At 40.8% G+C, this 72089-nt stretch overlaps 2 protein-coding genes across 4 annotated transcripts in view; both read right to left on the bottom strand.

Moving 5' to 3' along the window:
* Window positions 1-29043: 29043 nt before the first annotated feature.
* tmem65 (transmembrane protein 65) lies at window positions 29044-67518 on the bottom strand. Of its 3 annotated transcripts, none has more exons than XM_084079607.1 (8): window positions 67420-67518; window positions 66542-67185; window positions 46557-46601; window positions 42092-42159; window positions 39947-40001; window positions 34153-34195; window positions 33376-33481; window positions 29044-33212 (listed from the first exon to the last, which is right to left on the bottom strand). In XM_084079607.1, exons 2-8 carry the CDS (start codon window positions 66828-66830, stop codon window positions 33096-33098), a joined length of 723 nt encoding a protein of 240 aa, XP_083935733.1. In that variant the 5' UTR covers window positions 66831-67185; window positions 67420-67518; the 3' UTR covers window positions 29044-33095. The 3 variants fall into 3 exon arrangements, with proteins under 3 accessions (XP_083935733.1, XP_083935735.1, XP_083935734.1); XM_084079609.1 differs by having other exon boundaries at window positions 67455-67472; XM_084079608.1 differs by having other exon boundaries at window positions 66542-67465.
* A 701-nt stretch (window positions 67519-68219) lies between these two features.
* The window catches only part of rnf139 (ring finger protein 139), a 10419-nt gene continuing 6549 nt past the window's right edge, over window positions 68220-72089 (bottom strand). The window contains exon 6 of the mRNA XM_084081177.1: window positions 68220-71699. Coding sequence (XP_083937303.1) covers window positions 70893-71699 — 807 coding nt within the window. The 3' untranslated portion in view covers window positions 68220-70892. The remainder of the gene's footprint in view (window positions 71700-72089) is intronic.

Genomic DNA, 72089 nt, shown 5'->3' with positions numbered 1-72089 from the left:
ACACAGATGCACTACAGTGGTCTATCGATACAGTACAGCAGTCTATAGATACAGTAGCTAGTCTATAGATGCAGTACAGTGGTCTTTAGATGCAGTACAATGGTCTATATATGCAGTACAGTGGTTTATAGATTCAGTACAGTGGGATATAGATGCAGCACAGTGGTCTAGATGCAATACAGTGGTCTCATATAGCTATAGATGCAGTACAGTGGTATATATACACAATACAGTGGTCTCTAGATACAGTAAAGTGGTCTCAGATAGCAATAGATACAGTGTGGTGGTCTGCACTAGAGTGATCTACAGATGCAGTAGAGGGGTCTACAGATGCACTACAGTGGTCTACAGATGCAGTAGAGTGGTCTACAGATGCAGTAGAGGGGTCTACAGATGCACTACAGTGGTCTACAGATGCAGTAGAGTGGTCTACAGATGCAGTAGAGGGGTCTACAGATGCAGTAGAGTGGTCTACAGATGCACTAGAGTGGTCTACAGATGCACTAGAGTGGTCTACAGATGCACTACAGTGGTCTACAGATGCACTAGAGTGGTCTACAGATGCAGTAGAGTGGTCTACAGATGCACTACAGTGGTCTACAGATGCAGTAGAGTGGTCTACAGACCACTTCCAATATATTCAGTACAGTACAGTGGTTTCTAGATACAGTACAGTGGTCTCATACAGCTATAGATGCAGTCTCCTCTCCTAGAAGTGGTCTCCTTTTTACAATAGGCAGAAATTACATATTTGTACTGAATGCAAAACACTGCATGGTTCTTGCCCAGAACTGCATGACCATCTTGGATGGCATCTTGAAAATTATGCCTTTCTGCTAAGTATATTTTCCTGGATATTTGGGATGTTCTCAAGCATGCCTAAAGGTACCAGAATCTATTGAAAACCCTTTTGTATCAATGTTTAGGGAGGTTTAGTGGTACTCTTTCTTATATGCCTATTGACCGGTCTATTTCTCATAAAAAGTGCTTGTTTAAGATAAGGCTGAAAATGACCACCCCAGAATGAAATACTATGGGTAAATTATACATTTCCTGAATCCTTAGGGTCATGTCAGTATTCCAGTTGTTGTGTTTTGTGTCTCTGATGTTTCTTGATGCCACAGAACTAAAAGAAAATATATGGTTTAGGCGGAAATTGTGAGAAAAAAAAGGTTATTAAAGGTTTGAAGAGCTCCAGTGACCACTGTACTTATCATACATAGTCACCAAAGGGCTCGAATGAAAGCTCAAAGTGTCCCCTTAAAAATGATACCAAACATAAAATATAAAACATTGTAATATGCCCTGAACGTGAGCCAATACCAAGATATGCACATGTGTCTAAAATGCCATTTTTCAATGGGGGGTGGTAACTTTAGCAGCTGATAACCCCAATTTAGCTGGGCCTCAGGAAGGTCTATCATACAAAAATAATATCTAGGGATGTATAGGAATAAAAAAATCCCAACTAGAATTTGCCATCCCAGGTGGTAGCGATATGTGAGATTTTGGGGTTTGGCCCAAGGACTACCTGTCTGAAGCCAGGTAACTGTATGGCAAATGTCATACAGAGAGCCCTGCCAGCTGGGGATGGCGAGCAGAGGGTGACATTTGGCAAGTAGCGTGGATGACACTCTACCAATTGGCCAGATGTGTGAACAACTGACAAAATGCCGGTGCAAGACTGAATGTCGTGGTAGATGCAAGTGCTACCGCTTTGGCCTTCAGTGCACACAGCTGAGTGCCTGCACAATTGCTGCAACAATTTGTGATCCAGACATGGGGGGGGGGTAAAAACTCATATGTTGATAACAAAATAATCAAAATCCAATCACAATCCAGGTCAAAATACACATAAAATGTCTTTCCCCAGCAGCCATTTTGGAAAGTGGCAGCCATATTGTTTTGTTTTTTGCGTGGCTAACGGGGGGAGGGGGCGGGGAGGAGTCAAAACTATATTCTGATGCCAAAATAATCAAAATTGGATAATCCAATCACAATCCAGGTCAAAATACACATAAAATGCCTTTTGCCTGAAGCCATTTTGGAAAATGGCAGCCATATTGCCATATAGGTTTTTTTTTCGCATAGCTAACGGGGGGGAGGGGGCAGGGGGAGTCAAAACTATATGTTGATACCAAAATAATCAAAATCCAATCACAATCCAGGTCAAAATACACATAAAATGTCTTTCGCCAGCAGCCATTTTGGAAAATGGCAGCCATATTGGGTTTTTTTGCGTGGCTAACGGGCTTTTCTGCAAAAGTAGGTCCTTGGCATTGTTCATGCCAAATTTGGCGCTTGTATCACAAAGTGAACTATTGTAACATAAAAATGGACTTAGTGGCCCGCACTATAAGTTGTTTGGAGATGCATCAGTCAGCCCACACAAATACAGATGGAAGAAAAGGTAAGCTTTTAAATCGTCTCTGTCGTGTGGAAACCTCATGCCCAAAAATGATACATTGCCAGAGCACGGATTTGAACTTGTAACGTTCTGCTTATCAGGCACTTTAACCATTGAGCTAAGGCCATGGCTTCCCTCTTTACCAACACAGTGGCTCTCAATAATGTTCATGTCAAGGACCCACAAATTGATATGTATTTGGCTATATGTATAAAGATGTAGTGCCAGGGGCCCCGATAAGAAAGATTTATATTTAAAACTTTTAAAAAGTATTCAACATTTTTTGAGAAAAAAATCTTTGTCAGCGGCAAGAATCAAACCTATAACCTACTGGTTTGGAGTCAGGCTCGTAGCCCAGTGAGCCACTGTGCCTTGCCTTGAATTAAAGGCCAAATGGATAATGACAGAAAAGCCAGAGGCTTGTTTAGACAAAATATTATGCTGTCAAGATATATATATTTTTTTGTGTTTTTCCTCAAAGAGGAATGAAGACCTTGGCACAGACAGGCAATTGTTAGCTCAGTGTGTAAGACTTTATATAAGGTTATATTAACCTTATGAATTTAATTACAAATACATTGAACATAAAAAGACAACAGAATTGTAATACCATCTAAAAGTTCAAATAAATAAAGATTTGTGTGTGGTATAACTGCATACTGACAGAATGATGTGTGCAATCAAATGTTACACTTCAGATAGAAAAGCTTGGGTAATCATTTTGTGCAGGCCACATGCTTGAATGTTGCACTTAGGGACATATAGTTAAATCATTTGACCTGGACACTGACAGTCTTACTCCCTTTTGAACAGAGATGAATAAGCTCTTTCATAGAACAGGAGCTCAAGATCTCTCTCTCAGATTTGGAGAGAAACGGTGTGGAACACGTCACCTGCCTGGCAGGCCAATTCACAGGCCACCTGTTACCAGGCACTGGCATGTTTATTGTAGTTCTGACAATTACCTCTTTCCACCGACAGAGGGACACAACGGACATAGCGTTAACATCCTGCAACAGGTTTGATTAATTGAAAGATATCATGTGTTGTACTATGTCAATAAATAACATCCTGACAGGTTATTTGGAATGTGTTCCAACCTGTTTGGTTAGGTCTGTTTCTTTATTCTCTCTCTCTTCCTCTAGAAAGCATTAAAGGAGAATAATACATTACCATAGGCGATTTTTAGGGGGGCATGGGGGTCACTTGCTCCCCCTTTATTCTTTTGCCAATATATGGCAAGTAGGCCTACATGCAGAATATATGCTGCATATTTACCATATTCAGGTTCATATATATGAAATGTGTCTCTTCTACAGGTATGTCCACATATATGCCACATATATAAAGACCTATATGTTGCATAATATAAAAACATATGTTCATATATTTTCTTTGCTTAAAGTTAAATATTTCAAAACCTACAAATCATTTCAAAGTAAAACATCTCAAGGATGCATGTCCACAGTAAGGTGGACTTTTTGAAGTGTGAATGGACTTTCTAGGTGAAAGTGTTTTTTGAGGTCCCAAAAGCTTCCATCGGCCTCCATTATGAATCTCTGAACTTTTAAAGGAGTACAATTCTAAAACTATGCAACATTTCAAAGATTCCTTTTCAGGCAAACATGTCCACAGTAAGATGAACATTTTAAAGTTTGAATGGTGGTTCTAGGTGTAAGTAAAATACAAAAAAGCAAGTCAAAAGCACAAAAGTCACAGAGGCACGCAAGCCTCCACGCCACGACGGGGCAGAGTCCATGTGGAGGGATGGTTTTTATTTAAATATTTTTCACACAGTTCACACTAGATATCATTTATCTTTATAACAAGTATTTATGTGTCCCCTGGACTTTTCAGGGCAAATAGATGGCCAGATAATTCAGATGTTCAGGAGGCGGGGAAACACAACTTACTCCCACTCACCAATCTACCTGGCGCTATTTATACCCTATCAGAACTACCCAGAAGCCCCTTATTCGCTTTCGTACATCCGTACTCAAGCTCATAACGTTTTCAGCATCCCTCCACCACCCCTTTTCACCTCCACAGGTTGTGCTTCCACCACTCCCTTTTCTCCTTCTATGTCCCTCCCGTCTCTCTCCCTCCTTCTCTCTCTCTCCCACTTCTCAGGTTCCTGCTGGGGATATCGGTCCATGAGTGCCGTGCTGACTACGCCATCGGCCGTCCGCGTGTACTGTGCTGACTACGCTAACGACCTCCTCCCCAAAGACTCCAGGGTCGGCGACCCTCCCCGGAACCCTCTTCCCCTCCCACCATTACATTCTATTCATTCAATAAAACTTTTAAACTTTCCATAAAGGTGTGTTTCTTCGCCTAGTGAATAATTCAAATTTGATCCCACAGGGCAAATTCAGTTTTACACAGCTACAAATTCAGTTGCTACACACAGAGGAGCAGCTAGGAGCTCAGTGTCTTTCTCATGGACACAATCACATTGCCTAGCTCAGGATTTGAACCCAGGACTTTCTGTTTCTTAGGCAGGGTCTCTACCCATTCAGCATTCACCTTCGACCAACACAGTGGTTTACACACTCGTTCATATCAAGGACCCCAAAATTTGATATGTATTTTGCAGAACCCTCATCTGAACAGATTTTATGCCAGGGGGCCCCAAATTCAAATCTTCCTGCTCCTTTACTCTGAAGCATGTTTTGAAGACTAACATCCAGGAACTACACTTAAAAACACTAAAAGAAACATGTGTAAATGTGTAGAGGTGCTGTAGGACAGCGGATAGTTGGTAGACGCCGCTGTGGTCTCTTTTAACAGGGCCACAGGTTCAAGTCCAGCCTAGGCACTGAAGTCAATACTCATCGATGTACTGTTAATAGTACAGTTAGGTCGGATAGTTCACCCCCAAAATTTTTTTTTCCTATTAATTACCCACCCCATGGAGACTTGAATTCATGGAGATTTTTTTGTTTTGTCGCATTCCTAAACCAATAATTTGAAGACTGACGGCAGCTCCGGTAGGAGACACAAAGAGTCTCCTTTGAGTCTCCTACCAGAGACATTAGCATATTTCCGCTGGTCATCAAATTATTGGCTTAAGAATGCGACAAAACGTGTGTGTTTCTGGGGTGCTGCTGTCTGCTGCCCACCGTTCTTCTCTAACTAAGCTTGTTTCTTCACACTTGTGATTTATTGAATATTGCTACCCATGGTTAAATATTGGAATGCTGCCAGCAGCAGGTGGCGGCCACTAACACAGGGGTCCTTGTGGTCCTTGAAAAACGTACGTTGAAGACCCCAGTTACCTTCCACTAATCACATGAAAACACACACACACACACACGCACACGCACACGCACACACACACACACACACACACACACACACCATCATCATCAGATCTTCAATCAACAATTAGTGTTGATTGAAATCAAACTGGGATCCATTCACTCCAGACTGGATGTGAGCAGTGCTTATTAGATATAAATAGAAGGCAGGTGAGAGATGCCAGGGTGGATCACTTCAGAATGGAACCTGTCCCCTCTGCTGCAGGTAAATACAAACTGTTTGAATGATATGACAATTTTTGCCAGAATATTTAACATTATTGTTTAAGAATTGGGTTTGTAGCCTAAACTAAACCATAGCCTACAACTAAACTACAACTACTAAAACCAACCCAATCAGTTGTTTTCAAAACGTTTCCATATCAAGGACTCTCATCTGACAGGGAACCCATAAGGCTACAAGATATGTGTTGTATTCCAAACAATTCCAGAAGAGTGAGTGAGTGAGTGAGTGTGTGTGTGTGTGTGTGTGTGTGTGGCCAAATATAATTGAATTTGTGGGTCCTTGACATGTAAATGTTTGAGAACCACTAGCTGTCTTTAGTTGTGAATTTCTGATGTCTGAAAGACCATAAGCATGGTAGTGAAGGCTTCCAAAATGTGACTCTGTAGCCCTACACCTGTGGTTCTCAAACTTTAGGCCTACACCTGTGGTTCTCAAACCTTTTCATCTGAAGGACTCCCAAAATGATATGTATTTGGCCCCCTCTCATATATTTGGTTCCAGGGACCCCCAGAAGCAAAGCTTTGAGTTAAGCTATGAGCTTGTAGATCTGCTATTTTTGAATAGCCAAAGTATAAAAGGTTAAAGTGGTTAAAATGATTGTGATGCTGTATTAAGCCATTTTGCTGGGGACCCCCTTGGGGGTCCCCGGACCCTACTTTGAGAAACAATGGCCTGCACAACTGAACTGTTTTGTCTTTCTTTCCAGAATCTGAAGTTGACCAGAAGACATCTTGAGGACTTGCAGGTGGCTGGAGTGACAGAGGAAGATGCAGATGGAAACGGATGATCCGCTGTGACGATCTAGGTTTCTATATCTATGGCTGTTGCTGCAGCGTGTGCAGTGAAGATGGCAGAAAGGTAGGAACTATGACGCTGTTGCTGCAGCGTGTGCAGTGAAGATGGCAGAAAGGTAGGAACTATTATGCTGCTGTTGCTGCAGCGTGTGCAGTGAAGATGGCTGGAAGGTAGGAACTTTTTTGAATTCTTTGCTGCTGCTGGTTAGGGTTAGGGAGGTCACTTGTGTTGCGCCATTCGCGTCATGAAATGCACCAACGCAAAAAAACAAAAGGAAAACAATGGCCTACACAACTGAACTGTTTTGTCTTTCTTTCCAGAATCTGAAGTTGACCAGAAGACATCTTGAGGACTTGCAGGTAGCTGGAGTGACAGAGGAAGATGCAGATGGAAACGGATGATCCGCTGTGACGATCTAGGTTTCTATATCTATGGCTGTTGCTGCAGCGTGTGCAGTGAAGATGGCAGAAAGGTAGGAACTATGACGCTGTTGCTGCAGCGTGTGCAGTGAAGATGGCAGAAAGGTAGGAACTATTATGCTGCTGTTGCTGCAGCGTGTGCAGTGAAGATGGCTGGAAGGTAGGAACTTTTTTGAATTCTTTGCTGCTGCTGGTTAGGGTTAGGGAGGTCACTTGTGTTGCGTCATGAAATGCACCAACGCAAAAAAACAGAAGGAAAACAATGGCCTACACAACTGAACTGTTTTGTCTTTCTTTCCAGAATCTGAAGTTGACCAGAAGACATCTTGAGGACTTGCAGGTGGCTGGAGTGACAGCAGATGGAAACGGATGATCCGCTGTGACGATCTAGGTTTCTATATCTATGGCTGTTGCTGCAGCGTGTGCAGTGAAGATGGCAGAAAGGTAGGAACTATGACGCTGTTGCTGCAGCGTGTGCAGTGAAGATGGCAGAAAGGTAGGAACTATTATGCTGCTGTTGCTGCAGCGTGTGCAGTGAAGATGGCTGGAAGGTAGGAACTTTTTTGAATTCTTTGCTGCTGCTGGTTAGGGTTAGGGAGGTCACTTGTGTTGCGCCATTCGCGTCATGAAATGCACCAACGCAAAAAAACAAAAGGAAAACAATGGCCTACACAACTGAACTGTTTTTTCTTTCTTTCCAGAATCCGAAGTTGACCAGAAGAAGACATCTTGAGGACATGCAGGTGTCTGGAGTGACCGAGGAAGATGCAGATGGAAACGGATGATCCGCTGTGACGATCTAGGTTTCTATATCTATGGCTGTTGCTGCAGCGTGTGCAGTGAAGATGGCAGAAAGGTAGGAACTATGACGCTGTTGCTGCAGCGTGTGCAGTGAAGATGGCAGAAAGGTAGGAACTATTATGCTGCTGTTGCTGCAGCGTGTGCAGTGAAGATGGCTGGAAGGTAGGAACTTTTTTGAATTCTTTGCTGCTGCTGGTTAGGGTTAGGGAGGTCACTTGTGTCGCGTCATGAAATGCACCAACGCAAAAAACAAAAGGAAAACAATGGCCTACACAACTGAACTGTTTTTTTCTTTCTTTCCAGAATCCGAAGTTGACCAGAAGAAGACATCTTGAGGACATGCAGGTGTCTGGAGTGACCGAGGAAGATGCAGATGGAAACGGATGATCCGCTGTGATGATCTAGGTTTCTATATCTATGGCTGTTGCTGCAGCGTGTGCAGTGAAGATGGTAGGAACTATGATGCTGTTGCTGCAGCGTGTGCAGTGAAGATGGCAGAAAGGTAGGAACTATGATGCTGTTGCTGCAGCGTGTGCAGTGAAGATGGCTGGAAGGTAGGAACTTTTAAATTCTTTGTTGCTGCTGGTTAGGGTTAGGGAGGTCACTTGCGGTGCGCCATTCGCGTCATAAAATGCGCCGTTCGCGTAAAAAAACAAACGCAAAAAAACAAATGCAAAAAAACCAAAAAATGGCGCTGGTCTGGTTCTCCTGGTTTTACTAGGACAGGGTTCGATTCCCTGTGGCGCCCTGCTCATGGTTTGCGTTGCATTTACATTTCCCTAGTTTATTAGCACTTGATTGGTTACCTTGTTATGGGGGGGGGGGGCAGTGTTAAAATGTCATAGGAGGGGGGGAGGTACAGGTTAAAATTAATACATTACTGCATGCATTTCAATTTTTTCTAATCTTCAGTTCACCAATCCTCTCCCATCACCTGCAAGAAATGCACTGCACCTTCCATCACCATGTCCTGAGACACTTGTTCAGACATAAAGTCTATTCTGTGTTCAGAATGTTCAGTTCTTTTACATGCTATGATGGGGTCCTTTCCACGTGCAGTAATTTTATGTTAAGTACACTAGGTTAGAGGGGACTGCCACCCCCTGTACTTTTGTCCCTGTTGGCTTTTGTGACTCGGGACGCATTCATGTTATGAATGAAACTCTGAATTCACCAGTGGTGTAAAATAACTAAGTAAATGTGAGGTACTTCCAATTGTCTATACTTTTACTTGTACTCTACTACATCTCAGAGGCAAACTACAATTATTTGAAAACTTTAGTTACTTTGCAGGTATAAAGTATTTATTACTTTATAAAACATAAATTAACCACTTTAGCCCTATTTTATACCTAGGCTATTTGAAAATAGCAGATCTACAAGCTCACAGACCCGCGACGCGTTGTGAGCTTGTAGATCTGCTATTTTCAAACATTTTAGTACTTTTACTTTTGGTACTTTAAGCACATTTTCATACCAATACTTTTGCACTTTTACTCAAGTAAACTTCTAAATTGCAGTATTGATACTTTTACTTAAGTAAAACATTTGAGTACTTTTTCCACCACTGGAATTCACTTTATTTAAATGGATTTATGCCTGATTCAAACTTACTTTATACAGAATAGATTTTAAGATTTTATTGTTAACTTTTAAAGCTCTTAATGGCCTGGCACCACAATATTTAACTGACCTTACAACCCCATGTGCCTGTCCGCCGCCTAAGGTCCTCCGATGCAGCCCTACTAGATCTTCCCATGTCTAGGTTGGTGACCAAGGGTGATCGGGCCTTTGCCGTCAGGGCCCCTACACTCTGGAACAGCCTCCCATTGGACCTCAGGGTTGCTAGTTCCATCACCATTTTTAAATAGAAATTAAAGACTCATTTTTATAGAAAGGCTTTCTTAACCTCCTAAACAGCAGAAATTTGGTGCATCTATACTCACTGACACTTATGTGTTATTTTTTATTGTTGTAATTATCTATGATCTTCGATGCACTGTTTGATTTTATGTTGTTAAGCACTTTGTAACATTGTTTAAAAAGGTGCTATATAAATAAAGTTTATTATTTATACATAGTAACTAAGTTAACTAAGGCTACTAGGTGTAAACATTTACTTTCTACAACATTAATATGTTAGTCTTTTAATGTACTGTATAGTTCAAAGCCATCTGCAACAGTGCAGCTGCATCTGAAGTCCCTTTCCGCACACCTTCTCGGAGGAAATTACACTTAGACATGTTACTGGGGTGGGACTTGAACCTGTGACTTTCTGCTAACCAGGTAGCCACTTTACCCATTCAGCTATGGCTGTCTCTTTAGTCACAGGTTCAAGTCTTCATGACAACGACCCCCAAATGTATATTTATTTATATATATATATATATATATATATATATATATATATATATATATATATGTATATGTATATGTATATATATATATATGTGTATATGTATGTATATATATATATAGTATATGTGTATATGTATGTATATATGTATGTATATATATATGTATATATGTATGTATATATATATATATATATATATATATATATATATATATATATATATATATATGGCCGTGGACACCCATGTCAAAAGATGTAGTGCCAGGACCCCCCATAAGAAAGATTTATATATATATTACTTGGAGGGGAAAAAAAGAGTGTTCCAAATTTGGCAAGATGTTGGGTACACCTTGATACATTGTCAGAACCTGGACTTAAACTTGCAACCTCCCGTATCATAGGCAGGCACCATTACTGAGTGAGCCACTGAGCTTGAGCATGAAGATCGAACACATCTGTTTCATTTTTACAGTTCTTTAGGCTATTCAAAAATAGCAGATCTACAAGCTCATAGCGAGCTCAGAGTAGATCTGCTATTTTTGTAAAATTGTGACGATCTGTGCAAATCTGTATATATATATATATATATATATATATATATATATATATATATATATATATATATATTTTTTTTTTTTTTTTTTTTTTTTTTAAAGCGTTAGGATTTAGAAAATATTTTTTTAATCGGCTAGAACAGCCAAATAGAATAGATTCATCACAAAAAAGACAGAGGATTTTTTCCATAAACATTGAAACATCTAAGCTAAACTAAATCATTTTAACTGCATATTTTGATATGTATTTTGTTGCAGTAATTAAGGAAGTGAAGGGACAGTGGAAGTTACAGTGGTTGTTCTTTAATCTGAAGCATGTTTTAAACACCACACTTAAAAGCACTAAAGAAACATGTGGAAATGTGTGGAGGTGCCATAGGCAAGCGAGTTCTGACGTGGATACCTAGGCGACCTTGTAAAAGGCCAAAGCAGGTTCAAGTCCCGTCTAGGCACTGAAGCACATACTCATCGATGTACTCTGTTACCCCCGGTTTACGGGGATGCAGTACAGTGGGGCCGGGGAGCGGTTTAGCTCCCTGGTGTTTCCACACAGTAAAACTAGGTGGTTATGGCAAAAGAAATCACACCTATCTGAACTTTTATGTAACCAAGGTAACAATGACAATTAGGTGAGGTCACTTCCTGAACTGCACTCCTCCCACCTCACTGTTCTCCTCCCACCTCACTGTTCTCCTCCCACCTCACTGTTTGATGTGTGTGCTGCTGCCCTGTTGACTGCTGAGCGCTGACTGCTGAGCGCTGACTGCTGACTGCTGACTGCTGACTGCTGAGCTTTTCTATAACTAAGCTTGTTTATTCACATTCACATTCACATTACTAGAGCCTGTTACACGGAGGCCTTGAAGAATGGGTACAGCGGTTTGTTGAAAACTAAACGGACGGTTATTGTTAAGTCAAGACTCAGAAAGGGAGCCTTGACCTAATGCTGAGAGCCTAGTGCCAATCCTCTTCCTACTGGCCATCCTCTTCCTACTGGCCCATGTATAGTCAAAACTACACCCCTGCTCTACACTACATTTCCCAAAATGCACCAGCAAAATGGCCGCTCATTACCTGATGGGAAGCACCTGAAAAGGAGTGGAGGTGCTCAATCATTATACAAACACACTTCAGAGAGAAGGAACTCAAAGTTCTACCAAAGAAGTTCAGCCCAAAGATGCCAATGGTTGGTGAACTGGTTTTATTTACTTTGTTTTGCAATACTGCTTATGTGTTTGAAAATGTGTTCATGTTTAACTGGTTAAGTTAAAGGTATTGTAGGGAACATTAAGCGTACATTTAAAAAAAAATAATAATATATATATATATATATATATATATATATATATATATATATATATATATTGCATTTTTTCCCCTCTATCAGCCACTATATAATGATGCTGGGGTGTTTTCCTTCATTGAAACACAGTCCTCCTTCTGAAATCCGCATTTTCCCTAATGTTTATGTGTTCTATGTTTATGTCCGGGACGTAAATTAAGCACGCATGTGCGCGTCCGTGCGCGTCCGTGTCCGTATGAACGTTTACTTTCGGTTTTAAAACGCTCTCAAACTTCGTTTTTGAGGCACAGAATTTACTTTTAAGATAGCGTGTGGATAGAATTTAGTTGTTTAACTTCATATATGTGGTCAATTTATCATGAAAGAGCCTATTTAAAAATAAAAATTCAGAGAACCAGCAGGGCGGGAATTTCCGCATATTGTATCCCAATAAAGCAACCTGTTTTGGGGCACCATCCCTTAAAAAGTACCTCGCTATGGAACTCCCTCCTGCGTCACCCCCTGGTGGTCGGGGAAAAGTACTGCTGGTGTTTATTTACCTCTGAACTCCCTCGTATACCTTTTAAATTAAGGAACACATTGCAGCATTGTTGAAGGAACACATTGCAGCATTGTCCTCTTTTTGTGTTTGGAAAGAAAAGTATGAAATACGAAAGGATAATACAAAGTTAAAAAGGTTCAAATTCTGTTTATGATTTAAAACTACTAAAAGTGAAAAATAGCCGATCTACAAGCTTGTGGGTCTACTATTTTTCCTAAAATGTGTCTTTATTCCATTTAAAGGACTTAAGATGGTTTATTCATTTAAAATGTTTAATTAATTTAAAATGTTTAATTCAAATGATTTACTTTAATAACTTGTTTAAGACATTGATTGGTTAAAGACACTTTTTGTTTGGTCTAAGGGCTTTAATTGTTTTAAGACATTTAACTGCTTTAAAGCATTTATTGTTTTAAAACATTTATTTGAAAACATTTATTTGAAAACCCTAAGTTGTTTAATAAACCCTAATTTGTTGTAAACGGCAATCTTGTTAAACCTTGTTTTCTCTCTGTCTTTTAAGGTTTACAACCTGACTGATTGACCAATCAATGAAAAGAAGCCAACCAAAATGAAATATAAGAGTTGGAAAGAATAAAGGAGTTGATTGAGTTTAAGACTGAGTTGTGTCCTTGTCTTGGGTTTGGAGCTGAACTGTGAAAGAACTTGACAGTTATTATTATGCTGCAGTGGTCACAGCACTAGCAGCAGCATTAGCTGCAACAGCAGCAGCAGCAGCAGCAGCAGCAGCATCATCATCATCATCCAGGTAAAGTGCCCTTTATTTTCCACAGAAACGCCACTAAATCATGTAACATTCGTTTTTAGATCGACCTGGGATTGTATAATTGTGTACTGGGCTGTCTGTAACCTGCAGCTTGGGCTTAAAGCTAACAACAGTCCATTAGACAATTGTAATGATTCATAAACATGGTTATTCATATCTTTTCATTCATTTTAATGCAAGTGTGCAATATGGTGTCAACATGGCAAACAAGCGCTGGTAGTCGGTACGCCTGGTTTCTACTGGGAACAGGGTTCGATTCCCTGCAACGCTGTGCTTACTGTTTCACCTTTGTCCTGTTGTGTATGTTTACATTAAATGTTAGCACTCAATTCATTGATTCATAATACCTGAATGCACTTTTTATGCAAAGCTGTTCATGTGAAAGATGGTTGCATACTGAGCAAACCAGAATATTCACCACATGCTGACTGCATGTTTTAATTTCATTGTGGTTCAAGCATAGGCATAGGATGTTGCTGTGCATTTGATCACTTGGATCTGGGTGTGCATGCTTTCTTTATTGTATATTTTTATTTATTTATCATGTACAATTATTTAATTTCATTTAGACCTATTTGTGTTTATTAGCCTACATATAGTATGTGTGCAGTGTGCTTTTTGCAAACTGAAAAATGAAATGATGAGAAATGTGCATCAACAGAAAAGCCAAAGGCTTGTTTCAATTGATTGCATGCAATACTCCCCCTTCTTAGAAACGCTCTAAATGTTCTAAAACATTTTGTTGTCAAAGACCCCCCGAATTGACGTATTTGGCAGTGGACCTCAATGTGAAAAGATGTAGTGTCAGGGCCCCCCATGAAAAAGATTTATATTTAATACTTAAAAAGAATATGTGTATTTATTCCAAATGTCTTTATTTTCACACAATGTCAGGGTTAAGAATCAAACTCACAACCTTCTGTTTCTCAAGCAGGCTCTTAATCCAGTGGGCCACAGTGCCATGCCTAAATTTGAAGGCCAAATAAATAATGACAGAAAAGCCAAAGGCTTGTTTCCATTGGGGTTCATTAACATTGAAACATCTAGACAGGTAACAGGACAGCAAACCATAGACAAAGTAATATGCTGTAAAGTTCTTTTTTCTTTTCTTTTTTTAAAGTACTGTTGTGTGTTGTTCGACAAAGAGGAATGAAGACCTTTCATAGCAAGGGAGCTGGTAGCACAGTGGGTAAAGTCTAAAGGTTGGACTCTCAGCACAGAGGTTCCATGTTCAAATCCCAGTTGTCACATACTTCAGTGTTGTTGTACTTTGAAATTTTCAAGGCCAAAATAGGAAAAAGCAAGCCAATAACACAAAGAGACTTGTACGGTATGGTGGAGAGATGGAGTAGTGGTCTAAAGGTTGGACTCTCAGCACACAGGTTCCATGTTCAAATCCCAGTTGTCACATACTTCAGTGTTGTTGTACTTTGAAATTTTCAAGGCCAAAATAGGAAAAAGCAAGCCAAAAGACGAAGAGACTTGCTCGGTATGGCGGAGAGATGGAGTAGTAGTAGTTGTCTAAAGGTTGGACTCTCAGCACACAGGTTCCATGTTCAAATCCCAGTTGTCACATACTTCAGTGTTGTTGTACTTTGAAATTTTCAAGGCCAAAATAGGAAAAAGCAAGCCAAAACACGAAGAGACCTGTTTTGTATGGCGGAGAGATGGAGTAGTGATCTAAAGGTTGGACTCTCAGCACAGAGGTTCCATGTTCAAATCCCAGTTGTCCCATACTTCAGTGTTGTTGTACTTTGAAATTTTCAAGGCCGAAATACAAAAAAGAAAGTCAAAACCACAAAGAGAAACCTTCTGAGGGCCCAAAGGTGCGTTGGCGCAGTGGTCTAGGTGCTTGATCAGTTGCTTCTGCTACATACAGTTCGCAGGTTCAAGTCCCATGCCATCAACGTAGTGGATGACCCTCGGGGGGACTGTTTCTCTTCCCTGTTTCCTGATAGTTAAAAGTGGGGGGTTATGTCTGAAAGAACTCTGTCCAGCTATAGTTTTACAGGAAGAAATTTCATGTTATCTAGTAATAGATAACAGTATTGTGTCACTACCGAAACGAAAAAAAAATTGTTCCCCCAAAAACCTGTTAGGAGTACGTTTCAGGCAATTTAAAGTTGATTGGTAGTACTTTGTAGTGACTTTTTTTTTTGTCCCTAACATTCATCGAGCTCTGGACTTAGTCATTTTTTTTTCGTTTCGGTATTGTGTCACTACCGAAACGAAAAAAAAATTGTTCCCCCAAAAACCTGTTAGGAGTACGTTTCAGGCAATTTAAAGTTGATTGGTAGTACTTTGTAGTGACTTTTTTTTTTGTCCCTAACATTCATCGAGCTCTGGACTTAATAATTTTCTTTTTCGTTTCGGTATTGTGTCACTACCGAAACGAAAAAAGAATTGTTCCCCCAAAAACCTGTTAGGAGTACGTTTCAGGCAATTTAAAGTTGATTGGTAGTACTTTGTAGTGACTTTTTTTTGGGTCCCTAACATTCATCGAGCTCTGGACTTAGATTTTTTTTTTCGTTTCGGTATTGTGTCACTACCGAAACTAAAAAAAAATTGTTCCCCCAAAAACCTGTTAGGAGTACGTTTCAGGCAATTTAAAGTTGATTGGTAGTACTTTGTAGTGACTTTGTTTTTGGTCCCTAACATTCATCGAGCTCTGGACTTAGTCATTTTTTTTTCGTTTCGGTATTGTGTCACTACCGAAACGAAAAAAAAAATGTTCCCCCAAAAACCTGTTAGGAGTACGTTTCAGGCAATTTAAAGTTGATTGGTAGTACTTTGTAGTGACTTTTTTTTTTGTCCCTAACATTCATCGAGCTCTGGACTTAGATTTTTTTTTTCGTTTCGGTATTGTGTCACTACCGAAACAAAAAAAAAAATGTTCCCCCAAAAACCTGTTAGGAGTACGTTTCAGGCAATTTAAAGTTGATTGGTAGTACTTTGTAGTGACTTTGTTTTTGGTCCCTAACATTCATCGAGCTCTGGACTTAGTCATTTTTTTTTCGTTTCGGTATTGTGTCACTACCGAAACGAAAAAAAAAATGTTCCCCCAAAAACCTGTTAGGAGTACGTTTCAGGCAATTTAAAGTTGATTGGTAGTGACTTTTTTGTGACTTTTTTTTTGGTCCCTAACATTCATCGAGCTCTGGACTTAGAAATGTTTTTTCCCTTTCGGTAGTGACACTACCGAAACGGAAAAAAAATTGTTCCCCCAAAAACCTGTTAGGAGTACGTTTCAGGCAATTTAAAGTTGATTGGTAGTGACTTTTTTGTGACTTTTTTTTGGTCCCTAACATTCATCGAGCTCTGGACTTAAAAATGTTTTTTCCGTTTCGGTAGTGACACTACCGAAACGAAAAAAAATTGTTCCCCCAAAAACCTGTTAGGAGTACGTTTCAGGCAATTTAAAGTTGATTGGTAGTGACTTTTTTGGGGGAACATTTTTTTTCCCGTTTCGGTAGTGACACCATTGTGTCACTACCGAAACGGAAAAAAAATTACTAAGTCCAGAGCTAAATTCTAAATTCTAAAAGGCGGCTGAAGGGTGACGTTTCCAATCATAACTTCCATGCCAGCGTGGCTCAAGAGATAAACACAGGGTCTGAAAGCAGAAGGTTTGGGGTTCAAGGCTCCTGAAGAACATTTTCACTGTCCATCTAAATTCTAAAAGGCGGGTTAAGGAAGACGTTCCCAATTGTACTTTCCATGCCAGCGTGGCTCAAGAGTTAAACACAGGGTCTGAAAGTAGAAAGTTTGGGGTTCAAGGCTCCTGAAGAACATTTTCACTGTCCATCTAAATTCTAAAAGGCGGGTTAAGGATGACGTTCCCAATTGTACTTTCCATGCCAGCATGGCTCAAGAGTTAAACACAGGGTCTGAAAGTAGAAGGTTTGGGGTTCAAGGCTCCTGAAGATTATTTTCACTGTCCATCTAAATTCTAAAAGGCGGGTTAAGGATGACGTTCCCAATTACATCTTCCATGCCAGCGTGGCTTAAAAGATAAATCAAAGGTTCACAAACTAAAGGTTCAAGGTTCAAAGCTCACTCAAAACAACTACTAAATAAAAACTAAAAGGGTAATACAACAAAAAACAATAGAGCTGTGGTCAATACAAACTGGTGATGTAAAAAAATATCTCAAACAAATTCATGTGAAAGAAAACAGTGGCCATAAAATCATATAAAATACTAAAATAAAAGTATTTAATTAATATGTAAATTTATTAAGCTCCTCCCCCTGGAGGTGGGCTCCCTCCATGCTCCTCCCTCTCCTACCGGAGCTAAAAGAGGGTGTGAGGAGGGAGGCGGGCTTCATCCATGGTTCTCGCCTTAAAAAGACCGAAAATTGAGATCTTCCCTGACCAAGATTCAAACCCACAACCATCCGCTTGTGAAGCCTATGCTTTACTCTTGCACCACCAGGCCTTTCACACTAACTAGGATTTTGAGGTTATATTTAAAGTTAAAGCAAGAGGTGACAGGTCAAAAGATGAAAATCCACAGCAAACACCCACCTCTACCCCTGACCTTTTGTTTCGAGTCCCAAACAAGTCCTAACAAAAGGTTAGGACTTGTGTGGGACTCGAACCAAAATGCTAAGGACTTGTGTGGGACTCGAAACAAAAAGCTGAGAACTCGGACTTGACTTGGGACTTGGCTGTGTTGACTTGGACTTGACTCGGGACTTGAGAGCAAAGACTTGAGACTCGACTTGGACTTGCAACATAGGGACTTTGTCCCACCTCTGGTCACTACCGAAACGGAAAAAAAATTACTAAGTCCAGAGCTCGATGAATGTTAGGGGCCAAAAAAAAAGTCACTACCAATCAACTTTAAATTGCCTGAAACGTACTCCTAACAGGTTTTTGGGGGGAATTTTTTTTTTGTTTCGGTAGTGTCACTACCGAAACGGAAAAAAAATTACTAAGTCCAGAGCTAAATTCTAAATTCTAAATTCTAAAAGGCGGGTGAAGGGTGACGTTCCCAATCATAACTTACATGCCAGCGTGGCTCAAGAGATAAACACAGGGTCTGAAAGCAGAAGGTTTGGGGTTCAAGGCTCCTGAAGAACATTTTCACTGTCCATCTAAATTCTAAAAGGCGGGTTAAGGAAGACGTTCCCAATTGTACTTTCCATGCCAGCGTGGCTCAAGAGTTAAACACAGGGTCTGAAAGTAGAAAGTTTGGGGTTCAAGGCTCCTGAAGAACATTTTCACTGTCCATCTAAATTCTAAAAGGCCGGTTAAGGATGACATTCCCAATTGTACTTTCCATGCCAGCGTGGCTCAAGAGTTAAACACAGGGTCTGAAAGTAGAAGGTTTGGGGTTCAAGGCTCCTGAAGATTATTTTCACTGTCCATCTAAATTCTAAAAGGCGGGTTAAGGATGACGTTCCCAATTATATCTTCCATGCCAGCGTGGCTTAAAAGATAAATCAAAGGTTCACAAACTAAAGGTTCAAGGTTCAAAGCTCACTCAAAACAACTACTAAATAAAAACTAAAAGGGTAATACAACAAAAAACAATAGAGCTGTGGTCAATACAAACTGGTGATGTAAAAAATATCTCAAACAAATTCATGTGAAAAAAAACAGTGGCCATAAAATCATATAAAATACTAAAATAAAAGTCTTTAATTAATATGTAAATTAAGCTCCTCCCCCTGGAGGTGGGCTCCCTCCATGCTCCTCCCTCTCCTACCGGAGCTAAAAGAGGGCGTGAGGAGGGAGGCGGGCTTCATCCATGGTTCTCGCCTTAAAAAGACCGAAAATTGAGATCTTCCCTGACCAAGATTCAAACCCACAACCATCCGCTTGTGAAGCCTATGCTTTACTCTTGCACCACCAGGCCTTTCACACTAATTAGGATTTTGAGGTTATATTTAAAGTTAAAGCAAGAGGTGACAGGTCAAAAGATGAAAATCCACAGCAAACACCCACCTCTACCCCTGACCTTTTGTTTCGAGTCCCAAACAAGTCCTAACAAAAGGTTAGGACTTGTTTGGGACTCGAAACAAAAGGTTAGGACTTGTGTGGGACTCGAACCAAAATGCTAAGGACTTGTGTGGGACTCGAAACAAAAAGCTGAGAACTCGGACTTGACTTGGGACTTGGCTGTGTTGACTTGGACTTGACTCGGGACTTGAGAGCAAAGACTTGAGACTCGACTTGGACTTGCAACATAGGGACTTTGTCCCACCTCTGGTCACTACCGAAACGGAAAAAAAATTACTAAGTCCAGAGCTCGATGAATGTTAGGGGCCAAAAAAAAAGTCACTACCAATCAACTTTAAATTGCCTGAAACGTACTCCTAACAGGTTTTTGGGGGGAATTTTTTTTTTGTTTCGGTAGTGTCACTACCGAAACGGAAAAAAAATTACTAAGTCCAGAGCTAAATTCTAAATTCTAAATTCTAAAAGGCGGGTGAAGGGTGACGTTCCCAATCGTAACTTCCATGCCAGCGTGGCTTAAGAGATAAACACAGGGTCTGAAAGCAGAAGGTTTGGGGTTCAAGGCTCCTGAAGAACATTTTCACTGTCCATCTAAATTCTAAAAGGCGGGTTAAGGAAGACGTTCCCAATTGTACTTTCCATGCCAGCGTGGCTCAAGAGTTAAACACAGGGTCTGAAAGTAGAAAGTTTGGGGTTCAAGGCTCCTGAAGAACATTTTCACTGTCCATCTAAATTCTAAAAGGCCGGTTAAGGATGACATTCCCAATTGTACTTTCCATGCCAGCGTGGCTCAAGAGTTAAACACAGGGTCTGAAAGTAGAAGGTTTGGGGTTCAAGGCTCCTGTAGATTATTTTCACTGTCCATCTAAATTCTAAAAGGCGGGTTAAGGATGACGTTCCCAATTATATCTTCCATGCCAGCGTGGCTTAAAAGATAAATCAAAGGTTCACAAACTAAAGGTTCAAGGTTCAAAGCTCACTCAAAACAACTACTAAATAAAAACTAAAAGGGTAATACAACAAAAAACAATAGAGCTGTGGTCAATACAAACTGGTGATGTAAAAAATATCTCAAACAAATTCATGTGAAAAAAAACAGTGGCCATAAAATCATATAAAATACTAAAATAAGTCTTTAATTAATATGTAAATTAAGCTCCTCCCCCTGGAGGTGGGCTCCCTCCATGCTCCTCCCTCTCCTACCGGAGCTAAAAGAGGGCGTGAGGAGGGAGGCGGGCTTCATCCATGGTTCTCGCCTTAAAAAGACCGAAAATTGAGATCTTCCCTGACCAAGATTCAAACCCACAACCATCCGCTTGTGAAGCCTATGCTTTACTCTTGCACCACCAGGCCTTTCACACTAATTAGGATTTTGAAGTTATATTTAAAGTTAAAGCAAGAGGTGACAGGTCAAAAGATGAAAATCCACAGCAAACACCTCTACCCCTGACAGAATGACTGGATCTACTAGATACACCCTCTGATGATCAGGGAAAGGGTTCATTATGACACGACTGAGATTTAGGTTGTTTAAAACCATCTGTTAGAAAACGTTTACTCTGGCTGAGTCTGAACCCAGATTTACACTTTCATTGAAAGGAAACAGAGAGATGTTTCGTAATGTCATAAAAATTCATACCCTTTTTGTCATTTATAAATTCCTTAGGTTCAGATGATCAAAACTATAGCAGTTTTGGTGTTAAATCAAGTAGGCTACATTGTTCTCACTTTGGACTGGACATAAAAAAATATGTCTTAAGTTTTCAACTACAGTTCCTCAAACAGTGCTGTATTATGACCACAGATCCTCTATGATTAACTGAATTAAGTTTAAGAAAATACCACTTCGCACTCATGGCATGCAGCATATCAATCAAAACAATGATCAATTATAGGCCGAGCTCCATACTTCGTTTTGAGGTATTCTAGTGACTCAGGGATAACAAATTACATAAATTCAACCACTTAAATGTAATGCATTTATTGCAACAACCAACCAAGAGTGTTGCAAACGGCTGAGTTTGTAACAAAATGAGGAAACTCACACAAACAAAGAACGTTTAAATTATTTTATTAAAACTAACTTAACCCCATATGGGTAACTGGTGAGCCTCAGGGCTCAATACTAGTGTATTTTCTGTTTTGTGTTATGAGGAATGTTTTGACTGAAAATAGGCGATCGACAAGCTCACGACGTGTCGCAGTGAGCTTGTCGATCGGCTATTTTCTGCTAAAGCTATACCCACAATACGGATACTGGGGTGGTTAACAGTGCTTAAAGGGCAAGACCACTTTGGTAGAGGTTTGGGTTGTGTAGTTACCTTGCCATGATGCATCTCCAAAGGTGGGCAAGAAATCTAAAATAATTGCTCCATTGATAATAAAAAAATATGCTCCTCATTGAATTACATTGTAGGCTGAAACAGCTCTCAAAGTCACTCTTTTAAGCACAAACGAACGCAAATAAAGTTGATTCAGACTATATAGAACATCACCAAACCCAGTACCGTTTGTTTTTTAAATAAAAATGCTAACATCCTGTTGATTTTGCTATTTTTATTAAAAAGAACTCGGACTGGATCCGCGGATCTGGATCTTCAAATAGTAAAATCAACAGGAAGTTGACATTTTTATTTAAAAAAAAACTGGGTTTGGCGATGTTCTATATTGACTGAATCAGCTTTGTTTGTGTTCGTTTACGTGCTAAAAGAGTGACTTTGAGAGCCGTTTCACCGTACAATGTCAATGAGGAGCATATTTTGAATGATCAATTTCTATTCAATTATTATACAGCAATTATTTTAGATTTCTTGTTCACCTTTGGACTTACATCATGACAAGGTAACTACACAACCCAAACCTCTACCACAGTGATCTTGTTCTTTAACAAGCAAACTCCAAAAGGCTGGAGTGCTCCCAGTGAGCTTCACGGTGAGAGAGAGAACAAGAATGAAGTCCAGTCACCTGTTTTATAGAGGAAAATCCAGGTGGGCCAGATCTCCACTGATGACACACTCCGCCCTCCAATCATTCTGACACACATGACACATGGTTAGTAACCATGACAACCACACCAGTCACCCTGACAACCCCCAGGGTTGTCACAAGAATTAAATATAACTAGAAAAAGTGCTCCTCGGAGCACAAGTCTCCGCCAGCAGACTTGTGTTGTGTCCTATCCGTCTGTATAAGTGTCCTATCCGTCCTGTCTATTTAAGTGTCCTATCCGTCCTGTCTGTGTAAGTGTCCTATCTGTCCTGTCTGTGTAAGTGTCCTATCCAATTGTTACAGTATCCGCCATTTCTCAGCCATTTCGTGATTATTCCTGTCTTACCTCACTTTGAAAGAGGCTAAGACTCTTTCAAAGTGACACATGTATTTATAGGCCGCTATACGTCACTAGCCAATCAGATCACACTATTTCACCGTATTGTCACGTGTCACGTGAGGCTTGACCAATGTTAGCTTGACATGTGGAAAGTGAAAACAATGTCTCCTGGCGGAGACGACAAAAAATAGATAGCTGTGCTGTGAACAATTTAGGCTGACAAGAACAAAGTATTTTTTTAACGACAGGACTGTATGGCATTTTGTTTATACCAAAGTATTGTATGACTTCATTTTTTATGACACAGTACGAGTTTAGTATGACTTTTCTCATATACTATTGTGTCAATGTAGGAACTGAATTAATAACAAGCTAAAGTCCTTTTTGCATCAACTCCTCCAAGGAACAGGCCATATGGTGTAGTTGGCAGGGCTTTATTGAAGACAAGGTGACATTAAAAACAAACAATTAGACAAATAATCATACATTGATGATGACAATGAAGTGCACATTAGCATTCACACTGATTTACATGTCAACCTTAAAGTCACATCAGACAATGAGCATGAAACTGTCACTTTTACAAACTGTAATAAAAGTTATCCTTGCCTGGGCGTACATCTGTGCTGGAGGCTGACGACAGGGGAACAGGTTCTCCTGAGAGCAAGAAGCTGCGATGGAGAGATGAGTGAATGACATGGTCCAAGGAGTCTCAGATTCACTGAAGCAGTTAAACCGTGCAGGGTACAGAGGTCTGACTGTTTTTTTTTACCACTATAGAACTGTTGTGTGTATTTGAGCATTGCCCTGCATGCTCTTCAGTGAAAGATTACAGCCAGCTACAAACATGAAAAAACACCTATAGTGTAGGTCAAGGGTCTTCAACGTTTTCAGGCCAAGGACCCCCTAGCTGAGAGAAAGATGAAGCAGGGACCCCCTCTATAATTGTATAAAATTGTGTTTCAGTTTAAACTTTTTTGTTTACTTAGTCTGCTCTTTTTACCCTCTACACCTCTACATCTTTACCAAAAATAGCCGATCTACAAGCTCACAACGCCTCACAGCGCGAGGCGTTGTGAGCTTGTAGATCTGCTATTTTTGGCTAAAGTTCTCCTCAGAAAAGGGATGCTAGGGTTCAAGTGGTTAATGTAAAAAAAAATAATCATAGCACACAAAGTTTTGGCGGACCCCCTGTAGTAACTCTGAGGACCCCTAGGGGTCCCGGACCCCCTGTTGAAGACCCCTGGTGTAGGTATATTTTGCTTGTTACGGGGCCAGAGCTGAGCTCTGGACCTGTTTTATTACGGGGCCAGAGCTCAGCTCTGGACCTGTTTTATTATTGGCAGTATTTTAGTTCTTCTTCTGCCACTTTTCGCAGTTCTGGCTGAACCGTGCTGTCGCTTTTTACGAAAGGCGGAGTCCAACCGCCTGATTGGCTGACTGCCGATTGGCAGATTGACTGCAGATTGGCAGATTGGCTGCAGATTGCCGGACTGGCTGCAGATTGCCAATCTGCCAGGCTGCAGGACATAACAACTCAGTGATCTTCTTTATTGAACTTGCGCTGTGAGCTACATTTCTGGCTGAACCGTGCAGTCGCTTTTTACGAAACTCGGCCATATGGCAGATGGTCACGAAAAACGATCAAGAAATAATTCTCACACTCATTCGTCAAAAGGTGGCGCTATAGCACTCAATTGAAAAATGCCAACTTTGAACAGGTACAACTCATGCCCTGTTTGACCTACAGCCATGAAACTTGGATACACATATGCGTCTCCTCATGCTGAACAACTTTCACCCTCTGACTTTTGACCTCTGACCTTTAGATCTCCCACCATTTTGAATTATATGAAAAACAGTCATTGGCTCCTAACTTCTGCATTTTTTCACTTATGGAAAATCCGCTGCCAAGGTGTTGTCGGCATAGGTCCAAAGTTCAAGTGTTAAACGTTTTGTGCAGATTGCTCAAAAATCCCAGGAGGAGATAGATTTTAACTATTACAGTTTTATGAAAATTATTCATCTGCGCCTAAAACATACATGCAGACTCACATTTATTTGTAACTTTGCAGAAATGTAGAGGGTCATTCCAAATATCACTGAAACCAATCTTACTCCAATTGGCCAAAGGGGGGCGCTATAGCAATTTTTTTGCAGTTAAACGTTGCAGTTACTGTATGTAGAGAGTTATTCCAAATATCACTGAAACCAATCTCACTCCAATTGGCCCTTAGATTGTCCGCAATTTTGAGCAGTTTGAAAAACACTTAAACCCAGGATTTTTCAGCTGTTTGCGTGAAACTGTATCATCTCAATGATCTCCTTTTTCACAGTTCCTTGTCTGTTGGTCCAATGGTGTCTCCCTTTAATGAGTGCCTTACAATCTCAAGGTCGCCAGTTCAAGCCTCACTTGATGCAGACTTAATTTAAGTTTAATTGCAAACAACATGAGTGTATCAATGAATACATGTGCAAATGGTAAAGATAACCTGAAATGCTTATTTGAGAGTAAGTTTTTTCAATCTATGACATACTTCATTCTGAAAATAGCCGATCTACAATCTCAAAACTTTTCAGATAGCAACGTGTTTCTGAGCTTGTAGATCGGCTGCTTTCACTGTTTTCGGTTGCGAGGAGACATACAATTTCTCTATTGGCAAATGGTTTGTGAACGATTGATCTTAGTGTTGGCTTGGTTCATGACAGAAGGCAAGAGTTTATGATCTTCAACAGACAACATCACCCTGGACAAAGCTATAGCACTATAGGTAGTGTTGCAGCATATTAGTCTGAAGGTTGAGAGTTCGATTCCTGTTAATGGCAATAGGTTGAGATGTCCAATCAATCCATTCTGTTTCCATCTCTCTCTCTCATCAATCTATTCCGTTTCCATGCCTCTCTTCAATCTATTCCGTTTCCATGGCTCTCTCTCTCTCTCTCTCTCTTCAATCTATTCCGTTTCCATGTCTCTCTCTCTCTCTCTCTCTCCAATCTATTCCGTTTCTATCTCTCTCTCTCTCTCTCTCTCCAGTATCCATGTCTCTGTCTGTCTGTCTGTCTGTCTGTCTGTCTGTCTGTCTGTCTGTCTCTCTCTCTCTCTCTCTCTCTCCAATTGGTGACAATTGGTGAATGCTCCTTAGGGCCACCTGAAAATCTAATACACTAAAAAGGACATTTACTGTATGTCATTATGGAATGGAACATGCACATTGCAGCTTTCTTTTTTTTTCTTTTTTTAATAATTTTTATCCCGCGATTTTGTAACCCTTTTTTCACCCGGTGCCAATTTGCTAAGTGATCCTGGGCACTACACTCCCCCCACCAACCTAGGGAGGCCAGGGCCGAGCTCATGCCTCCTTCAATGCATGAGACCCAACTGACCTTCTTGTCACCTGACAGGGGGGAGTTTCCCTGGTTGGACGTAGCGCGTGGAAGGAACACGTTATTCCAACCAGTTCCCTTCCCCTCCATCAGGTGCCCCGGCTGACCAGGGGGAGGCAGTATAGTGACCAGGATTACTCCATGTTTTTGTGAGGGTATTAACTACCCTAGCGGAGGAGAAGACACGCCCCCAGCGCCCACAGCGTCCCCGGCGGGGCACTGCAGCTTTCTTATAATTTATCTTTATAACAAGTATTTATTTTTTTCCCAGCGGCTCCTCGTCAATTTGACCGCAAGTTGACTGAATTGCTATACAGGGATGCACTGCAGAAGTGGCTGCATTATGCACCTGAGACAATGGGGTAGGCTACCAAGGAAAGAAAGGCCAAAGAGTTAAAAGGACAAATGGTTTAGAGTTGGAGGCCAGTGGGTTTCATGGGAGTTGTACACGTTTAAAACCTTAACACAACATTCTCGCAAGTACGGTCATGGATTTAGATGGATAGTGAACATTTTCCAAACCATCAATCTTCCACTTCCAAATCACGCACAATTATGCCCTATGAGGCTTCAATGATACTGGTGGCAACAAAATATTTAAGCACATAGGAATTAGATGCAAAATAAAAGCTCTGGTTTCAACCTGTTTACAAATCCAAGGCTAAAACGAATCAGAGCTTAAAGTAGTACTGTAGTTCACCCCTACTCACCCAAATCTTATTTTCTCTCAATTACACACCCCATGAAGCCTTGAATTCATGGAGATTGTTTTGTTTTTGTCGCATTCCTGAGACAATAATTTGATGATCAGCAGGAAGATGCTACTGTCTCTGGTAGGAGACTCCGCAAGTGAAATTATCATCAAATTATTGGCACAGGAATGCGACAAAAACAAAAATCTCCATGAATTCAAGGCCTCATGGGGTGTGTAATTGATAGAAAATAAGTATTTTTTGGGGTGAACTACTCCTTAAAGGACGGCTTCACCACTTTTCAACCTATCTTAATATAATAGGTCCTCACTAATGCTCATGATAAAATGATACAATTTTTCCCTACTTGGTCTCTGTCTCATAGGAGGGCTGTGGACAGTCCAGAAACCCGTCTACCAGTGACATCATCGTTAGGCAAGATTTTTTTTTCCAAAAAGATAAAAAAAAATGTATTTAGATTTTTATTAACACGAGAACAATAGGATCTATTATTGCATTGCAACTTTCCAGGAATACAAAGCATGCAGTTTCTATTAGCTTGGATTCCCCATCGATGATGTCACTGGTAGACGGGTTTCTGAACTGTCTACAGCCCTCCTCTGAGACACAGACTGATTAGAAAAAAATTGTACCATTTTATCATGAGCATTAGGGAGGACCTATTATATGAAAATATGTCGAAAAGTGGTGAAGTCGTCCTTTAAGAAATGCACATATTAAGCAAAGCATTTTTTTCATTTAACAATAGTTTTGTATTTTTGTGTTTCAGATTATTAGTTTGGTTTCCGTGAGGCATTTCTTTAAATCATTTATTTATTTGTGTTAGATTTAAATAAAAAAGATACTGTCTTAGCCTCTATGGCATGGAACACATGCATCGTCAGCAGGTACTTGGTAAGATGTCGAGCGTATAATGCACATGGCCAGCAAGGAAGACATACTTCATCATGTGCTCCATGAGAGAGAAGTTGACAAGTTAATGTCACCTTCCTTCAAAAAAGGTGTAAGAGAAGTGTAGGAAGAATGATGTCTACCAACTGTCAGCCAATAGGATGGAGATGAGCAGTGTCCAGGTGCTGCTCTATCTGTTCAATTGTCTTCAGCCCAGTTGGCAGAAGCCACATCAAGAGTGCTGCTGAAGAGCTGATACAGCCTGAAAGGCCCACATAACTTTCACTCAGGATCCCATTGAATAGGCCTGTCAGTCCCCCATGCTGATCCATGCATTAGTTTTACATTGCATGACTGTATAATATCCCACCGGGATGCCCAATTACATTATAGAGCTGCACCGACAGTTTGGATGAGAAGGTGCGAGATAGACCTTGACCTGACCTTTAACATGTGAGATTGACTGGCAATGGAAAGCCCCCCAAAAAGAGGTATTACACACATTCTAGGACAAGCGGACCATCTTGGATTATGCAAATTTCAAGAGTTGCCCAAATGGCAACTTTGAGCAACCAAGCCAGACCATGACCTGGAGACCAGACGTGAGATTTGAGCTTGCCGTACGCTCAAGTCATAGAATGATAAATCCCGAAAGTTACGTGATCTCGACGTACGCCCGTTTTTCAGTCTGAGTAAGTTTGATAAATGAGGGCCCATATGAATACAACTCAACAAAAAGACCTTTATAGGAAACAACAATTTAGGTTTAGTATGGAGCACATGGAAGTGTCAAATGGAGGTCTTGAACCCCAAGCCTTATGCTTACAAACCAGACACAGTTCTCATGCCACAGAAGCATGGAAGGTGCAGTGTGCAAGTGAGAAGGAAATACTTAACCTTGTAGAAATGTGTTATTTCTGACTTCCAAACCTTTTATTTACTGTAGAAGATAAGACAGGTGAGAGTGGGGTTTGAACTCACAATTCACATCCTTGGAGAGGATATTTATTAATATAAATTAATCTTCTAACCCACCACCTGCTCTTAAAGCCTAGTGTGTCAACTTTGGACTTCTCAATCAAAAACATGATATTATGGGCACATTTGTGCCACACTATGAGACACACACACACACACACACACACACACACACACACACACACACACACACACACACACACACACACACATATATACATATATATATACACACACACACACAATATAGCCTTATAATGAATTCTGTAACACAAGACACTTTTCAAACAAACTCTTTAATATAGAGCATTATGAAATACAATATACAATGAATCAATTTGACAAATAGTTTGCAGACATCGACATTGTAGCTTGTTCTGTACAGTCCACCAGATGGCACCAAAAATATATATAATGTGGGGTTAAACTTGTAGAATTATATCACTTCATTCATACATCAACATTTTGACAGCACCGAAAAATATCAGCAGCAAAAACTTCTAAATAAAACAAACAAAGATAGGGTCTATTAATAAAACAAACAAAGATAGGGTCTATTAATGGCGTGACTCCCTTGTTTGTAGATCTCGGACTTCATGTGGCCAGTTCTGTGATGTCAGGTGTCTATGATGTATGACATACTCTAAATTGAGGCAAGGTGGCAGGCCCACCCAGGGGCCCCTGAGCTTGAGCCTTTTTTTTTTTTTAATAAAAAAAAATGTTAACATATTTTTTTAACAATTTTAACATAAATAAACCCTAATAATTTCCCTTATTAACCGCAATATAACCGAACAATTTCTTTGTATTTAAGTTATAGGTAAAACATGCATTATATTAGCCTATCTGCCGCCGTGCACAGACGTTTTTAACCGAAAAAAAACCCTATTAATTTCCATTATTAACCGAGATTTAACCGCAAAAATTTCGCGCGCGCGCGGGGGTGGGTGCATGCACGCGCGCGCACCCACGGAAGGGGGCGGGGGGGCCTTTTGCGTGTCTCGGCCCAGGGGCCCGTTTCTTCCTAATCCGCCTATGCACCCAACCCCCAAGTGACTTTCAATATAATTAAAATAAGATATTTCTGAAAATATAAAACGAGTGGGGGGAAAAAAAGGAACGGAGCTATTTCATTGGCCTACTGGCAGGGTGAGTGCACAAGAAATTTGGTGTCCAGTGGTTGGCGAGATTAGCCCCAGACAGACACAGACCCATTATATTACCTCTGATAATATTCAAACAAATGTACACACATAATGAAGTTCTTGTATGACTTGGTTTAATCACTTAAAACCCTATACTTAGTCGACCAGGGTTCCCCCAGGGCTCCAATACTTGGTCCGCTTCTCCCCCCTTCTACACAAAATCTGTACTGAAAATAGCTGATCTTAATATGGTTAAGAATCGTTTGAAATGCTCAAGACAGATCTGAAGTCGAGGGAGACCGAAATGCAGCAAAAATAGGTGCAAATATCTGTTGTACTTCGCAGATTTGCCTCAGAATGTTTTAAAGCACCTTTCCCCTGATTGAATCATTTACTTGGAAATGTAATCAACAATTTCCCGCTTGGGCGGTTTAATCAGACGGTTTAATCAACTCCTTGGCTTAGCCCTAAACTTCTGGGGTGAGATAATCATTAAACATAATTTGCAAATGATGTAACAAATGAGAACAGACAAAAGCAAGGTGGAATAGACGTGGCTTGTGGACCTTTTAGTGACTTTCCCCATCACTGAAAAGTCACTGGTTCGATACCGTCCTCCACCAAAAGCCAATGTCTTCGTTCTGTCAAAGTGCCCAGCATACAAATGACACTGTGCTTGCTCACTGTGACCAACTTTGGATGAGAGCATCAGCTAAATGCCTGTACTGTACTTCAAGATCAGGACTAAGCAAGGCACTATATTGCTTGTATTTTAAGGTCTGTTAACCAGCTTCTAAAGTGTGCCGGTCAAACTGTATTTATTTTATCACTTGAGCCCTAACTTATACTTCATGTTATGACGGTGTGTGTCGTGGGGAGAAGATGCCCGGTCTCCAAGCTCAGAACATTGTACGCTTGAAGATCGGCATCACTGCTTCAGCCGAATTCAGATAAGAGTCAGTCAATGAGAGAGAAGCAAGCATATACTGTAGAGCCAAACATGGGCAACACTCACCACATTTCTTAGGTATTTTTTGAAAGAATTCTTACCTAATGATGTCTTGCGACTCAAATGTTACTCCTATTAATGCTGCCTCTAGTACAAGTGCAGACAGTGCATGGTGGGACCGTTCTTTTTTGCCCTAACCTGTTTAACCTGTTAAGATGATTCAGGTGTGCAAAAATATATTCCATTCTTGGGTAGTGAGGCCAAATGCATCCTTCTTTATTCAACTCAACACATAGAAAACTTAGCAAGACTTGTTAACATATAAACAGCTTTAGAGGTATACATTTGAAAGTCCTACTGATAGCTACCACAACTCTTCATGCACACAAAACGATATAAATATTGCTATCGAGGTAGCAGCCTGACACTTTGTTCCTTTTCTTGTTGTTTAAGACGTTACATGATGCCGGCGGGTTCGACCAGTGGTTCGAGAGGCCGTACTGTAACCAAAGGGGCCGCGGTTTGATCTCCACAACGGATCAAACAGCAGCCATGTGTGTACTGGTGGGCTGTCAAAAATGTTATTGAGTAAAGATGACAGCCAACGACACCCTAATGCCTGATTTATACTAAGTTGTGTGTTGGCGTTGTCACGTACCAAAAACACCCGATCTACAAGCTCACAACTCTTTTGAGCTTGTAGATCGGTCATCTTTAGTGTGCAACACCTGCATGTAACTAAGTATAAATCAAGTCTAACTGCTAATTCACATGAGATAAGAGCCTCAGTTCAGATGGAAACAATGCAGGGTTACTGTAGCAGTAAAATCTGTGCTTTCTGGATGAACTAATCTTGATTGGCCTGTAAAGCGCAAATACGAGAAAAAGGAAATTAAAGGAATATGTCAAATCTTTGAGTAATTTGGCCTCCCCATGGTTTTTAATTACCTACATAAACAAATTAGTTTATCTTTTATGCACTTCTGTGCAAGTAAGACTCGGAATTAAGTCTAATTTATGCGCCGTCGCACAACGGTGTAGTGCGCCAAACATAGCAGACCTACAAGCTCACAATGCGACATGTTTTGAGCTTGTAGATCGGCAATTTCCGACGCCACACTGTCATGCGACGATACATAAATTATCCATTAGTATTCAACTGCTCCATTTTTTCCGGAAGGAAAGATTCTGGGCTAATGAGGCAAACAGCAGAAACTGCTTTCATGTGCTTAAAAAAGGTAACAGGCCATAACTAGGCTTTTGATCTCTCTGTAGTTTGCTGTGAGTGATTTAAAGAGTTCATGCTCTCTGGATTTGTAGGGCAGCCTACAAATCCATGTAAAAAGGGAACCTTACGCAACTGACGTTCAACATAAGGTACTGCTTTAGATTGCAGGGTGTCCTGACATTTCCAGAGGCTTGTCATTCCAGAGTAAACCAGCATTTAAAATAAAAATATAAAATAAAATGCATGCTTAACTGAGTTTACATGAGAAATAGTGCTTGCAGCTGCCGTGACAAGTCAGACAAATTCAGCAGGAAATGAGTCTGGCACCGCATTGTCCTAACAGCCGACCGTGTTTTTATAATAGAATCGAATATTCTGACATTCAAATGATAGATGTTACCTGTCAGAGCAGCCGATAGCATGCATACAGTCAAAACCTGATTCAGTCTTTTACCTGCAGGATCTTCCTCACACTGTCGGTTGTTTTGGGAGTGTTTGGTAATTGTTTTTTTAAGCTTTAAAGCTTTCTTTAAGCTATAAAGTCATAATATGTAACTTTTTCAATTAAGCAAGTTCTTTTTTGATATAATCTTTGACTTGTATATTTTCCACAATAACCACATTCGACATAGATGTGGTTATTAAAAAAGACGATTAAATATATTTTTTAATTGAGTGTATGGGTTAACCGTAAATATACCGTAAATGTACTTATTTACGTAATTCAACATTAACAAATACTGTTTCTGACGATGTGTTATTGCATTACAAAATATCGTCAAGGGCTAGGACCCCTCAGCATAAATTCCTCTATACTTCCTTCAGTATAGACAAACGCTGTAATGCCACAGAGCTACCGGTAGCCGGTAGGTGTCGCCCAAAAAAGAAGACTGCTGAAATGAATGTTACACAGTATGACTTTAAGTTGTAATGGTAGTGGCGGGTAAGGAGTGTAGAGCTGTGTCAGACTGTTTAAGGGTTAGAGGGGTTTTGAGTATGATAGCTTGTTAGGAGTTTGACGTAGCAGCAGTGGGCTCCGTTCGCTTGTCGTCTTCGTCGTCACTCATCAACAGCAAAGGGAACATCCCCAGAATACAGCCAATAGTCACTCCTATTGCTTTACCCTGCAAGGGAACAAACACAACACTTTATTAGGTAATATTAACCACTTAAACCCTTTGTACTTTGTAGAGCGGGGTCCCCCAGGGGTCTATACTTGGTTCCCTCTTTGTTTTTCCCCTCTACACCAAATCTCTCTTTTTTTTTAAAGGTGTTGAATGCTCTCACCATGTGGGAGCTCAGCCTGGTTTGCCACATGTCAGCCTGTTGGGGGGATAATTCCTCACCCTGCATCCCTAGTCTGGATACCAGAGCTTCCACGTAACCTGCAAGACTATTCTCACACACACACACACACACACACACACACACACACACACACACACACACACACACACACACACACACACACACACACACACACACACACACACACACACACACACACACACACACACACACACACACACGAGAGAAGACGGACAGTTTAGAGATGGCAGATACTGTATGATCCACCTGGTAGTGCCAACAACCCAAAACGACTTCAATGCGGTATAAAAGTGGATAAACATTTTGAAGATTCAACCGACAAGTTTAATCTTTTCACTCAAAAATGGGTTGACCATAAAGCATATACATATTCGCTCTGTCCTAGGTTCAACTCTGGGTTGGGGACTGTGTTACATTGATTGCGCCAATTAAAACAAAAGAGCCAATTCCCCTCCTTGCGTACAGGTCCTCTCACTGCTAATCCACACTGTTTGGTGAAGACAACAATGTGTTTCCGCCGTTGCCAGCCGCTTCTTCTTCTAATGCTTGTGGAGGAACACGCTACCCATACCCCCAGCTGAACAGACACCTGACCAACATGTAGTATTCGGCAAGTGCAGTGACAGAGTTCGCCCGGCCAAGCTAGGGAGGTTGCGCCTCTTCTGCCCCTTGCATTTCTTTCTGCCTTTAAAAGCATGAGAAATAATATTCAAATTATTTTAATCTGATGCTTACCCAAGGCCTGCCAAGTCTGAAACCAGGTTCCCTAGAGCCGCAGCTGTAAGGGTAGAGAAACAGAGAGTGAGTGATGGCGAGCGAGAGAGATGGCAAAAGGAGGGAAAGGATTGGTGAGAGTACGAGAGATACACTAGGAGGAGGGTAGGGGTGCAAGAGTTTATCAAATGTATTGATTGAATCCATTATAAATGGATTTATTTCAGTAAAACAATTGATTTCCAAAAATAACAAAAATAGCCCATCTACAAGCTCACAGCGCATTGCACCGCAAGGTGTTGTTTTCTTGTAGATGGGCTATGTTTGCAAGACAGCCATAGAGGAGGGGGTGTGGATTTAAGGAGAGAGGGAGAAATGATGAAAGGCAGAAGGCAAGGATTGAAAACGTTACATGGAAATGAGTCTGTGAGAGAGAAGGACACAAGAGGAGAGAGAGAACAACTTTTTCCAATACATTGTTATTATGATCAAAGAGCAGCTTGTGACACTGCCTTTCTTTCCATAAAGGAGGACTATTGTCAGCCTGAAGCCTTTATATTCCATCCAAAACTCAGCAGCCATTTAGAACAATTTGGGCTTTGGGCTATAAGTGCACTCACATACAGTACACTCAATTCACTTCTCCTCAGATGTCAGACACAAAGAAAGTTTGAGCCTGTGAATGGTGTAGTAGTTGGACACTTGCGGCTGGTACCACACAATACATACAGAGGCTAGCATGGGATGGCATTCCACCAGAGCCTTAATTGCTTCCTGTACTTGTCCTACACTGTCCAAGTAAAAAATACAATAAATACAAATAAAGAAAAAAAGTAATATGTGGAACTCCGAATCCAAAAGGGATCGTGGCTCCAATGTGGATCTCAGATCACGTTGTACTAGTCATCTACAGCATGACATCGGTTGTCTATGACGTATGACATTCAGGTTCACTTTCAGCTTAGTTCCTTCATCAAATGAAAGTTAAATATTTCTAAACCTATAAAACGTGGGAACAAATAGTGGGGTTACTTCTGTGGCCTGCTGGCAGTGCATGAGAAATATGACTGTTTGCACGATTAGCTCTGGCGGACTCACACACAGACAGACTGACCCTCTTATATACGGCTAGACTCATGCAGAGCCACGTCATAAAAAAGATAGAAAGAGTAATGTGTTTCCCATTCTCCTTGGGGATTTTTTTATGGGCCGTCTCTGTAGGGAGCGAGCTGTCTAGTAGAGGGTCTGCCTGTGTTTATGGATCTAATCTCGTAAATCGCTGGACCGATCACTGCAATACATCTTTTGAGCATGCTGCCAGTAGGTCACAGAAGTACCTCAACAAATCTTTCCCACGTTTTATATTATTTGAAATATTAAAATGTAAGTTGATAAAAGGAAGTCAAAGAGGCTTTGAGTCCGAAACCTCAGATGTCATAGAAAATGACCAGCCTGTGACGTCAGTCTAGCCACATTAAGTCAGATCCACACTGTTCCTATGTGGATCCCGAGATCCACAGGATATATTTTTTGATCTTTTTCTTTTTAATGTAAATAAAGCAATAGCAGTCGAGGGTGCTCATTAAAATCATGAGGATGCTAAACAGGTGCTGCTGCTGCTGCTCATCCCCTCCAGGTACTTTAGTGCAGGGGTTCTCAACCTTTTCAGGCCGCGACCCCCAAAATAATGATATTATTTCCCGCGACCCCCCGCGTGCACGCGCGCGAAGAAAAATTGCGGTTCTGGGCGGATTGGGTTTGTTTTTTCACGGTTTTTGGTTACTTTATTTCGGGGTTAGGGTTAGGTTATTTAATTATAATAGGTTATTTGATAATTGTTTATTATCAAAACATTTTTTTTTGCAAAAAGTGGGTAAATTGAGTAAATTAACTGATAAAACATGAATTAATAATAACATAAAAAAATATTTTGTAAAAAAAAAAAAAAAAAAAAAAATCTTTTTTTTTTCACATTCACTAAAAAATCTGGCGACCCCCCCAAATTATTTGGCGACCCCCCTGGGGGTCGCGACCCCCAGGTTGAGAACCACTGCTTTAGTGGGAGACATCAATATCACAGACACATGAAAGCTCATCTCTGTCAGAAATTCCCATGGCAACCTAAAGCTAAAACTCACAATCCCCAATGTTTCCCTTTTCAGTCATGCCATGGAAGACTCCCTAGTACCAATGAGTCTTTATCAACACCCTCTAGCATTACGGTGCCGACGCTGAGGGAACACTCAATACTTCACTTACTAAAATGCATATTATTACCGGTTACAATCAACATTTAAAAATGTAAATACTGTAACTCTGTGTGTGTGTCTGTCTGTCAAAGCTCGTTGAATTAAACATTTAAAATTAAATAAATCTGAAAACAAATCAGCCAGTTTATATAAGACCTAACACTGTGTTATTTTATGCAAAAGAATGAACTGAATAGCATCAATACTGGACACCTGCAGAATAAAAGGTACATTTCATGTATTCAGAACTCAAAAAAAGAAACATGGGCCTGGCGTGACTGTGAGAACAAGGTGAATGAAACGCATTGAGTTACCGGGGCCCCAGAGCCTGTGGCCTTGATCCCTGTGCATTCTGCCATATTTCAAGCGATAGACAGCAAGCCATCACATCACATGGCTGCCTCGCTCCACATCAGCCACATCAGAGAGACACTTCATACAGTACAGCTCTCTTTCCCTACGGAGGAACGCTTTTTATGTGCGTGAAAAGATTTGCATGACAATGAAGACACCCACAGAAGACTTGACACATTTTTCACATGTCACAGGTGACTAGTCTTTTATTTACCGAGCAGGATTTGAATGATCATTGCCATTCACCAGAGTTCTGCTGCATAAGTTTGTAGTTGGAGAAACCACAGCCTCCCTTTGCCCGTGCAGTGTAGCGGGTACAGTATGTACGATAAACTCATGACGACTATCTCATTCATATTTTAGGCATTCAGCCCACATTCAGCTCATCTAGAGGAATGCAACAGTCAGTGGAGCGTGGTTGTAATGTATTCCCAGGCAGATTCTTATCATACTTTCTCTTACTAGATGAGTTAAATGATTCTGACTTGTGGCTGTCTTTCTTATTGACACTTTCAAGCGCAGAAGCCTGCCACAGTAATAAAGTTATGGTTTTCATTTCGTTTCACGGCAGAGAAGACTGAAATGGGAATTAGGATTGTGTGTTTCAGTATGAGGAGGTTCTGTATGTCTCTTGAAGGATATTAGATTTTGTTTTTTACATTTAGCTGAGGTTAACTGTCTGAAAAAGCTTCACTTCACCCACACATACTAGCAAAGGTTAGTGCTTCAGTGCCAAGACAGCAGGGCTGTGCAATTAACTGAAAATATATCGAAACCTAGAATTTAGAACCTATAACAGACTTAATCTTTCTCATGTAGGTTAATTGAATAATCGAGAAGCAGGATTTTATTTTAAATAATTGAAGAAAGGAAAAAATTGTATCAACGAATCAACACGAAACAAGATAATTTTCCCAATCGTATAAATTGATTAGTTTGATTCACCACATAACCCTGTATTATACTTTGTTTATACTTTGTTGTAAAATGGTGGCGTACAAAAATAGCCAATCTACAAACTCACATATGTCACATCACGACTAGATCTGCTTTTTTTTATTGTTCATTAATTGTAATCAAAGCAAAAGTTTAAAATAATCGTGATATTGATTTGAAGTCATTTTGCCCAGTCTTACTAAAACTTGAAAAGTACATTGAAATACCAAGGCTGGGAGAATACAGCCAGCCAACTGAAGTACGTACGTAACTAAATTGTGTCTCGCTTTGAAACCAATTACGAACCACTGATCTAGAACACACTACGGGGACCAACATTTACACTGAGATTGAATGTAGGGATATGTGTTTATATTATAGCCTATGCCCCAGTGCTTAGCCACTCTACGCAATCTTCTAAAATAAACCTATGCCCCTGTGCTTAGCCATTCTACGCAATATTCTAAAATAAACCTATGCCCCAGTGCTTAGACATTCTACGCAATCTTCTAACCCAAAAAAGCTGTATCCATGGTAACAGAATAAAACCTAACCATGCGGCGAGACAGAGGCTCAGACCACTGAGCATAGACTCAAACTACACATTTGGTGCTTGCATCCACACTCCAAGCAGCCGGTACAATGATGATGATGATGATGGTAGGTTGTGATTGCTGCAATCAACAACTGTCTACAGAATGACAGAAGAAAAATGGTTGCTCAAGGGACAATTGAAAAGAAAAGAAAAGAAAAAGAGAACCAGTTTGGTTTGCTCTGCTCATATTCAAAACCCAAAAATATTCTGGTTCATGCCAGTTCATTTATCCTGAAAATTAAGCATGTCGTCTGGTGGATTCAGTCCAAGGCAGGATTCAAATGACTAATGAAGTACAGACAGCGAAAATGACTCTTGGGGAATATGTTACACTGAAAGCTGGCTGTAAAACCCAGGCCCTTATGCCCTCTACAGGGTATTGCATAATTTAAGCCTTCAATCACACTGACAGATGAATGTTTCAGCTAATGAAAATAGGGAACCGTTTGCTTTTGTGTTAACTAGGAAGTCCATTGCCAATTTGTTTCGCTAGCTCATGTTTAATGCAGTTAGTTCTGTTGTGGCAGGGCTGAATCTTATTTTCATAATAAATGAATACTGCATGTTGAGTATCTTTTTATTTGATCATTAGATAATGTGACAAAGTCCCACAGAGAATGGAAACATCCAATAAAAGTCTACACACCGTATGGATTTTGTCATGTGTTAGGTTCTACTCTTTTCTCTATGACGGAATACTAGCAGGACTTTCCCATGCCTCAATTATTTTCATTCCCTCAGCTTTCCTATGGTCTCAGTAAAGAAACAAAACCAAGAGTCTAAAAGCCCCGCTAGCAGCCCCAAGATTCCATGCCTCTTTCTCCAGGGAGCATGAATGCATTCGGGAGAATCTGGCCATTAGTTTTTGATATAACTGTGTGGCCCAAGGGTGGCGCTACAGGAAAGGCCATCGAGTTGCCAAAATCAGTAGGGTTCATCCTTGTTGGGCGCATTAAGTTTCATAGCAATCTGCCCCTACAGGTGTGTGTTGCATTGCCATTACGTGTGCCTCTCTACAGGTCTCAGGGGATATGTGTTCCTCCAGGTGAGAGGTACATGAGACGCAGGAAGAACATCCTGTCCAGGTCTGAAGGCGTCATGTTGCGCTTAAGGAGCTCCCCGACGCTTGTCCGGACGGCCTGTGGCCAGATTGTAATTGGTTGTAGAGTGCAAGCGTGTGGATCTCATGTCCAATGCCAGCGGAGCTGCCTGTGTGCCAGAGTCGTGCACAGGCCGATGTGAAATGCCTCCGGTGAGCTAATGTGCCGTCTGTACGGTGTCCAGGTTTCAGAGACAGATTCCAAGAGGAAATAGCCAGTGGCGTCCCCTTTCTGCCAAAATTATTAAAGAAAAACGGGCGACAACGGTAATCGGAAGTCGGCGATCGGAAGTCGGCGATCGAAAGCCGGCGAAAGTGGCCAGTTTCAAGATGTTTTGGCCATTATCTCTGGAACGGAAGGTCCAATCTGCTCAGTTCTAAGATGCGTGACTTTGAGGACATTAAGCACACAATTACACGCCTCTGGAAATAGCTAAAAAAGAAAATAGATTAAATCGCCTGTTTTAGCTATTTTCACACAACACCATCATACGACAAAGTATAAAATAGGTGGTTAAGTCTGTAAATGTTTATCTTCTAGTTTAACACTTATCTATCATCTCATCTATTTCTGTAACTTACCAGCCATGGTGGAGATTCCCAGAGTGACTCCTATCGACAGCTCAATCTGGGTTCCCTAGGAAACAGGGGGAAATTAAAGAGTATATTTAGTATCTTGAACCAAACTAACTGATATCACATAAAGAACAAGAACCCTTTAAGCTACCAATATAAAATACACCAGACATAATTACATGGATGCATTGCAAATTCTATCAACATGAATGAGCCTATGTGTGAATATGTTATGCAACTATAAATAGATTTACATGGTGTAAATAGTAGTACTAGTACTAGTATAGTACTAGTTTACATTATGTAAAACAGACACAAAATGAGACAGGACTATTAAGGCTGCATGTTTATGGCTAAAATGCTAATGCTTAGAATTTGGCTTAATATCGTCATAATCAGTACTAATCACAAGTATTGATAATAATAATGCATTTTGGTGTAAAATAATTAGTTTCTTAATGCCTTTGTTGCTTATTGTGCTCTTCAGTGCCATGTGTGTGGTCAAATCATTATGTAATGGTGACTTTATGTTACTCTGTGGGCCTGATGGCTGGGGAGATGAGGTTGTACAATGTTCTGGCGTAACCCTTGCGTAAGGGTGAGCAAGGCGCAACAGCTGACCAAATTTAAGACTGAATTAATTGCCAAGCTTCACGATTACATAACTGTGATACATCAAAATCATGCTTTTCAATTACTTTTTATTTAACCTTTATTCATCCAGGGTAGTACCGTAACTGTGCAGCCCTACTTTAAGGCTTGGTTTCCTCTGAAATGGGTCACACAGTAGGAAACGCTTTGTTAATAAAGCGCTACCGGGGCGGCTGTGGCTCAGGAGGTAGAGCAGGTCGGCCAATGATCCGTGGGTCGGAGGTTCGAATCCCGGCTCCTCCTCCTGTCCACATGTCGAAGTGTCCTTGGGCAAGACACTGAACCCTACACTGCCTCCAATGATTCGGTCGGCGCTAGCTTGCCACTATTGGTGTGTGAATGTGGGAAAAGTGGGGACGCTGGCGTCGAATGTTCGCCGCTCCACCTCCCAATGTCCCCTCCCTGAATGAATGAATGAATGAACCATTGTAAGAGCGCTTTGAGTAAGTTTGAGTACTTAGAAAAGCGCCATAAAAATGCAATTCATTATTATTATTATTATTACTACATGGGCTGGTGCAGCCTGAAATGCACTTGCTGCATTCACCGTTTCATCATCCGAACAGGATTCTCAGAGGAGAAAACCACGGCCACAGTGACTGATTTTTAATAGAAACAAGCTAGTATGTTATATGATAAAGTGTCTCGCAGAAAACCTACCAGCCACAGTTCACATTCAACTATATTTGGCTTAGTTTATGTATTTTTGGATACTATTTTTGGACACTTTCACTCCATTACAAAGACTTTCAAAGACTGTCCTTTTGACTATTGTACTTTTGACTCCACTACATTTCTAGGAAGGGAAAAAGTACATTATTAACTAACCAACCCCTATTTCAAATGTAATGAAAATAGCAGATCTACAAGTTCACAACACGTTGTTGTGTAAAAGCAGGTACTCCAGTACTATTTGACCAGGAGTATCTATACTTTGACTCAAGTACTGGGGTTGAGTACTTTGTCCAGCCCTTGATGTCATATTGATGAGGACACTTAATGCTTTGGAAACCTTGTGGCTGACACCAGCAGGAGGAGATGCCAGGAGATGCTGTAATGACCCTGGCAACAACAAGCTGGAATTTTAATGGGCTTTCCTCTACAGTGATTCAGCAGTGGGGGACCATAACAGTAAAGAAAACAAACTGCCTAAACAAAATGTGAAAGTAAAAGAAAAACCTGAATCTAAATTTACTTCAAAATGCACATGCAAGGCGGCTTAGTGCGGGGAAAAACAAAGAAAGGTATGCTTTTTCAATCACAATTCCAAATAAGAACCTTTTTTGCACAGCAAGACATTTTTGGCACTGCCAGAACTTTTTTTGCACTGCCAGAACTTAGATCAAACTAAAGGAGACAAAGTTGCAGCCAAAACAAACAGACTCTCTGCCAATCAATGGCTGACGGTATGTGGTTTAAGACCATCTGCTGCCGTATGGAGACATGAAACAGCAGCAGCCAGGAATATCGCTGATCAAACCAAAATGGCCTACCACTTACTGCTGCTATCATGATGGCGTTGTCAAGGAAACCAAATCCAATGAATGGGAGGCAATTGTGGATCAGCACTGGGGGGGAGAAAAAAGAAACGCAAATAATGAATTAACCATCATGGAAACTTGGTAAAAGATACATAAATCACATGGCAATTACTGTTCTGTGCAACATGCAGTCTCAGCCGCGCAGCAGATCTTTGTCTGATTAGACAAGATCTGCCAAGTCCTTCATTATCTGTATTTTTTCTATTCAAAATCCCACAGGGAAATCTTAGGTCGAGTCATATAAGACCTGTGTTCCAAAAATAAACAAATCAGCCCGCGATTCTGTCAGGTATGTGACTCGTGTTGTTAATGATATTTGAGCTACATTTGATAACATCTGTCTTTGGATAAAGACAGATGGATAAATGGATAAATTAGTACTAGTGCGCAACGCATGCACACACACACACACACACACACACACACACACACACACACACACACACACACACACACACACACACACACACACACACACACACACACACACACACACACACACACACACACACACACACACACACACACACACACACACACACACACACACACGGGTATTTTGAATTAGTGAGAGAGCTGTTGAAACAGCAAGGATAAACACAGCTGCAGCGTTTTCTGTTATTCAGTCTGTGTGAAAACAATTGAATAGGTTTACGTTCTTCAAAAACCTGTATGTACAGTCGTCACCTATAGGCATGTACTGTACATTCCAACATGACTAATCATGTAGAAGGAAATGTACAGTGTACACAGTTTGGGACAAAGGACGAAGGCCATTATAGAAAATTAAATGGATTTGGTGAATAGACCAACAGAAAGTGTGTGTTATATGATAAGACACTTGGGGGGGATATAAATATTGATTCTGAATATTGGAAACTGTTTCAATACTCATTTGCCGCATCTATAACAGCCTATAACTGTTATGGTCTCTGCCTAAAAGTCAAGACAACAACCAGCATTTATCTTCCTCGACAGTAACACACAGGCCACACACACACACACACACACACAGTTTGCCAACATGGGGGAGGCCTGCCTCACTCACACTGCTTAACTAAGCTCTCCTCACTCGACTCATCTTAAAAATAAGCTGTCACAGTGTTATAGTTTGTGGGTGGTGGTAGCTTGCAAAACATGACAAGTGCGGTTTAAGAGCGACAAATATGAGGCTCCGGACAAAAGTCAAACGATTACACTTCCTCAGCCCATCTCTCCACAGCATGATTTGGCTTAAGGGCTTAACTTTTTATTTATACTCAATTATTTTGTGTTTTCTCACCATGATATTGAACACTGAAAATGTTCAAGATATTGCTTTGAAGTTTTTTGTTGTAGATTAGAGCACATGAAATGTGTGCCTAATTACAGTCGCCCATCACAGTTAAAGGTAGGGTAAGTGATTTTCTTTGGTTAAAATAAGTGTTAAATAGCTCTATATTCTGATAGTACTCATTGCTATAGAGTGTTTGTTCAGTAAAAGGAGTCTCCTTGTGTCTCCAGCTCTTTATAAAACAGAAAATGCATTTTCATTTCAGTTTCAGTTTCATTTCCAATTTTATCCAACCAGGATAGAGAACTCAATCAGGATATAGATTAAACAAGTGAAATTGGAAGTGATGACACTAAGAAATGAGCAGACAAAATTGGAACTGGAACACTATAAAATTAAGCTTAAAAATGGGTACTTTCTCCTGATTGGCTGAGATTTTGACACCTACCAGAAAATGTATTTTCTGTTTATTAAAGAGCTGGAGAGACAGGGAGACTCCTGTTACTGAACAAACACTCTATAGCAATGATTACTATCAGAATATAGTGCTTTAACCTTTTAACAAAATACTTTTTGTTTTAACCAAAAAATATCACTTACCCTACCTTTAAAAACTGCCAATAAATTAATGATGTCACTGTTCATGTCACTTTGCAATCACTACTGGCTCATAGTACTGTCCACTACTAGTGGACAGGGTGCATGTCGCCTTTCCGACATGTCGCCTTTCCGACGTTAACGAACCCTATACCTAACCCTAACCCTAACCGCACGCGGACGCCACTAGTCGGAGTGGCGAGATGTCGGAATGGAAGGAGCACCCCTAGTGGACAGTACTAGTTGATAATTTCACATTTTTAATACACAATCACTTTATGTTAGCCTGCCAAATTGTGCCAATGCTGTTTCTGATTATTTTCTACACAGGTCACTGTTCCTTTATGCAAGGGCCACCTTGAAATTATTTTGCAGAATTAGAGTACAGTATATACCCAATTGTCCAGACACCACTACACCACTGATTACAGATATATTATATTTGGTGGGAGGAATTTAAATGGAGCTAAAGCATTGTTTTTGTGGCCAGCTATTCAGACCGTTGCCTGCTTCTCCTCACCTTGTCCTCCAGGTAATCAAACGGAAGGAATTATGGCACAAGCAGCTGGCGAGAAATTAGTGAGATATTTTGTAAAATTTGTAAAACTAAAAGGGAGCAGCTGTTCATATCATGTTCAGAGAGATTAAGGAACATAACATTTTTGCCGGGGATGAACTGGGGCAGCACAGTGGTTAGCACTGATGCCTTACAGTTTACAGAGGTTCAAAACTCGGCAGGAGGCATTTCTGTGCGAAGTTTTAATGTTCTCCCCGTGTTTGCGTGGGTTCCCTTCCTCCCTTACCAAAAGACATGCGCCATTCCATTGCCCTTGCCTTAACCAAGCTACTGGCATTACAACTGGGGTTGCTTGGCCCCCCGAGTGCTACACTGTGGCTGCTCACTGCTCCTTAGGATGGGTCAAATGCAGAGGACACATTTTCTCAAGGGGACAATAAAGTTATTACATATTTTTTTTTAGAATTTTATGTAAATAGGGTTGCAACTATATATATATTAATATATTCTAACGATTATACTATTGATTACTTTTTTGATTAATTGAATAATCAATCAAATATTCAACTAATCAATTAACTCAATCGATCAACTTAATTTAAATAAATGTTATACTTTGTCGCACAACAATGTCATGCAAACATTTTGAGAATAGCAGATCTACAAGCTTTTGCAGCCCTAGATTCAAATGAAGAAATGTAGGATAAGTAAATTCACCATTATTCATGTGTTGGTTAAAGTATTAACAAAACATGTATGCTATTTATACATCTGTGAGTGTGCACCATGACTAGATTGTTCATTCCTGTAACTTGGAACTGAAAACTGAAAACTGAAATTGGCCGAGTAAGGAAACACCCTCTGCATGCAAGTAATCTTTGTGCTTGTATGGCGCAAGTGATGACATTGCTTTGGCGTTGTGCCAAAGCAATGTCATTGCTTTGGCACTGACACTACCTTTCAAGTATGAAAAGGCAAAGTGCAATGGCGGAAAGGGCTATGATAAAGGATGCTGATCGTTAATGTCTTGTGTCAATTATGTTTATATAGGGCCAGACTGGGAACCCAAATCAGATAGGTAATCCAACACACTACATTTCAAGTCACAATGTTGTAATGTTTCACACTTTGAACCGTGACAAAAATAGGGAGCAACTAGAGGTTAAGTGTCTTGCTCAGGGACACTTTGCCACTAGACCTGGGCGGTGGGGGTGAACCAAGGCCTTCAGTTTCCAATAGTCCCTGGAGAACAGCTTGATTTACAAACAAAAACGCCTCAAACAGCCATGACTTCTTAACCGCTCGCTCATTGAGGTTTAGCAAACTTTTACTCAATTACTCAGGTACTGTAACTTTTTAATAACCAGGGAGTAAATGTAAATAACACAATCTCCAAAAAAATATAGCCTTTAACAGAAAAATGGTCTATGTTTATGTGCAATATTAGTGCCGGAAGCTGTGAATAATACAACGATACTGTGTGTATTGTTCTGCTCTTAACAGGACAGAACATTGGATTGTGATCATAGAGCAGTTTAAATTAATGGCATACTGAAGTTATTTTGCTGCTCCAGAGCAGGGTTAAGATTTCTTCTTTGAAAAACGTTCTCTGATGAAAAGATCAACAAAGAAAAAATCTGATTATAGTTTAAAAAGGCCCTGTGTGTTTGTGTGCATCAGAAGCTGTCCTCCCTGATCTTGTTCTAATCTATTAATAATCTGAATGCCACAGTCTCTGGCATAGTGTGGCTCTGTTACATGCATACATTATATATTCTGTGTGTGTGAGACTGAGATAGACAGAGAGAGATGGACAGAAAAGTGGTTATCATATACGTAACACTGTGCGTCTGTGCACATATATCTTGCATGCATCAGCTGTGTACATGTGTACACTGTGTGTGATTGCTTTGACCCATCAACAAATATCTCTGTCTGTCAGACAGAAAAATAACTATCATCTTTCACAATATGTATAACCCTGTGCTGAGCGTGTGTGCATGCACGCAAATTTTACAGAGAGGTTTAATGTCTCACCATATCGGATTTGTGCTGACGTGGGTGGTGAGGCTGCCACAGTTTCTAGAAGAAAGAGAAAAAGAGACACAGGATCAATATCACATTAGTTTGCCGTTATGCCAGGCAATGTTTTACCTCGACTTGTCAGAAGAGGAACATGGGTGTGCAATTCTTCAAAGCGAGCTGGTAATATCTCCAGCCAATTTTCACAAAACTGGCTGCACATGATAAGACTGAGCAGATGGCGATTGATTCCCTGTGCTTTTAACACATGAAAGCTGTGAAAATGCACCAGCTGTTTTTCAGGTAAAGGTAGTAGCACTATCTCACAGCCACACCGCATGAACATGGCCCAAAGTATAAACAAGATAATTACAGTAGCTAGTGACTAATTAAAAACTGCAATGGATCCATTGGAACACAGGTTATTTTCTGTAAAGTAAGAGTTTTGGACATACAAGGTTTCCACTCGACAGCAACGATATATACACTGTATAAGACAGGACACATTGGGCAGTCTAGTGGGCACTGCAGGGAGGAATGCCTTGCTGAGGAAATAAAGCTGACTGTTCCACTAACCCCCATATTTTATATCCAGAGTGCATTCAGGGTGAGAGTGCAAAGGGGTACCTCAGGACATTAAGTACAGGATATCTCTGCTGAGTGAGTAGCTACTTCAAAGGGCTGGTGATATGGACAAAATCAAATATAAATATTCTTTTTAAACCAAATTATTCAATATCAATATTCTGATCTTTTTTTGTATTGTGACAATAATATGAATTGTCTTTTAAATGTTTCAAAAATAGTCAAAAACAAGCGATGTACAAGATCTACAATCACAATGTGTTGTGATGCAACACGTTATCTTGAACATCTGCTATTGTTGCCATTCTGACAATTTCTGAATGTATGAAATTAGGCTTAAGTGATTAAATCCCGGAGGAGGCAACACTTATATGACCATATGCTAAATCCAAGATACAATATCTAGTCTCATATCACATATTGCCCAGCCCTAGTTTTTCATAGATGTTTAATGAGCTTAATGAGTTTATTTAGGATCCCCATTAGCTGTTACACCAGGCAACAGCTATTCTTCATGGGGTCCACACAGAAAAATATAGAAACATACAAAAAGCAAACACAAATTCAAATAAGAAAACATAAAAACAAGGTTAGTGCATACACACAAGTAATATACACGGTAAATGATGTGAGTGCAACTCCATGACTGAACAGATAAAAGTTGCGGGACTTTTATAAATATTATTTCAATGGTGAAGAGTGTTCAGCCTCACTGGGGCAACATGATAAGAGAAATAAACTAATACAAACCAAAACAAAAAAATATATATATATTATGTCAATACAATCTAAAGTGTATGCATGAAAGGGCATGTGCATGGCTAAAATGAGATGCATAAAGAAAGTAGTCAGCAGAGTCATGTTTCAAAGTCAACAGGCAAAGCCCCAGTAGGCCTACTGTGTTGTGGTCGTAAAAAGGTTCACACATCTACCGACTCAACGGCTATTCTGGAAAAGGTCAGAGATCGGGATGTTCTATTTTAGAACCACAGAATCAAAGACTCCATCCAATAACTAATCTCTGGCACTCTGGGAGGAGGAAAGCAATCATGCTTCTGGTTCTGAACTTTTTCAGATCAAAATCTAACAGCCACTTTCACAGTGTTACCAGCCAGGAGCTTTAGAATCGACACTGACTGGAAGGGTGGACAAATTAACCAGGCCAGCCACAGCCAAGATGCATTATTAAGTTAAATTGTATAGTCCGGCAGATATGTGAAACTTCTTTAGGGCATACTCTAACGGTGTGCCATATCTCATGCCATTATTATCGGATAATGCATAATTCCTTTTAAATATTGCGCATATCTACTGGGCAATAGCTTAATTTGCTTAATAAAAAGTGTTCTGAATCTATTTAATTTTTATTTAAGTCGATCTACAAGCTAACAACGTGACCTTGTAGATCGGCTAGGGACACCAGGTTGAAAGAGGCCAAAATATAAATTAAATAAATTATGAGGTATGAAATTTGCATTGGAAAATGAGTGCTCACAGTAGTATATTGATATAGTAAATACAAAATAATTCATAACTTTTTGTATAGTTATATACAAAAGTAAATATTGCAATAATGTGTGTGTCACAAATTCCCAAGGCTCACCTTTGCCCCACAGCACACCAGTGTGCCTTGACACACGGTTTGGGAACCTCTATTCTAAACCATATCTCACTGTAGCAAAGGAAAATATGCTACTTCCAAAATCTGCAGGAGATACTTATGTTTCTTCAGAACAGAGTTGTAAATAAGCTTTTGTTATCAGGCAACAAATGCAATTTAATTCAATTTAGGGGGTTTCACCAACCAGTCAACTACTATAGCGTCTAGTTGGCGCTGTTGGTAGCAGTCAACTAGTCGTGGACACCATAATTGATATAAAAAAATATATGCAACAAGGTTCGATTTGCGTCGCATCATGACGTGTTGTAAGCTTGTAGATAGGCTTATTCCGCTAATTGTTGTACAAATAGGTCTTAAGTAGTTGTGTGTCCCTCCTCCGTCTTTTTGTTTACAAATTGAACCCTGAACAAATGACTATGTTCTATATCATGCTAAATGTGTTTATGTCCTTGTCACTGTGCAACTTGCAACCATTCGCAAGAAATTGCAGCGGCCTGTATTGACAGGAGGACAGCGCAGTTTTGGGGTTCTGTTGCAAGTGGTTGCAGGTGTGTTGCAAGTGTTGCAAGTGGTTACAACTGCTGCAACTTGTTGCGTTGCGAGTCAATCATTTTTGTGGACTGGGCATTACCTTTAAACCTTTAAAGTCTCTCTTATTTTCCTCTTCTAGTAAACAGTAAACTAAATGCACCCCAAAGTTCATTTCAGAGCAATCCATCCCAAAAAAAAAAAGGTAATAGGATTTATCGATTGCGATTGCAGTTTCGTTTCAAAGTAAAATAAGAAAATACAGGCAGAGGGAAGGGTCTCTGCAGACACCACCACACACTTTTAGTCGGTCATACAGAAAGTGATCATTTAGAGAGATTATATTTGTATGAGTCTATACATTGTTTTCTGGAAAATCCTACTTGTTATACCTTCAAAAGTTAAAACTTTGTGCTTTTGAAATCTTCAGGAGATACCAATGCTTCTTCAGAACAGAATTGTAAATACGTTTTTGTTATCAGGCAATACATTCAATTCCAATCAGTGAGCAGAGCCCTGGGTGACATTGCCTCGCTAATACACTTCCTGGAAGTAATGACTGAATTAGCAATGGGTTAGGGTTGCAGACCTGTCAAAGTGCCAACTTTGCTTGTTTAGATTAATGACTGTACACATATAGTGTGTTTTAAACAATCAAACCTCATACTCGGTTTACAGCAGTCCTGCATGGCTCTATACTTGGTCCACTCCTTTGTTCCCTCTACATGAAATCTCTTAACTGAAAATAGCTACGGTACAAGGCAAGCTCACCATGTGTTGCAAGCTTGTAGATCTGCTATTTTCACCAACTGGTCACCCCAGAAAAGGGACACTATAGGGTTTACACCAAGCCCACTTACAAGAACTAACAGCTACTCATGCAGTTATCGTCTTTGAAATCATCTTATTCTGTTCTGTCTCTATTCTATAACTATTCAAGGCACTGTTGTCATTTTTATTTACATGAAAATGAAAATGTTTACCTGTATATCAGCATCTAATACCCATCAGCTGATTTAATTAATGATCCAATAGACTATAATGACCTCTACCTGAATGTATTCTAATGTAAATAGACTAGAATGAGCTCTACCCGGCTGTGCTCTATGTAATAATTAATAGCTGGGAAACATATGGAAATGGGACACCAATCTAGACGTCTACACTTTGATAGCCATAGCTGGCCGGTCGCCTCATAAAATAAAACCCTCCAGTTCCATCAATCGCCAATGCTGTGCCAATCCACTCCTGATATATGCTTTAACTCTTACAAGCTGGCCAGTGAACTGATGATAAACATCAACCATAAAAGCCAGGCCAATAACATTTTATAATGAAGTTCGATCGGTCACACCAACTGGACTAATGGATTTAGAGAAGGGTTTGGATCCGGAACCGGAGGAACCGGATCCAACATTGAGAACCCCGGAATCGGTTCCATCCCATTTGGAACCGTTCCCGGAACCGGTTTTATCACACTGTCAGAGCTGGTATGTGGACTTCACGTCTGCTATACAATTATTTATAATAATAATGCATTCATTATTATTATAAATACTAGTGGTTCTCACACTTTTTAATTTCAAGGACCACCATAACTCTGAGAGGGTACAAATGGAACCCCGAGTTACAGACCTGTACAGACCATTTGGAACCCCCTATAGGAATCGTGAAAGGGAACCGTTAAGGAATCGGACCGTTAAGAGGGAATAGTTAAGGAACCGGAATCGTTAAAATCCTAAAGGATCCCCAACCCTAATTCAGAGCTGCTTCATGCACATAGTCACACCAAGGGGTTTCACCAACTAGTCAACTACTATAACCACTAGTTGGCGCTGTCAACTAACACCATGATTGATATATGCAACAAGGTGCGATTTGCGTCGCGTCATGACGCGTTGTAAGCTTGTAGATCGGCTAATTTAGCAAATTGTTGTACAAATAGGTCTTAAGTAGTTGTGTGTACCTCCTCTGTTTTTAAACGTTCTATATCATGCTAAATGTGTTCATGTCCTCGTCACAGAAACCTAGCTGCCAGCAGAAATCCGTGCCCAGATTGGCCAGACTTCTAGTTATTTTATGTGTGTGTGTGTGTGTGTGTGTGTGTGTGTGTGTGTGTGTGTGTGTGTGTGTGTGTGTGTGTGTGTGTGTGTGTGGCTGTGTACACGCGTGTATGCGTGCGCCACACACACGCACACAATTTAATGACAACGTTTCGAGCCAAGGCTCTTCATCGGGTCAAAACCCGATGAGGAGCCTTGGCTCGAAACGTTGTCATTAAAATACATTGGAGCAGATGAGTGTGCGGGTGTATTCTTTTTCTTCATGATACTTTCCAACCCAGCACCTCAACCAAGTGATGTGCGCATTCTATAATTGTTTGTATGAGTGTTTGTGTGCCAATGCCACAGTAGAATCATTGGACTTTCTGCTTTACAAAGTAAAAAAATCATTGTATTCATGAGCTTTGTGATTAACATCAACCAAAATGTGTAATAAAGAAGGGCACACCACGGGGAGTAACCCATTTTTACATCTCATCTGATTTTACTTTCTAATGACTCCAGTACAAACGCATGAGCCTGCGGGAAACGGCCTCTAAATACTATATCCCACAGATGCAGACAGAAATGTACCGTCTATCAACCTGTCAATCACAGCACATTTTGCAACCGCTGAGACAAATGAGGTGCGCCCTGTGTTCGCAGACTAAAAGATGGCCAAGGCAGAGCAACGGTTGGAGAAGATAAAAAATGTTCTCCCCTCATTTGGCTCTCTAGTTCGCTGCCGTTTCTAAACTTTCTACAAGACGGATTTCAATAAGAACATCAGACAGAATAGCCACTTTGAAGGAGATGCCCTGTCCAGACTCCAGAGAGAACACAGCTCGCCCCAGAGGAAGAGTGTAGGTCTTTGTGTATTCTGCAAGCACAGTTTGTCATCACTGCACACTCACTGCTCCTTAAACAGGAGTAACACAAAGAATGAGCTGGTACAGTTTTGGCCATGACTCCTTCGCCACTTTTGGCAAGCAAGCAGCCATCCATCAAAGGTTCCATTGTCTTCTAAACATCTAATTAGCTTCTACGTACAACGCCAGCTGGTGAGCTGGCTGCATAGCCTTCATGTGCCGTTCCGTGCCAGTGTCTTGGCTGTGAAGGGACACTTTTGCAAGATTATGCTGCTGAATATTGTTGGTGTATGGGACTTCTAGGGCTTAAAGGGATATTTCACTTTCAGAAAAACTTTTGGTCATTTCATCATCTACTCAGGCCTTTGTGAGCCCCCCAGACAGTTTTTAAGTTGCTCGATTCAGTATTTAGATATTTGATTTTCATTTTATCAGACACGCCCCCTTCCTATACAAAGCCATTATAACTTCAAACTCCATTTTAACCATGTTAGATTCATCAAAAACACCCGTCCTTAGTTCTAGTAATCTGAGTTCCCAGAAGTTTTCGCCGGCTCGGCGAGGAACTTCTGGGCCAGAGCCCTGGGATTTGTGGGCGGGATGTAATTTACGCTCTGAATCTGAGCGGACACGCCTCTTACCGGTCTGGAGCTGTGCAACTCGTGTAAAAAGTCCGACGAGAGGCAAACAGCAGTACACAACAATGGCGGCCGAAATTTCTCAAGGGGAAATTGCTTCCCGTCGATCCTATTTAGATGTAACACCCACTGCATTTGGATCCCGCCCCCTTTTCTTCATTGGCTGTTGATTTGAATCACAACGCAGTGGCCGCGCCCCCGCTGTCCAAACTCCGAGGCAATGCCTCCCAGACTATAGTTCTAGTGACTCACCCTGCCCTCCTAATGCGAGAGGGGGGCGTGTTTTTCTGAGATATTTTTTCATTTATTTTATTGTATTTTTTTATGGTATTTTTTTTTTTTTCATTTTCCAAAAAAATATATAAAAACACGGCCCCCTCACGTATTAGGGGGGCAGTAGGAGACGGGTGAACCAAGGACGGGTGTTTTTGATGAATCTAACATGTTAAAAATGGAGTTTGGAGTTACAATGGGTTTGTATAGGAAGGGGGAGTGTCTGATAAAATGAATATCTAATATCTAAATATTGAATCAAGCAACTTAAAAACTGTCTGCGGGGCTCACAAAAGCCTGAGTAGACGATACAATCACCAAAAGTTTTTTTGAAAGTGAAATATCCCTTTAAGAAAATATATTTAGTAATGTGGATAATGAAGACCAAATGGTTAAGAGGCATTTTTTGTTAATTTGACTCAGCTAGAACCATCTAGTAAGTAAGGACAATTGTATCGCTCAGTCGGTAGAGCGCTCACTTTGAATCACATGGGTTCTGGGATCGTTCCCGGGCGCTAACTCGGTGTACTGTATGAGTAACACAGCACGATGTGTGGTTAAGAACTAGTCTGTGAGTTGATGGTAGGTGTGGCGCTCCACCTCAGAAATGCATCCCAGGGCGTCTAGCGCCTTGTAAAGGGAATATACGCGCTCGTTGCTCAGCTGATACAAACAATAAGTCACCAATGTAATGCAGCCTTTAAAACCCCCCAAAAAAACATCATTTAAGCCAACTGAAATCCCAGGAAATATCAATACTTGTAATCACAATATTGATACCATCCGGCTTTAGGGTCTTGAGAACACCCTCAAATTAGATGGACAGCCGGATCTATGTAGTCGGGGGAGCTATAATTAGAACACACCAGATGTCCCTACTACCGTCACTATCACGCTCGTCTCTTCAAGAGATAATGTCCCTCAATCCCTTAAGCACACCCACTTTAGTTTTATCCCCATGTCACCGGTTTTGGTCCAAAAAGCACTTGTCTTGAAATAAAAACGGTCTACCTCCCTTCTAGACTCTAGTATCCTTTCTTTAGTAGCATTTCCATGATCCTTCACATACACAGTACATGATTTCATCCATCTATCATCAGGGTTCTGATGGTTGCACTCTTTACTATTAGGTGTGATGTTGGTGACGTGGGAATTAACCCATTAAAACCGAGAAAGCATCTGTGTCATTTTAGATTTTAACCACTTTAACCATTATTTTATACTTTGGCTATTCAAAAATAGCAGATATACAAGCTCACAGCGCGTCATTTTGTGCCGCACTGCAAGCTTGTAGATTTACTATTTTTGAGTGGTGCCAACCACTCCTATATCTGGCTTTGTCCGTGTGTCCGTATGTATGTCTGTCCACAAACATTGATGACAACATCAATACGGGGGTCAATACGGGGCTCATCAAAGGCACCACTCTCTTCACACAGGGTGTGATTTTTAGCGGCGCTAGCCGCTCTATACCTTTAGGTATAGAGCGGATTCTGATTCTATACCTGACTTTGTCCGTGTTCACCGTCAACGTTCTGATTGGTCAGACCCGTCAACGTTCTGATTGGTCAGACCCGTCAACGTTCTGATTGGTCAGACCCGGCGCTAGCCGCTCCTGCTCTATACCTGACTTTGTCCGTGTTCACCGTCAACGTTCTGATTGGTCAGACCCGTCAACGTTCTGATTGGTCAGACCCGTCAACAAAGTGATTGGTCAAGCTTCACGTGACACATGGCTATAAACACATTATAAACACATATCGATGACAAAATGTATCAAAGGCGCCGCTACCTTCACACAGGGTGTGATTTTTTTTAAATCATGAAGAAGATTTGTGCAAATCTTTGACTATATATATATATATGTATATATATATATATATATATATATATATTTTTTTTTTTTTAAACGAACATCTTTAACTCAAATCTTTGCTTCTGGGGGTCCCTGGAACAAAGTATTTTGAGATGGGGGTCCGCGGCCAAAGACATATAATGTTGGGGGTCCACCTTAACATGAAAACGTTTGAGAACCACTGATATAACAACATACGTTTTTCAGAAAAAGGTTAGGATTTAGAGGATCAGCCACAGGTCTTAATGGGTTAAAACTTGTTCTGTGTTCTTTGGGGCTCATTCTAAGTTGTTATTGACAAGAGCATCAGTGACATGGCTCACATTTAAAACCGACAGTATATGGAATATTCGCCAATTCATCTTCTTTGCCTCAATACCAAACAAGAAGAACCAATTGTATTAATCATAACCACTGTGGTGCCTAAGACAATAAAGAATATAACACTTGGCTTGCTCTTTGACAGATAGGTATGTTCTCTCTCATTCGCTTGCAGTCAGAAAGCATTAACTTTTCTAATCATCCACTTTAAACTGCAGAAAGTTCAGGGAAAAAGTAATTCGGTCCCCTACATTGGGGAAAAGCATTATTTTACACTTTGGGCTATTCAAAAATAGCAGATATACAAGCTCATAGCGCGGCACCGAGTGCCGCGCTACGAGCTTGTAGATCTGCTATTTTTGAAAAATTTGTGCAAATCTTTGAATATATATATTTTTAATGCGAACATTTTTAACTCAAATCTTTGCTTCTGGGGGTCCCTGGAACAAAATATTTTGATGGAGGTCCGAGGCCAAATACATATAATTTTGAGGGTCCTTGACATGAAAAGGATTGAGCACCACTGATATAGAAACATACGTTTTTCAGAATACTGTTGAGATTTAGGAGACATGTAGAATCGGCTTGAGGTCTCAATGGGTTAAGAACCTGAACAACTCCACTTGAATACTTTGTTTGTCAATCAAAACAACTACCTCTCTCCTTGAAAACCGTGCCAGATGATGAGGATCATCTTAAATCTCAAGTTAAACCCACTTTTCTTTTCTGGATCAAATCTTCAATCTGTCACTAGCCTTGGGGGAAATATAAGAATGGAAGATTTAAACTAGAAATACCATCAATAGACATAGAAAACGATATGGGGAAATATGCAACCTGAAATATAAAATGCAAAACCTCACAATCTCTAAAACCATCAAAAACCTCCACATTGGGCAACCAAATGGCTGAATGGTTGGGGTGCATAGGGCGCAATGCTCTGACCAGCGAGTCCCCAATTCGATTCCCGGTCAGACGGACCATTTGCTGAATTTCATTCCCCTACCTCTCTCAACAATTTATGTTCCTCTCTCCTGTCTAAACAAACATTGGCTATAAAAACAGCAGGTATGTGAAATATGCAATTTACTAATTGATTAGTAAGTTCTCCATTATGTCTGATTTATACTTAGTTAATAGTTGCGCGCTGCGCCGGTGTCATGCACCGGAAATAGCGGATCTCCAAGCAACGTGGTCTACTGCGGTGCATTGTGAGCTTGTAGATCGACTATATTCGATGCACCAGCAGCCACACCCTCCCACAACTAAAAGTATCAAGTAGTAATAGTATAAAGCCTAATGTATGTGCGCCGAGAACGGCCAAGAATAGCAGTCCTACAAGTCCAGATGCATGTAGGCTTGCACGTCGGATATTCTCGGCACGAGACACCTCCACGCGGTGAACTATGAATTGGGCTTAACTCACTCAGGCTTTAGCTCTTCCCACACTCCCCGTGAGTCAACCTTCTCTGAATGGGATTGATGGCTTCCAAGACGTTATTGGCTTAACACATTTGACTGCTGCCATATCACAGAGCCAGACGCAGTACAGCCGGCTGGCTCAATGAAAAGCCAATAATCAGTCCCATCTTCACGTTGTCAGTGCCTGTGTGTTTGGTGGGGTGTTTTATTACTACAGTCCTATGGGGTATATATAGACTGAGCAAGAAGGGTCTCAAGTGGAAGCCTTGTATGATTTGTATCCTGCCACATCTCCAGACCAGCTCAGTGACCTTGCGGTTAGAGTGTCCGCCCTGATATTGGGAGGTCAGGGTTCGATCCCTGGCGTGTCATACCAAATGGAACCCAATGCCTCCCTGCTTGGCACTCAGTATCACGGCTTTGGATGGGGGGGTAAGTCCCTGTGACATACTAGCGTCATGTCCAGGGGGTGTACTTGTACATCAAGCTACCTCGCGCTACAGAAACAGGAGATAGACTCCTGCCCTATGGGCCTCAGGGCTCGGCAAGGCTTGATACTACTAGTACTACATCTCCATATTTACAGGAAAATCTGACAAATGTACAGTTTATTGTTGTCTGTGTGGACCTAAGGAGCCAATACAAACTATGATGAAATGGCAGCAGATCCTGCTGGCAGCTGGGAAGCAAGCACTATAATAAAACAATAAAACACCCTGCAGGATATGCCATCCTCCAAGCATGAGAGAGAGGATGGTGAGGGTGGTGGTAGACAGACAGACAGACAGACAGACAGACAGGCAGGATGTTGGGGGTGGGTGGGCAGAGTTTGAGAGGGAAGAGGAAGTGAGAAATGGAGAGAAGTGGGAACATTACAAAAGGGGGTAGAGAGAGATAAAATCTGAGACAGAGAAGACAGTTGGTGGATAAAAGACAAATAGCAGAAGAGAAATGGCAAGCGAGAGATAAGTGGCGGAGCTGTTTCCTCTGAAATGGGAAGGACATTTTGTGTAAAGAACAGGGGTATAAAATGAAAAGACGGACCTGCACCCGAAAGGCTCTATTAACAGCCATCTGTTCTCTCAAAGGCATCCTTGAGTGGGACCTTCAGCAAAATACACTGTCAGTGTCAGGTATACTCAATCATTTCCTTGTTTATTCAAGTATTACCTCCTTGCCAGACTGTCACAGTTTATTTGCCTGCTATGACTCCGTCATAACAGGCAAATCCATGTTTGCTTCTGAAATTAATTCACAGTAAACTGTTTTACCTTACCTGCCACTCAGCCTTACACCAGTGTACACAATAATAGCCCCAAGACAGGAGCCTTCTCTGTGCATTCTGTCAGATTGCAGACACATCCCAGATAAATATAAGCCCACGTGGGAGTCATCATTAGTGCTACAGAGTACCATTTCTTTTTAGCTGCGAGCATGCAGCTAGTATAAGCCACTCTGGCGGTCCGTCTCGGTCTGTTCGTCTGTCTGTCCAAAAATGTCAAGCACAAACTCATCACAGATTATGTGCTTGCCTTAACTTTCTACCCGCAACAACCCCCTTAGAGGTAAAGTTAAATCAGCAAAGTTCACAAAGCACATGAACCCTTATCCTATAGAGACCTATTCTGGGGCGAAAATAGCAAAAATAGCAGATCTACAAGCGCACAACACACGTTGTGAGCTTGTACATCTGCTATTTTCAGCAAAGAGATTTGGTGTAGAGGGAAAAAGCAATGTACCTAGTATAGAGCCCTGGGAGCCCTGGGACTCTGGTCAACAAAGGATATAGCGTAAGGTTTTAAGTGGTTATGGTGAGGTTCGGGGTGAAGGAGTTACAGTAAGAGAATGCAAAACTCTCACACTTAAACTCCATATAGATTTTCTTCTTTTTTCTTTTACAATGATTCAATCCCTTGTGGGGATCTGGTGTTCCACGATGAATTAAGGTGGATAAACTTTTTACCAATTCTACCACAGCTGTCTTAAGACTGGAAACATATATACAGTATATCAATCACTTGGCATGTCATTATAGGTATGACTGTGTGAGCTTGTACATCAACAATGTTATGCCATTTTTGCACAATACCAATTGTATGATGAAATACAAAATGGGACTTACACAAGACTACTTATTTCATTCCTTATTTCAGTTATATATTATTAGTATTAATTACTTGTAGACCCATTGATTTTTGCCCTTACCAGCTTTACTTGTTTACCTGTGGATGCCAGAGCACTTCTGGGTACCCAGATTTTTTAAACGGCAAAACTCCTGTAGCCTACAGTACATTAGGCTGATATGGTTGACCACCCTGTTGTAATGAGACTCAATGTTACAGATTCAGACTCTCAAACAATTATTTTAATTGGCCGCAGTGGGAAAACGTGTCCAGACAGGACGAAAGGAAGGAGATAACTATAAATAGCTACTCTGCATCATTACCACAACAAGAAATTACAGAATAGCTATGTATATTATTTATCAGTCTTGCAGGGAAGGTTGGCTGATAAAGTACATCATAAACTATTTTTTAGCGATGCCCTGGTTCCATATTAATGCGCTTACCCACATTCACACACTAGAAAGCTGCCAGATCCTCTCCAGTCTCTCTTCCCGCACAAAAAAATAATTTCTCCCAGTCTTAGGCTGGGCGATACGGCCAATATCACAATATTCTTTACCAAAATGCACTATTTTTCACATAGTGCTTATGTGATTAAAACCAAAAGCTACACTCATGCCATATCATGATATTACGATGGCATCCCAGACGGTATATAGTGTCGATAGAATATATCGATATATTGCCAAGCCCTACCTGTAATCAGGACACATCAAGTGAAAATAAAGTTTCTGATTCTGAGGTACAGCCATAGGTTCTACTGCTGGCCACAACACCACTTCACACATATACACGTGGGAGAGCATGATGTGACAAATTAGGTCTCTTCAAATCTTGAACAAATCCCCTGCCGCGACTGAAGGTTGAGTGTCTCGCTCTCGAGGGTACCTGTCCTACACACTACAGTGGTTATTGAGGGAAGGGAGAGAATCTGAACCACAGGCCGGATTAGATAGGGTGATAAAACTGAGTACATCAGGTTCAATGTTACCTGTGCTAAGCCATCAAGCATCTGATGGGAAGGAAGGTGTGATGATAGATCACAGAATGTGCTAAACATTTGCCCCCCCCAGCGAGCAGTATCTAATAATGACAACTCAAATAAACGCATCTCTGTCACTTTAGATTTCTTTGGCTATTCAAAAATAGCAGATATACAAGCTCATAGCGCGGCACCGAGTGCCGCGCTACGAGCTTGTAGATCTGCTATTTTTGAAAAACTGTGAAAAGTATTTTTAAATATTGAATTTCCGATTTCTTTTTAGGATTTAGAATTTTTTTAGACGCGGCCTCAGGTCTTAATGGGATGGCTGGGATAAGACCTGCTGCAACCACCACCACAGTGCTCTGAAGCCATGTTCTGGAATGGAAACCGAAAGAAAGTAGCAGAGAAAAGTTCCCCTATGCTGCCTGGATCAGTGGAAATGGGAGTATATTGGTGACTGTCTTGAGTACACATATCATCACATGGGCACAAATCCAGAGGAAATGCCATGGGTTTGCTTCCACTGACACCGTGACCACACCTCTTCCCCCCTTTTTCATGTCAATCTTAACCCATTCAATCCAGGAACGCATCTGTGTCACTTTAGATGTCTTTGGCTAATCAAAAATAGCAGATATACAAGCTCATAGCAGCTCGAGATATGCTATTTTTGAGGGGGGGAAATCGTGAAAATAATCTTTGAATATACACATTTTTAACTCAAATCTTTGCTTCTGGGGGTCCCTGGAACAAAATATTTTTATATGGTCAAGACATTTGTAGAATCCCCAGAAACAAAGATTTGAGTAAAAAAATGTTCGCTTAAAAAAAAAGGAAAAAAAGTATAAAATAATGGTTATAGCTAAAAATCTAAAATTACACAGTATGCATTCCCGAATTGAATGGGTTAATCACTTACAACCTAGCCTAGCGCCCATATTTTGGGCTTGTCATTAATATGAGATCATTTTTCTTTTTTTCCTTCAAGCACTACAAGCCAACAATGCTTTGCAACGCTTCTTCTTCGTGACATGTTGTGGGCTTAGATATTCTATTTTCGAACTGTTTGTTTAACTTTTGAACTCTCCAACTGTTCATTTCAAAAGCAAAGAAAACTGAAAACATACCTAATAGTGTTAGTAATGACCTTTTCTCAGCAAGGAGTGAGAAGACTGTGGAATATTGGTGACTGCGCACACCACCACATACTGTATATCACACATAGGCACACATCCACTAGCCTGGTAAACCCTCCCTCCGGAAATCTCATTTGTAATTTATTTCAGGAGTGAGTCTGGCATGATCGCCCATTCGGAAATTTGGCTGTGGGCTGGAGATGGGCGGGAGTAATACCGTTGACTGACAACCCCTTCAGCCAATCAGCAGTGTTCCCCTTCAGCCAGTGCATTTTTACCAGCTCCAGACTAATGTGACGCAACGGGACTTTTGAGACGGCCATGCCCAAAATAGGTTGTCTTATTCGGATACATGCGTGTCACTGCCCGCCCCTGCCGGTTCTCTGAATATTTTTTTTTAAATAGGCTCTGTCATGATTAATTGACCACATATATGAAGTTAAACAACTCAATTCTATCCAAACGATATCTTAAAAGTAAATTCCGTGCCTCAAAATAGAAGTTTGAGAGCGTCTTGAAGTTTAAAAGAGAGTAGAAAACACTGCGGTCAAAAAAGATGGCTGCCGTTCGTTTTTGGTCGGCTGCACTCAGGCTGCACTCAGTTCCATTCGGGCTCACTCGAACTCGCCACCTGATTGGCCAACTTTCGTTGTCAATCACAGAACGATGACAACGCTGATAGGCTCGTCCATTTGGTGAACGGGCTAGAAACGCCCAGACAAGCCTTCTGGCCAGCCTCCTTCCTGAAATCAAATCCAAATGAGATTTCTGGAGGGAGGGCGGTTTACCAGGCTACAAATCCACAGGCAATACCATGGGTTTGCTACCACCTACACAACCATACATGGGCAACTGGCGGCCCGGGGGCCACATGCGGCCCCCACCTTCACTTAATGCGGCCCGCAGGTTAACATCGGATTACTGATATATTATTGATAGATTTTTTTATGTCCAATGTATTTGTATTTAAGTTCATAAAGTTAACATAAGTATAACTAAATGCAGTTGAAATTAAATAAAAATGTTACTTTTCAGGATTCCAATTCAAAAATAGCGAAAAAAATAATCTGGATTCCAATTCAATGATGGAGAGGGCCACTATATTTCAACACTCACTCCCGAGGGCCAAAAGTAAAAGTAGCAAAAATAGCCTAGATCGGCTATTTTTGCTGCTTGTGAGAGACATAAAATGGTCGAAGTACGGCATTCATTTACAAAAAAAGTTAAAATTCGGTGTCTGCCCAACAGTACAATGTGGCCCTCTGGAGTGTTGAAATATAGTGGCCCTCTCCATCCACAAAGTTGCCCACCCCTGACCTACACCCTCTCCCTGTTTTTCACGTGACTCCAACCACTTTCAACCTGGCATCCCTACTAGTTTGGGTATGTTATAATATATTCACCTTTTCACTCAAACATTCAGACACCAACGGCAGAGGAAACTACTGTATGCAATAGGGTTGTCCGATATTGGCTTTTTTACCGATAACCGATATACCGATATTGTCAAACTCTTAATTACCGATACCGATATCAACCGATACCGATATATGCGGGGATTATTGTGATTAGGGTAAGCTCAAATTTCATATCACACACACCATACAGTAAGAACTACTGTAAATTATTTTTTTTTAAAAACGATACCGATATTTTCCGATATCGATTTTTATGCTAATATCGGCCGATGATATCGGGAGGCCGATAATATCGAACATCCCTAGAAAGGCACAACCTGCTCATTGGAGCAGTTAGGGGTTCAGTCAGTGTCTTGCACAAGGACAAATCAACACTAACCCAGGGGGAGCGGGGGGATCAAACCGGGAACCTTCCACATTTCTCAAGCAGTCACTTTACTTCCTGAGCCACTGATTTAGAGTGAGAACGAATAAAATAATTGGATAAATCTATGTTTGGGCTAGAGCAGTTAATCAATGACCTGTTTTTCAGACTGACGTTTGATTTTGATTTTTTTTTTTTTTGTGTGCAGGAATCTTTTGGACATTATTACACTCAAAATAGAGCTACAGCTCATTAGTGAGAATTCCTACCACCACACGCATTCATAAGCCTGACAGACAGACAGGGGGAACACTCTGATCTTTTATGCTACTAAATACCGTAGCAATTATTTTGTGATCCAACACATTGCTCTTGTTTTTCTATGACATTACAGGGTAGTTTCCACGGCTAGCACTAGTTACGGCTACCACAAAACAGCCAATCACTTTTTTACGAATACAATGATATACAAAATGTCTATGTCTAGTATGGAACTCACTCCCAGCTCACATCAAAGCTGCCCCACCGCTACCCTTGCCTCATTTAAAACCACCCTCAAAACCTACCTCTTCAGACTTGCATTCCCCATCCAATTCAAATCTTCTTTTTGATTTGAATGATTTAGTTTGCTTAGTTTTTAGCCTTTTAACTAGTCATTTCCTTAATAAAGTTGTTTTTGTTTGTTTTGTTTTGTAAAGCGACTTAACATAATATAATAATTACTATTGCGATGCGAGAGTGCGGTCTAGCCAACACCAACTCAGGACTCGCTGCCCTCCACACTATCCTATCTAACATCAGGGTCTTGAGCGCTACAGTATTGTTAGCTAAGCTGTTGCAACGCAGTACATCTACGTAGGTGGTTCGCTTCTTGCCTTTCCTGGCTTTGCCCTGGGTTGACTCCCATTAGGATTATTTATATTATTATGAAATTTCACTTAACGATAATTTTTTTAGGAAGGTCAATGCACACCTCAAAAGGTTGGTGACAGGTGCGTAGGACAAAAAGTGCATATGTTCAAAAGGGGATCTCTGATAATGACATCAAAGAAAAGGACCTGCACCCACACAACATTGCTGATCCCCTTTTGAACTTGATGATTAATTGTCACAAATAATTTCGATTAATGATTTAATTGTGTTTTTGTCGTTGAACACCGGAACATATGAATACAAAAATCTATTTCTGTATGGCTTTTAGGCTTTGAAGTTGCACAGGGCAGATATGACAAATAACAATAAAACATAATATACAAAGAAACGACTGACATATTTCATAACTTTATACTTTTAAGAATACAATAATAGTGGAATTAGACGATCTACAAGCTCACAACGCATCACAGGCTCGTTGCTAGCAGCTTGTAGATCTGCTATTTCCACTATTTTTGAAAAAGTTTGAAAATACATGAACATTTTTCAACATAGAAACGATTATGAGGATTATGCAAAGATAATTGCGATTATCTAAAATAATTGGGATTAGGCGATTATATAATAACTGTGACAGACCTATAGCTCCCATAGTGTCAGTTTGCTTGCCAGAAGTTGCCTCTAGTTCCGTGTGCCTGATACAGTGCCCTGCCCTCATCCTTCTCTCTCTGACTTTGGCTGTGACCCGTGGTACTAGGTCCCCGTAGAGCATTGGTTCTCAAAGTGGGGTCCGGGGACCAGGTGGTCCCCAGCTAAATGTGTTATTACAGCATCACAATCATTTTAAACCACTTTATCCATTTATATGTTGGCTATTCAAAAATAGCAGATCTACAAGCTCACGAAGCATCACTTCGTGCCGCACTGCAAGCTTGTACATCTGCTATTTTTGAAAAATCTTGAAAGTGTTTGGAAAATGTTGAATAATTTGACATTTTTTAAACAAATCTTCTCTTCTGGGGGTCATTTTCAGATGGGGGTCCGCGGCCAAATATATATCAATTTGGGGGTCCTTGACACGAAAATGTTTAAGAATTACCACCGTAGAGGACCACATTTCTGATGTGGTCAGTCCATGTGGTCCGTCCATAATTACTATTATGTCTTGCCTTCATATAACTTCAGTTTTATCATTTAAATTCAAAAGGCCATACATATCCCTGTAGCCAAGCTAAATATTAAATAATCAACTGATTTGTAAATTTAAAATGAACTTCCTTACATGACATTTCTGACATGCAAAATGCTTTTCTGGGTATTCACTTGTTTATATATGTATCAGTATTATTGCCAGTATTTCCAATCTGAAGATGAATCATTTTGAATTAAGAACAGGAAGCCAGTACATTGTGTTACATTTAGAAGACAAAACACAGTTGAGAGAGACAGGGAGGGAGAGAGACAGGGAGGGGGGAGAGGGAGAGAGAGATACTGCAATGCTGTTGCAGAAAAACTTTTTAACGCCCATGTGAATGAAATGTAGGCTATAGGTGTCGTACCTATAGCATGAGCAGGGTGTGGCGTTCTAGACAGAATGCTGACCATAGTACAACATGTGACATTGGGGTTTCTTACGCTATGAGTGAGTCATTAACAGAGAAAAGAAGTAGTAACTTTAATGTCCACTGGCCACAGCAGCTGTCCAATGTCCAAAGTATGCAGACACACAAGATTAACAACTGGAAAGTGAATTGGATAATTAATTAAAAGGATCTCAAAACAATCATTGCCTACTTGACAATGTGATTGGGAAGAGAGTAATTTGTCAGGCACAGTCAGCCAAAGTTTACAGTCATTTTTAGCTTGTGTTACCTTTAGCTTGGTGACCAAAATGGGTCACTGAGCTGTGTCTGGGGGGTCTTTTGCGTTGACTATATTTTTTGTTTGAGCTTAGATTGCAAGATAAGACTGTTGTCAAAACATGATCTAAGTAAAAAAAACTGGTAGCTGGTGAAATTGCTTAATGGTTGTGTTTTGAATGAGCTTGTGTGAAGAGGTGTGGTATCATAACAAGGCATCGCATGCCATGTCAACCTTTTGTATGCAGGCCTATCCTTTGGCTGAGAAATATTTCCCCTCCTTGGTGGATGAATGGAAAATTTGGATGGTTCTTTCTGACAGACAGAAAAATGCCTTGGATTATGGAAGGTGACTCACACAACAGCGGGCTCCTCCCTGCACATACTTGGGCACAGTCAGCCACAGAATTGGAAAAAATGCAGTTTGGTGTACATAATATGCCAAGATCATATGCACATGTACATGATGATGTTCTCCTTTTTCCCTCTTTTTGCACTCTTTCTCTCTTTCTTTTTCAATCTTTTTAAGTTTTTTTGTATTATTATTATTGTAATTATTATTACCTACAGTATGCTGCTGTGTTGTCTAAAGGAAGCCAAACAAAAGTTTTACTATTATGTACCTTGCTGTGATAGGAGAAGGATATCAAACGGAACACAACCACCCTAAAGACTAATCATTGTGTATATTCCTGCACTATACCTGCACCCAGTGATCTTGGTACATAGAAATTGATCTATTGACTTTCAAATGTACATATTTTTTTTTGATTGTATTGCTGTATTGTTGTATTGTGCTTTCTGCTTTGGCAATGTAAACGTGTGTTTTCTCATGCCAATAAAGCCCTTTGAATTGAATTGAATCTGTACACAAGATGTAACAATAAAGCACAACCTTGAACACACAAATTCAGTAAAATCCTGTTGTTAATTGAAACCATCTGTAACCCCCGAGTGCATACAAATGGAACCAAATGGACCCACACTCAGGGTTACAGATGGTTAAATGAACAGTAAAGCCATGTACTGTACACATGTAGTATACCTTTCACCTGCATGGTGGTACTGGTTAATGTTTTCCTCACCTTGTGCAATAGCCACGGACTCGAAGCTCTGCAGCTCCTTGAGCAGACAGCTCCTCTCGTTGGGCTTCAGCCGGTAGATGAACTCCTTGGCGCTCTTGGGGGAGTTGAGCGTCTCCTTGGGCTCCTTCCTGCCGTGTGTCCCGTACCAACAGCCCGGGACGTGCGACACCGTCACCGGTGTCAGTGTCACCACCGGCGGCGGGGATCGAGCCGCCGCCGCCGACAACAACAACTGTTTGACAGCGGCGGGTCGGAGGAAGAGGGCTCTTTGTAAACAAAGCTTTATCATCGTGGTGGGTTTTGGTTGGCTGGCAAAATGTCTTTTTAAAAAAAATACTTTCTTTTGTTAAAAGTCGGTAAATAATGTGACTAGTTCTAGTTTTTTTTGTGCTTGTTTTGAGTCCAAAAAGCTTGTCGCCGTGACGCCGTCCCCCGCACAGCACCACCGGCTGCACAGTCTGACTGTCAGCCCGTTAAAAGTCACTCCAGCCTCGTTGAGTCTGGTATCCTACGGTAGGATTCCTACCAGGACATTCCCTAAACGACTTCCAGTCGCTTCCATGCAAAATGTCCATCGTCTAGTTGTCCATGGTTCTGCTACTGTATGTCAGCGTCTTCTCTCCTGACAGAACTGGCTGATGATTCTATGGGTTTGACAAGAAGCAGAAGAGAAGGTTTAAAACTATCGCCTTTTGTACAGTTAGCTACATGCTAAGTATCCACAATACTTGGCGTGTTGACAGCCCATGCACCATGCGACACGCCGAGCTAAATTATCTTTATTTGTCTCGTCCGAGTTGCCCCAAAGCATTTAGATCCTTATCTACTATGCTTTATTTATTTTTTAAATCTATTAAAACACCATAATAAAGTATTACCGGGCGCCTCCACACGGTCACTCTTCACTGCTGACCTCTCATTCTGCTTGTACAGTGGGTTGACTCTAGTGGAGGATGACCTGCAGGAGTACTGCTGCTGCTCCGCCCCCAGAGCCTCATGAACAGTGAACACTAGTGGTGGAAAAAGTACTCCATTTTTTTTACTAAAGTAAAAGTAGAAATACTGCAATGTAGAAATACTCCGTTACAAGTAGAAGTCTGGAATTCAAAATTGACTTGAGTAACAGTACAAAAGTATTGGTATCAAAATGTACTTTAAAGTACCAAAAGTAGAAAGTACCCATTATGCAGAGTATTTTTTATATGTTTTACTTAAGTACAGTACTTGAGTAAATGTAATTAATTACTTTAAACCACTGAAACACAGCTGAGCATTAGGCTACCTACACATTACCCAAAGTGCATCATCATGTCACTATATTATCCTTTCTTATGTGTATGAAATCATCATGTATGTTTTTTTTGGGGGGGGGGGGGGGGGGTACAAAGAATAAGCCCTTTTTTAAAGCTCTTAGCTATGGCTCATGTTGATGAAATGGCACCATCTGTTGGTGTAAGGTATAATAAACAGCCTTTCAGTAACTGATGGTCATGATTTGTATCATGATGGAAATTTAAATTTAAATTTAAATTATAATTTAAATTAACTTGTGGCTATGTATGTGAATATAATAAGTATGTGAATAAGTCTTTGAAATAGATAAGCTTTCTAACATGTATGGTGTGCATTCGTTTGGCATCCGGGTGTGTGATGATGTATTTTGCAACAGGGACCAAAACAATATCAAAGATTATTTTATTTACATAATCTCTTTTTAAAACAAAAGGCAAAATTAAACAGCTTTTACCTTTTAAAAAGCTTTTCGAACTACCCAACCCCAATAATCAAGATCCTTCATCACTGAAACAACCGCCCCGAAAAAGCACAGCTTTTCAATACAAATTAGATGCAATTCACTTTCAGAACAAGAGTGATTCTTTGCAGCTTAACTCCTCAAATCAGTGACAACTAACAAAAATGAACACAACATTGTGGTCAAACCCTTGAGATGCCTGGGCTTAAAGTCAACGCTATGGACAAAATAACTTTAAACATTCAACGGGTTGCGTTTGAAAAGTTATGGATGCATCAGTGAAATCCAAGACCTGCAGACAGAAGGGGGACAAAATCGTCTGAGCTGCCTTATAACAGCTGAAATGCAATGATCAGAGAACAGTGTTGTCAAGGTTCCTACACAGTACTGTTCATTTCCATCTTTCATATTCATTTAGAAGACAGCTCAAAGTGGATAATTTTGGTTGTGGAGCAATAAGGCTATTGATGTCAAATTTCTCAACTTTGATGACTATTTTCCACAAAATATCACTAAGGTTTTACATCCGATTCTGAATAAAAAGGAAGGTAACTGTACATTTTATTGACTAAACACTTTATCCTTTTACTCGTTTTAATATTTATCTTTACATTCAAATTCTCTAATTATCAAGTTAGCTTTCCATACTTTCCAGATACTGTAACTATGGGTAGTAGGAACCCTGATCAAAGATATGGACAGATTTTCCAGAACAGCTCAGTGATTTTGTTCCCCTATGAGATCACACCATTTTAAGCAAGGGACACCAACTCAGACATGCCGATTGATCCACAAAAATAAATCAAACGATGAAACTTTGTTAAAAAATGACATTAGATAACATAAGACCTTGGCTGATGGTGTGATCTTGGATCATACTATATTTTTTGAAATAATCACCTTCCAATGAGGACTGTTTTACTGAAATATACCATTTTGGATTCCACAAAATTCAAATCAAATCATCATGCAAGTCTTCACATCTGCCAAATCTTGAATCCTGAAAAATAACTTAAAAAGAGTCGACCACTGAAACACTGATGTGAAGATAATGAGAAGAATATCAGTATCTGAAGAACACTCCTTTAAATACAACCTTTTCTTAGTCTAAAGTCTGACTTATACTTGGTTGTGCACCGGTGTCTCGCAGATCTACAAGGTCACAACACCTCGCGCTGCAACACATTGTGAGCTTGTAGATCAGCATTTTTTGTACACCACAGTGGCACACAACTAAGTGCAAATCAGGCATAAGGGAAAGAGCATTGATGCGTTTGTTTTATTATTATATGTACAATAACGTACACAAGTGTAAGCCAGGTCACACAAGGGACCAGTAGTTAAAGTAATGATAGAGGTATATTGGTGATTACAGTAGCAATTCACTTTTAATCACACACACCTCTCTCTCTCACTCGTGCCAAGCTCTCAAACCACACTCCCATGTACCTCCTTGCATTTTAATTCTTTCCATCTGTTGTTTGTTTTCTATCGTTCTGCCCAAAAGTAGCAGATCTATTAGCTCACAGTGTGTCGCAGATCGAGGCGCACTGTGAGCTTATAGACCAGCTATTTTCGGTCCGTGGCACCGTCGTACGGCGAAGTATAAATCAGGCTTCCGTCTCTCTTAGGGATGCAGCAAGCACACCAGAGCCTCCCCTACAAATCAACATAACATTGAACTGCAGCTTTAAGACCATCCCGTACATTATCTAGTCAGCAGGGGTCCACAGTCATTCATACACACACACACACACACACACACACACACACACACGTGCAGATGCTAGGGCTAGTGCCTAAATTAAACAAAATATGAAAATTGAAATACTGATTATGCCTTCCAAATCTCCAAGGCTCCAGTTCTTTTTCAGATTGAGCTTCATCAACTTAGCATTCTTCGAAATCAGAATAAATAATGGAATCACGTGGATCTCGAGGTCCACATGGGAACGGCCAACGGCGTGGTATCATGTGAATCTGGGACTTCATGTGGCCAGCCTGTGACGTCAGTCATCTACGTATCTATGACGTATGACTCCAAATTTGGGCAGGATATCAGCCCGATCCGAGCCCCATTGACTTCCAATATGAATTTTAACATTTCAAAAAAACAAAACAGAATGTGACGAAAAAGGTACTTCATTGGCCTACTGGCAGTGTGCACAATAGATTTGGCGCTGATCAGTCCAGTCAATGGTTTGCGAGATTAGCTCCAGATACACAGACAGACATACACACAGACCGAGTCGACCCTTCTCATAGACAGCTTGCCCTCCTACACAGCCACGCTGTAAAAAATAAAAACTTTTCTCAATACAGCGTAGCCCTAGTACTTGCACGCCTCACACACACGTATACACACACACACACGCTTGCATGCACGGAATCTGAGCAGCAGTTACACCTTCCACAAGCCCTTAAAGAGCAAAACCCTAAAATCAAAGAAAAACTCTAAAAAGAGAGAACATGAGTGACATCCCTGACATTATTCAAGAACAAATGAAGATGCTGTAGTTGGTGTTTTTTTCCTCATATTTTTAAACTTAAATATAATAAAGATATATTTATAATTCTCTCTATAGCTCTTTTTTACGGTCAGTCCCCAGTGGAGTCTGTGTCATCATTTATATAGTCCTCCTCTATGGGCGTGCCTCCATTTTGAGTCCCCCACTCATCCTCGTCGTACTCTATACTGTCATTGTCCTCCAGCAGCTCGTTGTCTGCCTCCGACAGCCCGCCGGCAGCCACCGCGGCGGCCGCTTCCCCTCCCTCCTGGTCCATGGCCTCCGCGGCCCTCTGCCCTCTCCGCTCGTCCTCCCCGTCCGCTCCGGGAGGCACGCCGTCGTCGGCCGCGTCGTCCGGGTCCTGCGGCTCGGCGTAGCCCCCGTTGTTGTTGGAGAAGGCGCCGCGGTCCCGGCTCTCCTCCTCGATGTAGACCTTCTGGTGGCACATTGGGCATGTGTCCTGGATGTACAGCCACTTCCTGAGGCACAGAGCGTGGAAGTAGTGGTGGCACGGCGTGATGCGCGCCGACGCCGAGAACTCCTGGTAGCAGATGGCGCACACGTCCTCGATGTCCCTCAGCTGCCCGCCGCGCACCTCGGGCAGCGAGTTGATCTTCTTGACGGCCGTGCGTCGGTTGATGAAGGTCTTCCAACCGTTCTTGGCCTGCAGGTAGATGTTGAAGTAGGCGTGCAGGCACATCATGCAGGCGCGGATCTTGCTGCCCGATTCGAACATCATGGTGTAGGCGCCGTTGCCGAACATGATGACGCCGAACAGGAACTCGATGACGTTGCCCGTGGAGCGCACGTAGTAGACGTAGTCGTCCAGCTTCTCCCATAGGACGTTGTAGAAGCCGTCGACCATGAACAAACCGTACACCGTCAGGGACACCACCACCTGGAATGGAGTGGGGAAACAGAAGACGGTGAATCAGGGTGAATCAAAAGTCTAAGTCTAAGATAATATGAAACAAGACATAGATCTCACTTCATGGGACCAGTCTGTGACGGCGGCCACCTATAATGTATATACTGTATGATATACGACTCCATATTTGGCCAAAGTTTCAGCCTGATTGACCGCCATTGGCTTCCAATCTAAAATTAATTATTCACCCTACTGGCAGCAAAACACACACAGACAGTCAGACTCAGACATATTTCTAGACAGCTTGCCTCCTACAGAGCCATGCTGTAAAAATGACACAAGAATGGCCAAGAGTAAAGACAAGAAAGGGTAAGCTATAATTGTGAAACTATCCCGGCAGAGCAAGAGACAGTTTACACA

Source organism: Gymnoscopelus microlampas (genome assembly GCF_963454915.1).
Source record: "Gymnoscopelus microlampas genome assembly, chromosome: 15".
NCBI lineage: Eukaryota > Metazoa > Chordata > Actinopteri > Myctophiformes > Myctophidae > Gymnoscopelus > Gymnoscopelus microlampas.
This window is presented reverse-complemented; position numbering and strand designations above follow the sequence as displayed.

Coding starts and splice junctions, on each gene's coding strand:
- tmem65 (XM_084079607.1), bottom strand. CDS start 66,830: ATGATAAAGCTTTGTTTACAAAGAGCCCTCTTCCTCCGACCCGCCGCT. Junction 46,602..66,541: donor GTCCGTGGCTATTGCACAAG/GTGAGGAAAACA, acceptor TCTTTCTTCTAG/AAACTGTGGCAGCCTCACCA. Junction 42,160..46,556: donor GTCAGCACAAATCCGATATG/GTGAGACATTAA, acceptor TCTCCCCCCCAG/TGCTGATCCACAATTGCCTC.